Source organism: Budorcas taxicolor, chromosome 13 (genome assembly GCF_023091745.1).
Source record: "Budorcas taxicolor isolate Tak-1 chromosome 13, Takin1.1, whole genome shotgun sequence".
Taxonomy (NCBI): domain Eukaryota; kingdom Metazoa; phylum Chordata; class Mammalia; order Artiodactyla; family Bovidae; genus Budorcas; species Budorcas taxicolor.
This window is the reverse complement of record NC_068922.1, coordinates 19,635,435-19,707,523: the sequence shown is the minus strand read 5'-3', so window position 1 is coordinate 19,707,523 and position 72,089 is coordinate 19,635,435. Positions and strand designations below refer to the sequence as shown.

Here is a 72,089-nt window from a genome sequence, read left to right as displayed (position 1 = left end):
GAGCCAAAAGGGGAGAGAGCAATCTAGCCAGCAATCAGTTCCCTAAGTGCTCTCCACAGCCTGGAACACCCAGAGAGATTCACAGAGTTAAGTAGAGAAGACAAGGGAGAGGGAGAAGATGGAGGTGACCTGGGGGAGAAAAGGGAGAGTCAAAAGGGGTAAGAGCAATCAACCCAGTAATCACACCCCTAAGTGAAAATGGATACTGAAGATTAGATTCTTAAAGGTACAAAATTGATAACAAATACCAAAAAGCAAAGATTAAAAATCTAGAGGTTAGACTCTCAAAAAAAATTTTTTTTAAAACAAATAAATCACAAAAATTATAAAATATATATATATATGAAATTTGCTTTTAAAATAGGGTCTTTTGGCAAGGTAATAGGTTGTGAAATGAAAATAGAATAATAAGAACTTTAAAAAATTAAAAAGTGATAATAGTAAAAATATATCTAGGAATTTCTCTGGTGCTGTTGTGGGCAGTATGGGGTCAGTTCAGTTTCAGATATTTCCTTGTTCCAGCTTCTACTTGTTCTCAAGGTATATAAGCCCCCTCCAATGCTTAGTCAATGTTCAGTTCAGTTCAGTCGCTCAGTTGTGTCCGACTCTTTGCGACCCCATGGACTGCAGCACGCCAGGCCTCCCTGTCTATCACCAACTCCCGGAGTCCACCCAAACCCATGTCCATTGAGTCGGTGATGCCATCCAACCATCTCATCCTCTGTCGTCCCCTTCTCCTACTGCCCTCAATCTTTCCCAGCATCAGGATCTTTACGAGTCAGCTTTCACGTCAGGTGGCCAAAGTATTGGAGTTTCAGCTTCAACATCAGTCCTTCCAATGAACATTTAGGACTGATTTCCTTGAGGATGGACTGGTTGGATCTCCTTGCAGTCCAAGGGACTCTCAAGAGTCTTCTCCAACAGCACAGTTCAAAAGCATCAATTCTTCGGTGCTCAGCTTTCTTTATACTCCCACACTCACATCCATACATGACCACTGGAAAAACCATAGCCTTGACTAGAGGGACCTTTGCTGGCAAAGTAATGTCTCTGCTTTTTAACATGCTGTCTAAGTTGGGCATTCTGTTAGACCTCTCAACCATGACCCGTCCATCTTGGGTGGCCCCACATGGCATGGCTTAGTTTCATTGAGTTGGACAAGGCTGTGGTCCATGTGATCAGATTGGTAGTTTTCTGTGATTGTGGTTTCAGTCTGTCTGCCCTCTGATGCCCTCTCTTAGCACCTATCATCATACTTGGGTTTCTCTTACCTTGGACATGGGGTATCTCTTCATGACTGCTTCAGCAAAGCACAGACGCTGCTCGTTATCATTAAACAGTGGGAGTGAGAAATAGATTTAAGGGACTAGATCTGATAGAGTGCCAGATGAACTATGGACGGAGGTTTGTGACATTGTATAGGAGACAGGGATCAAGACCATCCTCAAGAAAAAGAAAGGCAGAAAAGCAAAACGGCTGTCTGAGGAGGCCTTACAAATAGCTATGAAAAGAAAAGAAGTGAAAAGCAAAGGAAAAAGGAAAGATATATCCATTTGAATGCAGAGTTCCAAAGAAAAGCAAGGAGAGATAAGAAAGCCTTCCTTAGCGATCAATGCAAAGAAAGAGTAAAACAATAGAATGGGGAAGACTAGAGATCTCTTCAACAAAATTAGAGATACCAAGGGAATGTTTCATGTAAAGATGGGCTCAATAAAGGGCAGAAATGGTATGGACCTAACAGAAGCAGAAGATATTAAGAAGAGGTGGCAAGAATACACAGAACTGTACAAAAAATGATCTTCATGACCCAGATAGTCACAATGGTATGATCACTCACCTAGAGCCAGACATCCTGAAATGTGAAGTCAAATGGGCCTTAGGAAGCATCACTCTGAACAAAGCTAGTGGAGGTGATGTTATACCAGTTGAGCTATTTCAAATCCTAAAAGATGATGCTATGAAAGTGCTGCACTCAATATGCTGGCAAATTTGGAAAACTCAGTAGTGGCCACAGGACTGGAAAAAACATTTTTCCACAGTTTTCATTTCAATCCCAAAGAAAGGCATGCCAAAGAATGCTCAAACTACCTCACAATTGCACGTATCTCACACACTAGTAAAGTAATGCTCAAAATTCTTCAAACCAGGCTACAGCAATATGTGAACTGTGTACTTCCAGATGTGTCAAGCTGGTTTTAGAAAAGGCAGAAGAACCAGAGATCAAATTGCCAACATCCACTGGATCATCAAAAAAGCAAGAAAGTTCAAGAAAAACATTTATTTCTGCTTTATTGACTATGCCAAAGCCTTTGACTATGAGGATTACAAGAAACTGGAAAATTCTGAAAGAGATGAGAATTCTAGACCACCTGACCTGCCTCTTGAGAAACCTGTATGCAGGTCAGGAAGCAACAACTAGAACTGGACATGGAACAGACTAGTTCCAAATAGAAAAAGGAGTACGTCAACGCTATATATTGTCACACTGCTTATTTAAATTGTATGCAGAGTACATCATGAGAAACGCTGGGCTGGATGAAGTACAAGCTGGAATCAAGATTGCCGGGAGAAATATCAATAACCTCAGATATGCAGATGACACCACCCTCATGGCAGAAGGTGAAGAAAAACTAAAGAGCTTCTTGATGAAAGTGAAAGAGGAGAGTGAAAAAGTTGGCTTAAAGCTCAACATTCAGAAAACAAAGATCATGGCATCCCATCCTGTCACTTCGTGGCAAATAGAAGGGGAAACAGTGGCTGACTTTATTTTTCTGGTCTTCCAAATCACTGCAGATGGTGGTTGCAGCCATGAAATTAAAAGACGCTTACTCGTTGGATGGAAAGTTATGACCAACCTAGGCAGCATATTGAAAATAAGAGACATCGCTTTACCTACAAAGGTCCATCTAGTCAAGGCTATGATTTTTCCACTAGTCATGTATGGATGTGAGAGTTGAACTATAAAGAGAGCTGAGCGCTGAAGAATTGATGCTTTTGAACTGTGGTGTTGGAGAAGACTCTTGAGAGTCCCTTGGACTGCAAGGAGATCCAACCAGTCCAACCTAGAGATTGGTCTTGGGTTTTCATTGGAAGGACTGATGTTGAAGCTGAAACTCCAATATTTTGGCCCCTGGATGCAAAGAGCTGACTCATTTGAAAAGACCCTGATGCTGGGAAAGATTGAGGGCAGGAGGAGAAGGGGATGATAGAGGATGGGATGGTTGGATGGCACCCATGACTCAATGGACATGAGTTTGGGTACTCTGGAATTTGGTGATGGACAGGGAGGCCTTGGCATGCTGCAGTTCCTGGGGTCGCAAAGAGTCAGACACACTTGAGTGACTGAACTGAACTGAACTGAACTGGGTTGGTCATAACTTTTCTTCCAAGGAGTAAGTGTCTTTTAATTTCATGGCTGCAATCACCATCTGCAGTGATTTGGGAGCCCAGAAAAATAAAGTCAGCCACTGTTTCCAGTTTCCCCATCTATTTGCCATGAAGTGATGGGACTGGATGCCATGATCTTAGTTTTCTGAATGTTGAGCTTTAAGCCAACTTTTCACTCTCCTCTTTCACCAAGAGGCTCTTTAGTTCTTCACTTTCTGCCATGAGGGTGGTGTCATCTGTTATTGATATTTCTCCCGGCAATCTTGATTCCAGCTTGTACTTCATCCAGCCCAGTGTTTCTCATGATGTACTCTGCATACAATTTAAATAAGCAGGGTGACAATATACAGCCTTGACCTACTCCTTTTCCTATTTGGAACCATTGTGTTGTTCCATGTCCAGTTCTAACTGTTGCTTCCTGACCTGCATACAGGTTTCTCAAGAGGCAGGTCAGGTGGTCTAGAATTCTCATCTCAGAATTTTCCACAGTGTGTTGTGATCCACACAGTCAAAGGCTTTGTCATGGTCAATAAAGTAAAAGTAGATGTTTTTCTGGAACTCTCTTGCTTTTTCAATGATCCAGCAGATGTTGGCAGTTTGATCTCTGGATCTTCTGCCTTTTCTAAAACCAGCTTGAACATTTAGAATTTCATGGTTCACGTATTGTTGAAGTCTGGCTTGGAGAATTTTGAGCATTATTTTACTAGCATGTGAGATGAGTGCAATTGTGTGGTAGTTTGAACATTTATTGGCATTGCCTTTCCTTGGGATTGGAATGTAAACTGACTTCTTCTAGTCCTGTGGCCACTGCTGAGTTTTCCAAATTTGCTGGCATATTGAGTGCAGCACTTTCACAGCATCATCTTTTAAGATTTGAAACAGCTCAACTGGAATTCCATCACCTCCACTAGCTTTGTTCAGAGTGGCGCTTCCTAAGGCCCACTGCAGGTTGTATCTGCTGCACCTGTCACTTCCAGAACAGTGCCCTCTTCTTTGTTTATTTTGGCTTCCTCTGTTTGAAGGTCTCTTCAGTGTCTAATTTCCACCTTGCCACAGGAGGGTGAAGGTGGTCACTTATTTAGGCTCACTTGTTCAGTTGTGTTGTGGGGAGAGAGGGACACTGCAAAAAAAAAAAAAGTGGCATGTGTGGGGATTACTTGCAGTGTATGGACCACACTGGGTTTGCCCCAGCTCACAGCGGTGTGTACTTTGCTGGTCTACACTGCTCAGGCTCCACGGTACTCTGCAGGGGCACTGTCCAACTCAGGCCCTGCATTTCTTGCACTTCCCAGGTCTAAGCCACTCAGGTTCTCGGGTTCTCTGCAAGGGCACCACTCAGTTGGGTGTGCGTTTTTTGCCCTTCCCTTGTCCGAGCAGCTCAGGCAACCAGGTGTTTGGCAAGTGCACTGTCCCAGGTGGGCCATGCATCTTAATCACCTCCCCCGTCGCCACAAGTGCACTGTCTCAGGTGTGCCGTGTGTCTCCTCTGGGGAGCTGATCTCAGGCTGTGACCTTCCTGGCAGATGTCAACCGTTCAGGATCCCAGGAAGACGATCCCAGGAAGACGTGGTTAGCAGCTGGGAGCCTGCTCACGGTCTGGTGGGGATGCTGGTCTCTGGGGCTGAGATTGGAGCCTGTAGGCAGCCGGCTAGCTCTCCTTTGGTATTCACTCAATCCCTTTGTTCTGTGAACAGGCTAGGCTGTGCATTAGAGCCTTTCGTGGGAAATTTCCCTTTTCTTTTTCTCTCTGGCTATGCCACAGTTTGGGTTGCTATCTCACGTTAGCGCCCTCAGATTGTCCTCAGGGCATTCAGGCCCGGTCCTTACCCTAAGCACTGATTATGCAGCCCATGTCCCCCTGTTCAGCCTCTGCTCACTGGTGGTGGATGGGAGTCTCTGTTGGCAGTTGCAGTTAGGCACGTGTTCCGTGGGGTTCTTTTCCTCCCGGTTATGTTGCCCTCTGAGATTTCAAAACTCCCCACAGGCCCTCCTGTGAGGGTTTCCTACTGTTTGGAAACTTCCCCTCCTTCATGACTCCCTGTCCAAGACGGGTCTCCATCCCTAACTCTGTTGTCTCTCCTTTTGTCTTTTATGTTTTGTCCTACCTCCTTTCAAAGAGAATGGGCTGCCTTTCTGGGTGCCTGGTGTCCTCCGCCAGTGTTCAGAAGTTGTTTTGTGGAAGCTGCTCAGCATTCAAAGGATCTTTTGATGAATTTGTGGGGGAGAAAGTGGTCTCCCGGTCCTATTCCTCTGCCATCTTGGGATCACCTCCTGAGTTACTCATTTTTGTAAATTATCTTTAAAGACCTCCTCACCTTCTATTACTAGTTTCTGAGTTTTTTTTTAAACATGACTTCTGAATTTTGTCTAATACTTATTTGCATCTATTAAGGTTATCAAATGATACTGCTCAACTCTATAATATGGCAGATTGTATTAAAATAATTTGTTTCCATTGAGGTATAACATAGTAAAGGAGGTAAATTACATAATACAAAGTGTACAGTTCAATGAATTTTCACATTTGTATATAATCATGTATCTACCACCAAAGCCAAAGTCAAAATATAGAACATGTCCATCACCACAAAAATTTTCCTTTTACTCTTCCCATTCATGACCCACTCTCACCCAGAACTAATCACCGTTCTCATTTCTATCACTTCTGATTATTTTGCCTATCTTGAACTTCACATAAGTAGAATCATACGGTATGTACTCTTGTGTATGTATTCTCTTATCAACACTGATTTGTGAGATTTATCCAAGTTGTTGCATGTGTCATTACTCATTCTTTTTTTTTTCTTTAATCAATTTTGTTGCATTGTATAAACTGATAATGAACATTTGGTTTGTTCCAAACTGTTGACCGTTAGAAATAGAGGTGCTATGAAATGGTTTGTTCGACTTCTAGTAGGTTCATGTACTTGTTTATCTAGGGTAAACACCTACAAGTAAAACTGAAGGCCCATAAGTTACACATATGATTAAATCTACTAGATAATGCCAAACTTTTTTTTTTTTTTTTTTTTTAACATTTCCACAAGCCACAAATGAAAATTGTGCTTGCTGGACATTCTTGAGAATACTTGATATTACCGTATTTGTCCATTTCAGCCACTCTAGTGTGTTTGAAGTGGCATGGGACTGCAGTCATGCTGTTAATATGCCTGGCCCTGTTGCACAGTTATGGTGAGCATCTTTTTCTGTGTTTACTGGTCATACAGATCTCTTCAGTGATGTGTGTGTTCAAGCCTTTGCCACTTTCTCAAAGTGGGTTATTCTTTTACTTAATGATTACAGGAATTATTAACATGTTCTGAATATAAATTCTTTATTACATGTATGTATATCCAATTTTGATTTTCCAGTATCTTGCTTAATTTCTCACTCTCTTAATAATTCAGTAACTGGAAGTTCGTAATTTTAGTGAAGAGCAATCTATAATTTATTTAGCTTTGTTTCCAGTATTAGAAATTTCTGCCTACCTAAAGAAGAGATATTTCTCTAGTAGTAGTAGTAGTATTTCACATTTTGATTTTTGATTCTTCAGCTTCACAGAGTTAGTCTATATTTTTTAAAGAGCCTCTTTCTTAGTGGATGTTCTTTGAGCATTAAATGTAATGTATATGCTGTGGGACCTGTGAGTTTACCCATCTGATTTCTTCTAAATTTCTTTTTCCCCACTCTACTTTTATCTCTTTATAGGCTTCTCACCAACCAACCAAGTCATTCACCATTACCAGTGAGCAAGGGTATAATCTCACCTCAGGATCCTTCTCTTAACACAGAGTGGGTAAGCTCTGACCATTGTGGGATTTCTCTTTGGAGGATTACTTGTCTTTCAGCATCACCCAAGTATGAACTTAGAATACAACAACCCATTTTTAACTTGTTTCCATATTATTGGTACAGGGTGATCCCTCTGTGAATGCTACTTGGTTTTTTTTCACTCATCCATCAGCTAGACACAGACTTCCCCAACCTCCTGACTGTGGGTGTGGCTGATGGTGGATAACATGGGGGTCTGAGTCACCCACTCATCCGGATAACTTGAGCCCTCTGGCCTTACTTGTGCCCCGTCTTGGATACAGCATCTACCCCGGAAGAGACTGCTATTGGATCCATTGTCATTTTAATGTGAAGCATCTGACAAAACTCAGGTGATAATGGGCAGTTGAGTTGCTCAGTCGTGTCTGACTCTTTGCGACCACGCCAGGCCTCCCTGTCCATCACCAACTGCCAGAGTTCACCCAAACCCATGTCCATCGAGTCGGTGATGCCATCCAGCCATCTCATCCTCTTGTCGTCCCCTTCTCCTCCTGCCCCCAATCCCTCCCAGCATCAGGGTCTTTTCCAATGAGTCAACTCTTCGCATGAGGTGGCCAAAGTACTGGAGTTTCAGCTTTAGCATCAGTCTGTGATGTCCCAGTCAGTAGTCGTTTGTTTTTTTTTTTCATGTCAGTCTGGCCCCCAGGGTATAGATTTTTATTCTCCTACCTGAGCTTGCCATAAACTCCACATTCATCTTTCCAGTCACTTGTTATATTAGAGCCTTTTAGTTCATAGGATTCAATCGTCTTGTCTGTTTACCCCTAGACTGCACTTGCTGCAGAGCTCTTTCCCGAGTCCCATTCAAACCCAGCAGTATCACCTGATATATGGGTCAGGTAAGTACTTTCAAGTTTCAAATACACATCCTCCAGAACCCAGATAGGATTACCAAGCACTTTTTAAAATCCTCATCACTGAGATCTGTGACATGTAATTATCTTTCATTTTTGAGGGGATATCTTAGCATGCTCCTAAGAACCTTACTGATATGGTATGCCATTGAATATTTACTTTGTCTCCTACCCCTTGGAATACATATGGCTATAAAGGCATCCAAAATATCGTGACCTCTTAGCCATCTGGAATAACGAGCCTAGTTCTGAAGACATAGCTGATGTGCTGTTTATCAGATGTCTGACTGGGTCACATCTCTTCAGACATACGAGGCTGAGAGAGTAAACACTGCCAGATAGACATATATACTGTTGTCCATCCCAAGTGGATACAAATTCATGATCTTTTCTGGTAAAAATGAAAAAGAACACATATAGTGGCTCAATGGACACATGCCATATACCACAGGCCATGAAAATCTGCTCCAGCACTTACACCTCCTCTCTCCTGGCATCTATCCATGTGCCTACTAGTTGAGTCCAGAGGGGGCAGATTAGCAAATTAAACATGATGGAGTCCACCATGCCTGCATCCTTTGAGTCATTAGTTTCTGCATTTATTTCTGCTGTTCTCATAGATGTTTTTCAAATTTACTGGATTAGATGGGTCTGAGTAGGTTCAGAGGCCTCTATTTGGCCTTCCTCACTATATTTTTGTTCTGTTTGTGACAAACCTAGACAGTGTATTAAGAAGCAAAGACATCACTTTGCTGACAAAGGGCTGTATAGTCAAAGCTATGATCTTTCCAGTAGTCATGTACAGATGTGAGAGCTGGACCATAGAGAGGCCAGAGTGCTGAAAAACGGATGCTTTGGGGACTGGAGAAGACTCTTGAGAGCCCCTTGGACAGCAGGGAGATCAAAACAGCCCATCCTAAGAAATCCATCCCGAATACTCATTGGAAGGACTGATGCTGAAGCTCCAATAATTTGGCCACCTCATGTGAACAGCCAACACATGAGAAAAGACCCTGATGCTGGGAAAGACTGAGGGCAAGAGAAGCAAGTGACAGAATGACGTGGGTTGGATGGCATCACCAATATGAACATGAACTTTAGCAAACTCTGGGAGATAGTGAGGGACAGGGAGGCCTGGCATGGGGCAGTCCATGGGGTCGCAAAGAGTCTGACATGACTGAACAGCAGTTGCTGTAACAAATTATCACGAAGTTATCAGCTTAACACAAATTTATTAGCCTACAGTGTGGCAAACTAAAAGTACAACACAGGTTGCACTAGACTAAAAATCAGGTGTCAGTGGTCCTGTGTTCCCTCCTGCAGTCTCTACCAGAGAATCCATTCCTTTGCCTTTCTGGGCTTCCATGTGCTGGCCACACTCCCTCCACTTGTGGCCCCCTTTCCTCCATCTTCAAAGCATCCTTCTGATCTGTCTGTAGACACACTTCCCCCTGGCTCTCTTCTCCTGTTGAGAGCCTCTTGCTTGTAGTCTTCTCACGTGGCTTTTCCTTAGCGTATGTGCACAAAGAGCAAGAGAGTTCTGCTCTCTCTCCTCTTGTAATGAGGACACTAATCTTATTAGGGCCCTATCTGTATGACATCATTTAACCTTAGTTATTTCCATAAATGTCCAATTTCCAAATACAGTCACAGTTTAGAAGACACATTCAGCCCATATAGGATGAATTTGGTTAATAAAAACATGTCAATACTGGTTCATTAATTAGGATAAATGTACCTTACAAGATGATGGTATTACAGAAGTATATTTATCATGCCTTTTTATTTTCTGTATTTTTGATGCATTGACGTCTGGGGCCTTCCCAGGGCTGAACAGTTCCTGAAGGTGATAAACAACTCACCTGAGAGCACTGTTCCAATACAAAGCAGCCAATACAGAGCCCACATCCAATAAATCTCCTGTATCAGGCCCTCTGGTAATTGAGTCATTTAATGCTATACTAATGTGTTTTATGTTGAAATATCTACTTTTGAGTCATTCATTTTTTTCCTTAGAGTTTGTCAACTTTGTTGACATATTCAGAAAACCAACTTTTAGTTTCATTTTTTCTATTGGTTTTCTATTCTCTATCATATCAAAGTATAACTGCTAAAACTTCAATACATTTAAGGTGTACAACATAATGTTTTATGTATATACTGTGAAATGTATGTATACACTGTGTTAGGTAACTGTACACTTATAACTGAGCTTCCCTGGTAGCTCAGCTGGTAAAAAAGCCGCCTGCAATGCAGGAGACTCTGGTTCGATTCCTGGATCCATAAGATCCCCTGGAGAAAGGGACAGGCTACCCACTCCAGTATTCCTGGGCTTCCCTGGTGGCTCAGACGGGAAACAATCTGTCTGCAATACCGGAGACCTGGGTTTGATCCCTGGGTTGGGAAGATCCCCTGGCAGAGGAGGGCATGGCAACCTATCCAGTTATTTTTGCCTGGAGGATCCCCATGGACAGAGAAGCCTGCAGGCTACAGCCCATGGGGTCACAAAGAGTAGGACGGGACTAAACAACTAAGCACATACTTACAACTGCTCTCTCTTTTGGACCGCACCTTACATAATGTTCAGAGTCCACTTTGTCTGACCTGAGTACGGCCACTCTTGTTCCTCTTTGGTTGCCATTTTATCTTTTTCCATTCTTTTACTTGCAGCATGTGTCCTGAGATCAAAAGCAAGTCTTGTACACGACATGCAGTTCAATGTTTTTCTCTCCATTCAGCTAATCTATAGCTTTTGATTGGTACATTTAAACTGTTTAAAGTAATTACTGATAGAGAAGCACTTACTATTTCCATTTTGTTAACTGTTTTTTATATGGCTTACATCATTTTTGTTCCTCTTTCCTGTCTTAATTGGTTTTTTTTTTTAATATATATACGTACTTTGATTCCCTTATTTTCCTGTTTCCTTTCTAGGTATCTTTAAATTGATGTTAATTTACAATGACTTAGTTTCAGTTATACAGCTGAGTGATTGTTTTACATAGTCTTTTCCATTTTAAGTTAGTACAAGATATTGAGTCTAGTTCCCTGAGCTATACAGAAGTCCTCGATGTCTACCTATCTTACTATAGTTTACTATATGGTAGTGTGTATAGCTTCATCCCAAACTCCTAATTTATCTCCCTGCCTCAATCCCTTTTGGTAACCATAAGTTTGTTTTCTATGTCTGAGTCTATTTCTCTTTTGTAAATAAGGTTATTTGTATCACTTATTGTTACAATGCACATATAAGTGATATCATAGGATATTTGTCTCTGACTTACTTAGTAGGATAATGTCTAGGTCCATCCATATTGCTGCAAATGGCATTATTTCATTTTTTATGATTGAGTGGTATTCCAATGTGTACATGTATGTCTAAATATCTTTTCAAATTAAGAGTTTTCTCAATATATGCACAGGGTTGGGATAACTGGCTCATATTGTAACTGTATATAAAAACAGGAGAAAAATCACGTATTATAGAAAGACTATGTTCCTATATTATTTTTAAAAATCTCATTAAAAAAAGCAAACTTATGGAGCAAAAAAATACAAATTCAGTTATACTGTGGGTGTAAGGAAATGAGTTGAACCACACAGCAGTGTAGATGGTAGGAATGGAAAATGAAGCAGGTGAAATGGATGGTTCTTTCTTTTTCTCATAAAGAGGTATAATCCTCAACTTAAAGATGATTTACTCTAAGCTAGGAAATACATTTAAACAGGAGAGGTGAAAGAGATACCCATTTTTAAAACCAGGAAGGGCACTGCAAATGTGCTGGGACTTCTTCTACCACAGTGCTTTCCCCCACATCTGACACTTGCAATGGTCCAGCAAGGGATCTATTTTGAACAGCTTCACACAAATATTTTTTATGGATACATATACTTTATAACATAAATAAACCAAAGACAAATGAAAAATTTAAAACTCCTTAACAGAAAAGTAACAATTTCCTGTCTGAATCTTAAGTAAAATGATATAGTTTCCAGCTTCAAGTCAACAGCTGTAAGATCATGTTCTTAAAGAGTTAATTCTGCTTAATGTAGGAATGAAACCCAGCTCCTAAGGATGGAAGAGAAACAGATTTGTCCAGTATTTGGAGCCAAAAAATAGACAGACTGACATCTTATTTTACTCTATCTACCTTCCTTCCTTCTCTCTTTTGGCTTAAATACCAGAAATTTTTTAAGCTATAAAAACTTCACGTATACAAACTAACAAAATATACAGAGCCCAAACATCTGATTTAAATATTTTTAGCATCTTTATTTAATAAATAACTTCACTAAAACAGCATTGTAAAACGTGAACTGTTAAAATTAAAAGGCACTTAAAATAAGAATGTGAATAGTATGAAACCAAACAGAAAACTCAAACAGTGAGAAGTAAATATACAGTGGTCTGTTATAGCACTAATTGAAAGTAAATGCTTAAGTGATTGATAGCTATTGCATGAGCCACAGTACATTTCACATGTTCAATAAAAAGGCAAATGTACAGCTAAAACATCAATGAAAAAGTACTGATTTTTTAAAAGTCTTACCCCAAATTGCAAACAAATACATTAAATGATTAGAAGAGGTGATAAAAAGCACCAGGCTTTAAAAAGAAAATGAATAAAATAAAATTCACCTGGAGGTCCTCAATTTAGCAAATACTATGTAAATTAAGGCCTTTAGGTAGATAATGCTAAATCAAGGACTTTTTGCAGAAAATTTCCCAAGACTTGAATTTACAGAGAGAAGGCATAAAAGTTACCAAAATTAAGTAACTCTTAAAATGGCACACAGGTTTTAAAGCTATGTTTTCCCTTCCTAGCTCTGACTTTCCCCATGGCCTTTGCAGATCAAATATTTCACTATTTTACACCTGTAACTCCTAGCATACTCATCTTTCAGGTATGTCATCAGTCATGTCTAACAGGCAAACAGCAAAATAATACATTTAAAACAATTCTAAACTAGCTAAAAGGACATTACTTTGGATTCTATATAACTGAAAAATGACATGTCTGCAAAGCTAGAAATCAGTTTTAACACTTGATTAACAGAAAAGATCATCCTCATTAACTATTGCCTTTCAATCACTCTAGAAATACTGCCTAATCCAGTAAGAGCTGGATTTCACTAGTCCAGGAGAAAAGGTCAAAAAGGCACATTGTGACCTTAGATGACAAGGATAACCATCCTGTCTCAAGTCTTTTGTCAGTCCCTGGCACTGGTTATAACATTATTTTCAAAGTAATAAAAAATTTTCAAATTATACATATGGTACATTTTCAGAACCTGCCCATGAGAGAACCATGGTGGCGCTGCCCTGAAGCTATCTCACTGTGACTGTGGATTACTGCTTTGCCTTCAGTGCTGCGGGCACACACAGGCAGTGCTCATTTCCCCTCGTACTTCGGATTAACAACAGTTGTCACAGCACTCTTGTAAATAGGATTTTCACCCTGAAAAAGAAAAAAATTATCAGTCTACTAAAGTCATCTAACTTTACAAAACAATATTAAAGACCATTTTCATAAGTAATTTCCATTTGATCTGTCCAGATTATCAAAAGCTTAGAAAAAATGAAAAACGAAAGCTTTGCCCCACAAGGCTAAAGATGCCCCTGAAAAGGCACTTTTCCTTTCTAAAAAGTCCTTCCTCCACTAGTGATCTGCTGTCAATGGCCTCTCTTTTTTAAACTAGTTTTGAATACTATCTTGAAACTAGTTTTTAACAAACTCTTCTGCCATCAACTGCCTGATTCTTAATCCTTATTGTGCACAAAGGTGCTTGATAATGAACAGACTGCTTGGCTTTCTTGTCTGTGAGGGAGGTGCTCTTCTGAGGCTTTGCCACTCAGGGTGCAAAGATTCTGAGGTAAGACTGTCACAAGTGGGCACAGTGCCAAATGTGCTTAGACAAAAATAATTACTATTCTTTATGAAATAACTGCTATTCTTCAATATGCTGATGAAACATTTTATCTTTGACACTGTATTTTACTGAAGAGTTAAATGATTCCAAGCCATAAACATGACAGATCTTTCAAGAGTCAAAACTTCACTGACAGTGATGTTTTAAAATACATAATTTTCTTTAAAAATTCTCATTCTATATTATACATTTTAATATCTTCTACAGCATTCTTTTTCTATTCTTTAAAACTGAAGATAGGCTTGAAAGTCAAATGAGAAATACAGGCAAATATTCCTATCTCAGAGGAAATAAGTGAGTACAAATCAAATAAATGTTTTAAGATTTTTAAATGCTATTTAGTTTCGTATTTTACTATAGAACCATTTGAGGTTATTTTTAACATTATTTATAGAAAGCACCTAAAGGGTAATTTTTGCTTTTAAATTTTATCCACATTTCACTTCAGGTTACATTTGGATATCGCTTTCATTGCCACAATTTCTGCCTCCTAGAAGGGTATAGTTTGGTGGATGACAAACAAGAAGATAAAGAACTCTGAAACAGTACACAAGAGAATTACATACATAAAATGGGAACAGCATAAGAAAAAAGGGATTGACTGAGATTAAGGATATTGTCAAAATGAAACTGACTACAGATAAAACACTGAAAGGTCTATAGAAGCATGTACACATGCAGAGTTAGAAATCTATATGGTTGAGAAGTTTTTAAGGGTACATATGTATGTCTTGAGTGGGAAAGGGAAAGCAGACGATGCCATCTTTAAAAAGACTAAGAATTCATTAAGGGAAAGTAAAACATATAAAGGCTGGGTCTTGAGAAACACCAAATAAACCACTCTGACTTCAGTTCAGCAGTTAGTCTGGAACCTGACACTGTGCCTTCACTCCACCCCACAAAGCACAACCTGCCCAGTCATTTCTGAAACTGAAGAACTCAGGATCCCTCAGAGATAAACATAATATAATCTGGGTGACAAAAATCACATTGGGTATCAAATTCTGAGCTCTCATCCCAACTGGATCCCAAATGCTATTATAACAGACATTTCATAATGGAGACTGGAGTATGGATCCTAGCAACTGCATTCCTAATGAGTAATCAAGTACAAATAAGTGAGTCTATTTCCACCTTTATCATCCAAGGCTAGAACTGCCCATTTTTTTCAAATATGCTAGGAAAATAAATTACCATTAAGTTTCTTTAATGCATTAGATAAATCTAGTATTTAATACTTTAAAACTGTAAGAGAGGCAATAAAACATGGAAAAGAAAAAAAAATGCCTAAGTTATAGATGAAACCAAAGTACAATTTACATGGCAGAACTTACCTTTGGAGAAAACACTGCCTTTTCATGTACACATTTATATTTATTATTTCATATATATTATTATTTCAAAGTCCATCCAAACAAAATATTAACATGCAAGGTTAGAGGTAAGAGATTAAACCATCTGCATTGGGCATCATCTTAAATGGAGCTAAGCTAAAATAATGCATATTAGTTCCCATCGTTCAGAGTGCAACCCTTCCCCATCCCAACAAAAAGCAAAGCCTGTTTAAATCAAGAGGAACAGGGTTACACTCAGCAGGGAAGTCCTCTGTTCTCAGTAAATGTTGTCTGTTCTTACTCTGGAAGGCCTGATGTGGTTACAGCATCATTTCTGTTGCCTATTAGAAATGCAGTGCACAACTGTGGGAGATTAGCAGCCCACATTTAATGTGTTTATATATGAACAGCTTTAACAGAGTTCATGATTTGATTTTTTTTTAATGTACCTACATGAATAATCTCATGTGTTGAAGTAATTAGACTGCCTGCCTATTTATCTGAAATATGTTAATGACATAAGTGACCAGCAACCTTGGTCCCATACTGGAAAAGTGTTTTGTAAGCCATGATTTAATTTCTTAATGCTCATTCATTAATATCTACTGTTTATTTCTACTTTAGTTTTTCTTGAGAAAACATCTCAGAATAACCAGTACCCATTAATTTTCCTGAATTTGACTAACGAATAAAAAAATTTTCACAAAATTTTCATATCTTGAATTATCCAAAATGCTTATTTTGGCTGAAGTAACAGTGTACCAAAAATTGACTTAACAATAAAAACATGAAGTTTCACTGTTACTGATGATTTCCTTCAAAATACAATTTAACATATAGCAAGGTAAAAATTTCACCTTTCAATAGGAGATACAGAAATTTTTTCATATAAGTATCCATATAAAATGTCAATATCTGATTATGACAGAAACAAGAAAGGAAAAAAAAACCCAGCAAATTAGTTTCCTTCTAAAAATGACATTCTTTCTGTAAAGCTCTAAGTGAGGAAGAAAAGACTATTAAGTCTCATACTACTAAGAAAATGTACCAGACAATGCAAGATGAATCTGAAAATAATTTTCTGCCATCAAATTTAACTTTGCCATTTCAAAAGTCTTAAGATCTCCTTCATCAGACACATAATGGTTTCTAATGTTATCAGTACTCCCTGTATCTCTTAAAAATAAGAAACATTCCTGTACTTTAAAATCTTACCATGTTATTGTAAGTATATTCTCACTCATCAGAGTAAATAAACAAATCTGCATTGAAGGGTTTCTGGGTATATAACAGTGACTTCCCCATTCAGTAGTGTCACAGTAACACTAACATTCTTAAGTTATCAGTAGCAAAGACTGTCATTTCCTATAGTGACCTCACTCCTCCTAACCAGGTAACAGTGTCTCCTGAAGACATGTTGATTGCTACCAGTTCAATGCAGTGCTTAAGAACCTAGACCCTGGAGCCCAGTGGCCTGGGTTTGAATCTCAGCTTTTCCACTAACTAGTCTTGTGAACTTGGTCAAATTACTGAACTCTTCTGTGCCTTAGTCTTCTCATATGTGAAATAAGAATAAAGGAAAGGAAGGCGTTCAGGGTCACCAGTCAGGAGAATTGGTTCTAATCACAACCTTTTTATCAGAGTATTAGGGGCTTACATAATTATATTAAAACATGCTAGAAACACTTCATGAAAATTCAGTTATAAGGAAAAAGCCTGTCCAGTGTCGACAGACGAGAAGATGATACATTTCTCACCCAGGTAGAGCATACACTCGCCAAAATAACTTTCCCTTACCTTAGAGAATAGGTGAACCAAGCTTTATTACCACTATGAAATTTTCAGCCAAGTTTTTATTTAAAACTCTAGTAGGGTTTTTCTCTACATGAAATTTAAATTTCATGTTCACTTTTCACTCTAAAACTTACAAATAATAATTTGTTATATAAGGATGTTATCATATAAGGATGATAATACCATCTAAAGCAAAGGACTCTAGTGAGGATTATAACTGACAGGCTGCTATCAAATACTGTAGTCATCAGCCAAAAACAACACAGTATAGTTACTGACTCCCTGTTAAAGCTCTGGGAAGTGAAGTGACCCAGTACCATTCTACCTAAGCAGAAGACTTAGCTGGGACTCAACCCAGGTCAGTCTGATCACAACACACGTTCTTTTCACTACAACACAGTTGCTGCTTCTATACCATAAAGCTTAATCCAAAGCCCTTCTAAATACTATTATTAACACACAGAAAGAAAAGCCACAGTATAGCCATATAAATAAAGCCAGACTTTGGAGAAAGAAAAAAAGCAGTAGTGATAAAAGACACGCAGTGCAGTAAAGACATGCAAAGACAGAAAATGAAAGAAAATACGAACGGCAATTTAGAGACCAGCTTTACGTCCATAGTTTGGATTCTTGAAATTATTAATAGGACTCTTGTAAATCGGATTTTCTTGCTAAAGTAAAAGAAACAGTTTCTAATGATTTCATCAGAAAAAAACTGACATGTATAGTGAGTGTTTAAACACTATAAAAGACCATTTTTTACTATTCTTAGGCTTCCAAAATTATTTTTTAAAAATCTAAGCAAACTGTTGTAAAATGCAAACGACTAAAATTCATTTATACCTGAAAAATACTGAAGAGTGTCACTGCCTTCTTGTATCAAAAGATGAATACAAGACGGCCAACGTGTGGCCACACTAGCCTCCAACCCCACATTTCAAAGCACTAAATGCTGACATACATTTTCATCACTTATAGCTTTTAAGTTTTGTATAAAACAAGGTTACTGAGTTGTAATTTGCAGAGTAAAAATACCCTTTTAAAGTATATAGTTTCATGAATTCTCAAATGTATAAAGACACCCATCTGGGCAATTTAGAGACCATAGGTTTAGTCCCCATGGGTTTGCCTTTTCTAGACTATTATATAAATTGAATTACACAGCATGTAGTCTTTTGAGTGGCTGATTTCTACTTAGGGTTCTTTGTTAAATTAAAAAAAAAAAAAAAAGCAGCAGCTTTCCACTGAATAGTCTGAAGTTCTGTAGGGTTTTAATTTTTTTGGTCATGCCAAGTATGTGGGATCTAAGTTCCCCAACCAGGGATTGAACCCACACCCCTTGTGTTAGAAATGAGTGTTAACCACTGCACCACAAGGGAAGTCCCCAGGATTCTATTTTATATAAGAAGAAAAGGCAGAAGAGCAGAGTTAAGATTAAAATTATTAAGAAAATAAAAATACCACAGTAACCTGAAGAAACATTCTTACTATTTTCTTTCTTTTAATGGGATGTATTTAAGATGTTTTCTGTTTTTCACTGAATGCAAGTTTCCTGAATAATAAATTCTGGGGGGCAACTGAAATATTTAAAGGACTTTAATAATCAGCTTTAGAGCTAATAAACAAGTCTTAGAAGCGTTACATTTACTTTATGAAACACCTTCCATTTTAGATGTTTTCCAACTTACCGTGTCCCATTTGGCATTCATTTTTTCCTTTTCAAATTTGGCAAATTCCCTTCTGTCATGAATGATCATTAAAAGCTTCCAAATCAGCAGCAATGCAAGGCCAATAAGAACAATCCCAGCAACCACACCTGCTACAATCGGAATAATGTCTGGGCCAGTGGGACACTCTGTAAAGTAAAAAGCAAAGGATACGCACACAAGGGGGGTTAGCTTGTAAAGGTGCAGCCAGAACCACAGAGAGCTGTGCAGTCTCACAAAAGACACAGGAATTGAAACTCCAAGTTAAGTGACGTATCTTGGGGCACACTATCCAAAAGAACCTATAAAAAAAGATACTAGAAGTAACAGATAAGTTTACAAGATCATAATGTACATGATCAATAAATAAAAATCATGTATTTCTATGAATTATACCAAAACTGATTTCTATATATTAGAAATTGAACCTCAGAAAATAGTATTATCTACAATAGCACCAAAATCACAAAATACTTATGTATAAACCTAATAAAACATGTACAAGATTTATATGCTAAAAATTACTGAACACTGATTTTTAAAAAAGACCTGAATAAATGGAGAGATTTTATCTATGTTCATCAATTAGACAATTGATTAGACAATCCTCTCCCAATTTTATCTATAAACTCAATATTATCCCAATCAAAATCCTGGCAGGACATGTGTGGGATATCAAGCAAGCGAATTCTAAAATTTACAAAGAAGTAGGAGAACTAGCAAAGTGTCTCAAAAACACTTTCAGGAAAAAACAAAGTTGGACAATTTACATTACCAGATGTCACAAAACTAGCCGTGAAGCAACAGTAATTGAAAGAGTGTGTTATTAGCTAAGGGACAGATGCCTAAATTAATAGAACAGAATCAAAAGTCAGAAACAGGCCCACACACATAAGGTCATCTTATTTTCACCCAAAGTAGAGAAAGGTCAGCCTTTTCAAGAAATGGTACAAGAACTGCTGGAAATCTACCTACAAATAACTGGACCTCCACTCCAGATACTGAGAGCAGCTCAAAATACGTTACGGACCTAAATGCAAATCCAGAAACTAAAACTTTCAGAAGAAAACACAGGAGAAAAATACTTATGAAGTTGAGTTATGCAAAGAGTTCTAAGGTAGTAAGAAGCAAGATCTACAAAAGAAAAACTTGGTAAAATTTAAGCTTCTGGTCTTCAAAAACAGTATTTGAAACACACATACCTGAAAATGCAAAATAATAACAGAGGCTTTAAAAAAGTTTGCCTGTTTCTTTTGAAGTTAAATATATGCCCTTTCCCCAATCCCTAACATTTATCCTAGAGAAATGAAAACTTACATTCCAATAATAACTTAATCACAAATGTAGAAAATTCCAAAGAATGTATTTAAAGTTCCCAGAAAAAAAAAAGATAAAAATGATTCCTCTCTTGAAAAGCAGAACAAATTCATGCCATATAATACCCTCTAACAATTATCTTTCCCAGCGTCCAAGCCTAAATCAAGCTGCTATTAAAAATATTATTAGTGATGATGTTACTGAGTACCTTCTACCAGGCACTGTGCTAAGGGCTTTATACGGGTTACTGCATTTACTCTTCAAACTCTCCATAACATAAAATTTGTTTTCTCTTTCCCTTATTTCTTATAGTTAATTAAATACTATTTTAAGCTTGAAGAGATTAAAATGTCCTAACTTGAATGCAAAGTAGTCATGTAAAGTAGCTGGAAGCTGTTCCTAGATGTGAGTGAGTCAAAGTCGCTCAGTCATGTCTGACTATTTGCAACTCCATGGAATGTCCATGGAATTCTCCAGGCCAGAATACTGGAGTGGGTAGCCTTTCCCTTCTCCAGGGGATCTTCCCAACCCAGGGATCAAGGGGAACTCCCAAAAGCTCTAACCAGCAGAAACACATAAAAGAAAATGCAAAAAACTTTGAAATGATCAGATTTCTACCTGGAGTCTCTACAACATGAACAGTGGCCTCATTGTTCCCATTCACTGAATATGTGAAGTAGAACCAGCAGTCGTCAACGTCCTTCTCCTTACAGTGGGACAAGGGATCCACCTGGCCTGGCTGGGGCAATTTGTCCCGATTTTCAACCTTGGTAATGTTGAAATGTGAACATTCCTGAGCACATGTGTCTTTCTTTTCTCCTTTATTGAAGGCTCGGCACTGAACACATTCTCTGTTAAAATGCAAATGATTATATTTATTATTTATAATAATATTTGCTTAAAGATTATTTTGTGTGCTAGACTCAAAATTTGACCAAATTAGGCCAAGAGAGATGAAAGAAGATATGAATAACTGAAGAAACATATGACATTTCTTGGTGGGAAAACTAAACATAAAGATGCTAGCTTCCTAAGTGAAATTATAGATTTATTATAGCTCAAACTAAAATCCTCCAAAAGAAATAAGAGTAGTAAGCTAAAACTAGCCCAATCAGAAATGAAATATACAATATAAAGCCAAAATAACTTTTGAAATGTGTTGCTGATATTATGGTTCTTTCTGCTAGAGACAAAACCTTCCATTTTATTTAGTCAAAAAGCAGTAAATAGCAATTGGTAATACTAATTTAACAAAGGTTACCACATGGAATTCAATTAAATACCAAATTCAGGTTGAAATAATGGTACCACCACACTCATAGGATACAATTCACTATCATGTGCCAACACTAGCGATTGAGAATTTTTAGATTTAAAAAGTGGGCTTCAAGGTGACAGATACCTTATTTACAGTGTGGCCTGGTGTTAGCACTGTTCTAGGTACCGTGTGATCATACACAGGCGAACAGACAGTGACCAATCACCTATTTCAAGCAACTGAGAAAGACTTACTTATGCTCAGCACAGACTCCAAGGCAGGTCTGACACATCTCACAGGTTGGCCCTTGGAACTTGGGGTCTGTACACTTGCAGGCCCCACACTCGCAGACGCCGCGGCCATTGCAGATCTGTCCATTCACGGCCATGCAGGACGTGGTGTCCAGAGAACAGTCACAGGCGCTGCCGGTGTAGTTAGGGTTGCACTCACACACTCGACACTTGCAAACACCATTTCCTGCAATTAAAAATCTCATTTCTCACAACAGTGGTAACAACATAATCACAACACTGCAAAGTGAAAACAAGCAAGAATATGTAAGAAAGTATCCACAGGAGGGAGTGACCCTCAGTGCTGCCCCTTTTCTATTTATCACTAAGCAAACTTGCAACATGTTTCATTATATTAGACAGGACCACACTCTATAACCACTTTCAGGCCCATTCTCACCTCCACATATTAAGCCATTGGATCTATCACAGTTGAAATTATCACACTCGCAGAATTTGCCAGAGTAAATTTCATTTGTATTGTCCCTCTTCCTACACACACACTGTCCACAGACACACTCTCCGTTGTTGCTGCAGATTTCTGAACTGTTTTCTTTCCTGCAGTAAGCGTCCATGTCTTCACTGTTCACCTCATCCGTGCTACATTCGCAATGTCTCCCAACACGCCCTTCGTTGCACCTAAACACAGAGTCCAAAATCTCAGTCACATTAAATAAACATAACTGAAGTAACAAGTAAAGCGAGAAAGGCAGAGAGGAAATAAAACTATAAACATTATCTTCAGACTATAATTAAATGAGAGTGTTTGTGCCATGTGTCACAGAAGTGTGCATATGTGCATGTGCAGACACACAGCCATTCAAGTCCATACGGAATCTACACAGGCGCCTAGGACAAAATTCCTCTTTAGGAAAATAACCATTCTGATCAAAATGAAAATACAATCTAGCAATGAACAGGTGAACACAACATTTGGAAACAAAGGGTAAACTTATTTTTCAAGAGTGTGGTATGTTTTCAAAGGATATGCTGTATATTACATTTGCTATTATTTGCCCAATTTTTATACTAAAAGTTTATACCCAATTTTTATACTAAAAGTTTATACCCAATTTTTATACTAAAAAGTATAAAAACACACAACTGAAGAGCTGAACTGATAAAAAAACACAGCCCAAAAAGTACATGGAAGTTGAAAATCATACTAAAGGTATCATTTGAAAATGTAACTACCATAATCTTTAAAAACAAATTTATCCTAAGGATTCAGACTTTTCAGACACTTTTTATAGTGCTTATACACACTGTGTCTGGTAAATATACAAAAAGAAGGCAAAACATTTTCAAGATCTTTCAGATAAATAATATTTTACTAAAACTGTATCTATACAACTCAGGATATGACATGGAAAATAAAAAATGTAACATTTTGTTATTTAGAACAGAAAGCTAGTAAATGATGGCAAAATAGTCATTAATTTTCCTCATGATTAAAAACCCTTCAAAGCCTAGTCATTTGGGAGCTGACAGTTGGATCAAAACAGTCTTCTCTCCTGTTCTAAAAAAAATAGGAGAAAGAGGAAATAGGAAGATTTATTTACAGTATAAAAATTAAAAATTATTTGACTTAAGTTCTGTTAGTAGTAGATTCTATGTTCTGAAAATAGTGCTTAGTTTTACAGATAAATGAATTTTTTAAAAATCATTCCAACAGTGCAGAAGTACATGTAATAACAAGCTGAACATCCTTTATTAATTCCTAATTCCAGTTCCCATATAAAATCACTATTATTTTCTGTAAGTTTAGTGAGCTCTAGAGAGTTCAAATTGCTATCATGAGAGAAAAACCCAAATGCTACCATAACCATTTGTTAAGTAACATCTTGGATGGCTACAAAAGCTTTTATTTTAGAAGGTAGTCAGCCTAAGGAAAAAAAGGCAGAGAAGAACTTTCTATGAAGAACACACACAAGACCAACAAACTGATCTTGTGGTGAGCAACAGCAGTTGGAAGAATAATTTATCTGCTCCCACAGAGATTCTGGGAAGCTCAGACAGGCGGCCTCCAGCTGGCCCAGCTGCCACGCCCCCGGACCGTGCGCACCTCCCGCTCACCTGCAGGCCCCACACTCGAAGGTCCCATTGCCGTCGTGGCACTTGGGGCTTCCTGGGATGCCTTCACTCTGGCACTCGCACTCACAGATGAACTGAAGGATAATCTCCACTTCCTCAGTGAAGCCCAGAGGCTTAATTTTAATGGTTTCAGAGTTCTTATTTGGACATTTATTTGCAGTTATGCTAATTTCAAATTGAACCTTAAAAGGAAAACAAGAAGATAAGTTAAAAACTAAGCAACTTCAATCTACTAAAAATTTTTCAAAAAGCTACTCAAGTTATATTTAACTGTTTCTCAAATTATAAGCTAGATTGCTTATAAACAAGTAAGCTTTTTCTTTACTTCAAAAGAATGTTCATGTAACATACCTCATCCCCAATGGAAATATTAGAGCATTTTCTCCCGTTTTCCCCTGTTCCATTCACCCCGTTCTTGCAGTAAGACTTGTAATTTATCGTTACTCCTTCCGGTAATTTGCTGTTTTCCAAAATGACTTCTGAAGAAAGGGACTAAGAGAAAGACTAGTAAGAGGAAAGGCAAACAAATGATACTATAAAATAAGCTGAATTAATAAATCCAATGGATAAAATGAGCTGTTAAGAAAACAGTATTATTTAAATATTGGAAGCCTAATCTTGGATGACTAGAAAACACAAAACCCAGAGAAATGGGCTCAAATAAATAACAACCAATTATTCAAAATAATGTACACAACTGAAGAGAGTATTTAGTTAAAATTTTAATGATGACACAGCACAGAGGCCTAATATTAATTATGAAGAGTTCTAAGAACTCAGAATACTTTCTTTCCCCACTGGCAACACCCTCTCCTCTGCCCTACCACTTCTAGCTCACTAGTGTTAGTCGCTCAGTCATGTCTCTTTGTAGCCCCATGGTCTATAGCCCACAAGGCTCCTCTGTCCATAGATTTCTCCAGGCAAGAATACTGGAGTGGGTTGCCATTCCCTTCTCTAGGGGATCTTTCCAACTCAGGGATCAAACTTGGGTCTCCTGCATTGCAGGCAGATTCTTTACCATCTGAGCCATCAGGGAAGCCTCAGCTCACTGAAGACAAAGGTAAATAATCTACTACATAGGCTGGAAACAAATCTGCTTAGGGGCCATTGCAGGCCTGCCCCCACTCTCTCAAAGAAAGAAAACCCAGAGTGGGAGGATTCAAGCCAGTGCTTTTGCAGAACAGCAGAGGGCGCAGGACAAATGGAGAAGACTGCAGCAGCGAGCTCGGTCCTGGTCACAACCACTCCGCAGAAGGAGTTAGGAAAGCATTGAGGTATGCTGTAAAGACAGAACGACTCTGGGGGTGACAGGGAAAAACCGGAATCTAGAAAGTCTGTAAAAATCTGTGTAGGGTCTCCCCTGGCATGAGGTAGAAAATAAAATTCAACTTGTCAAAGGGCTGGAGCTGGTGTATGCAGCACAGGACAGTTACAGTTGTATTACAAAGGCCTCCGATGACTTACAACAGTTACTGACCAAGGCTTAATGAGTGAGTATCCCTAAAGTACCCAGAACTAAACTCAAGATGAACAATTCCTCTTTAATTTCAACTTCCTTCCACGTGGGGTGAAAATCTTACAAATCTTACTTTAATAAGTCATGTATGGATTCATATATATTTTATGGTACATGCACATATGACTGTGTGTGTACCACTTGAGAACAGAGAACTATGTACCCTGAAAATATGGCAAGAGAAGAATTAGGAAAAAAAAGGTTTCTGGCACAATTCATCAAAATCAATGAATCTGTAAAATGAAGGGAAGTAAAGAAGACTGAGGTAATCCTATAAATCTAAATGGAAGTTGTTTCATACTTGTTTTCCAAAAAGGAGAATTACTTAATGACATTCAAACAGAATTTAGAAATCCACCTGCCGGCATGCCTTTTATTTTGCCTTGCAAACACATTTTTGTAAGAGAATGAGTTTTTCCTCCATATACAGAATTTTACATACAAGTTTTACATTGTCTTCTGGGGCCTGCTAAATTGTGTATGAAAGGAGTTTTACTTTTTTTGAGCAAAGTATTCTCAACAGGGTACTGCCCAAAACAGATCTTACTTAAAATGCACTCACATTGTACGCATCGATGATCAACTGAATCACATTGCTGGAATTTGCAGATAATGTTCCTACCGCTGACTTAGGGATCAAATTTTTCAGTTCCTGCAATTAAAAGATAAAACCTATAAAACTTGACTAATTAGCATCTACTGAGTACCTACTATCTATTTTTAAAAACCATTTCTTGATATATATCCTAAATAAGGAGTCAGACCTAAAAACAACTAGTTTTGCAATGTAATTAAAATTAATACCACGTTTGTAAAATCTAGCCTTTCTATCTGATGACATTTTCCCACATTTCAATTCAGACATATCATTTTGCCTTTGATGACTAAACAATAAGGATCTAAAAATGTGTTCCTATTTTAATCTCACACGTATATATTTACCTTGTAAACAGGCTGAAATTCTTCAGTAACTGCGAAAATTGTCTGAATGTTATTTTCGCTTAGTTTCTGGACAAGGTGAGCAATAGAAGGATAATCCTAAGAAATTAAGTAATAAAATTTAGTATGTAATTATATCCAATATACTCCAGTTTTTCAATACTTTCTGAAAATAATGATTTGCAAATATATCTGGATTACTTATGCAAGATTGCCTGAAACAACACAAATGATTGCTGAACTGGGTGCTGTCTAGTGGGTTTCTAATCCTTTTCTATCTTTATGTGTACACAAAAATTTCAATAAAAAAGATTTTTAAAAGATTATCTATGTATATTAGATGTCAGAACAATGAAATTGAAGAATTGACATAATAAAAGGTATATTATCACTAAGAAAAAGACCAAGATTCAGCAAGGTTTAGGTTTCTTCCAGACCTTGAACAAACTGCCAATGTTTGTTTTCCGTAGAGGCAGGATGCCTACTTTCTTAGATCGTATATAAATAAGACAAGGAGTGTAAGACTATACAGATGATTTGTTTAGACACAGTATCAAACTTGCTATCCCTTGATGGACCGAGCAAGAGGAGACAGAGCTTTGGGCTGGGGTGCAGGGCCAGGAGTCAGCAGCTCCCTTAACCACCAGGCCCTCAGCTACGCGGAAGGAAGCAGGCACAAAGCCACAGCCTCAGAACAGCAACAAAGCTTTCCTGCACATTAGGTCAGGGCCCAACTTACCAAAATAACAGAACCCCAATCCTGAAAACCCACAAGCCCATTACCCATAATACTCTAAAAACCCGAATCCACTTAAATGTAAGGCACTAAGCACTTACATAATAATGGCTCATTGTGTACACATCATTTTCCAGGTGACACTGTCCATCATTCGGTAAAACAATGCCACCAAGTTTCCCATCTCCAGCAAAGTGAAACCCAGCATCCGTGGAAAACACCAGCAGCCGTGTCACATTCCTCCAACCAATCAGTGACTTGAAAAGAAAAGGATTTCAATTTTAAAATACTACCTACAGAAATTCAGCAAAGATTAAATCTTTTCATCTTTATATAGGCTACCACTATACTTTCAACTTAATTCTGTATTTTCTCTTTTCACAATGCTAATAACATCCTTGCTGATAAAGGCACTGAGCCCACTGAATAAAACTCCCTCGCCTCACGATAACACTTCACCTTGCCTATCTGTCTGTCTCAGCTCTTTTTAAAAAAACTACCTTTTAAAGTCAATGTCCCTCTCCCCACTAAAAGGTAGCTCCACTCCACGCAGGGCAGGGACCACATCTGGTTTTGTGCATCATCTCATCTCTACTAGGTGCTTAATGAATAACGAAAATGTCTCAGCCCACACTCAACTTTATCTAAACACTGTTATCTCCCCTTCCCATCCATACCTACTCCACCTTCTGGAGCATATACTCCCTTTATCAGCCACCATATTAAAAAAGCCTCCCCTTTTTAATTATTTAAAAAAAAGCATTTTCTTCAAAGACTTGACCCTGCTTAATTCCACCCCTTTTAATCCATCAGTACTGTTTGTTCATTTATTTTATTCTCCACCTTATTCAGCAAAAAATTTAAAGTGGTGGTAAAATCCTCTTGAATAATAATTTTATAATCATCTGTCTTTATTTACTCCATACATCTGTATATATCTTCCTAAGACTATAAAATCCTTGAAGGCAAGAATTAAGTTTATTCATGCTGACAGACCAACTGGAATATGTCTCTTCTGCATTTAGAGAAGTAAGTGGAACAGTTACTCTCAGTCAGCACAGGGAGCAGAAAGCAGCAGCCAGGATACCATGGCCTGTTTTAATCTCAAGGCTGAGGTTCAGGCAGAGACAGTGCAGAGAATGCTTTCTCCATATGAGCTTCTAGCAGGATCACAAATGAATGGCTGGAGAGGAAACAGGCATCAAGGTAGGCACCACCTGGAAAACTACTCTTCCCCTTTAAAAGTGGAGACTATCCTTAAACTGCATCTACCCTGATGAGAAGTCAAGAGTGACCACAATACAGTTGTTAACTGTTTGTTGGCTACTTGCACTATCTATGGATTACCGTATTTCAACTTTCTAAGGTGTATCTGTTATTATCTCTTAAGGAGAAGGAAACAGCCCTCTAGAATGGCACAGAAATTGCCTAGTGGATGAGCAGTGATGGGAACATTTGAAGCTTTGTCCTAACAGGCTAAGGACTGTTATCTCAAGCACTGTATTATATTATCATCTTGGGTATCAAATAGCATACTAAAACTTGGTTGAAAAGTAACCATTAAGAAGCATCTGGAAGAGAAAGGTCTTTTAGGGCACAGGGGTACTATAAGGAAAAAGAGGAGGAAATGAGACAGATAAAACTTCATCTCGCTCACAATGTTTTCTGCTTCCATCCTCAGCTACATCATTAAAAGGTCACCTAAAATTTTCGGCTGGTAAATGGGTCAAAAAATTCTAACCACCAGTCCAATGGAGGATCAGCTTACTCTCACTGAAAATCGTGTAATTAAAACTACAAACATTATATGAGAATATCTATTCTCATACAGCTTTCAAACTAGGACTTAAAACTTTCTTTTTAAATTACTAAGACATGGGGACGATGCCTCTCAAAGATAAGCAGAAGAAAACTAACCAAAGGAAGATGGTGTCTGACACACAATCTATTTGAGCACTTTTAATGTTCCTGGTGACGTCTCAGATAACCCCAATACCATCTCAGTCACAAAGCTGGAAAGCCAGGGTACCCTGAGCCTCTTTAAAACACCCAGAACACCAGCTAAAGCTACACTGCCCCACTGTTTCAAATGGTGAGCATTTTGGCTTTTAAAACCCGGATTAACTATGCTTTTTTTTTAAACCACTTGCAGTTGGGAGGGAATTTAAGGGATTAATCAGTATGATATAGAAATTAAGGTAATATTTTCTGACAGAAAAATCACACTTAAAATCCACACAAATAATATCCCCTTGTAGAGAATAAATGCACTCACTCCACAAACTGCAACTTGCATGATTGCATCAAAGCCACCTTCTGGTGAATCCAAATTTCCAGATATGCGCTGCTTACCAACAAGTTCATTAAATACTTCCCCTTTATCAGTAAGGCTGAGCACATTTTTGTAGCTAAATGGGCTCGTGCAGTTCTGTTCATTTGTGCAAGGGTTCCTGAGTTTAGCTGGTGTTGTGCTAATGTAAGGCATCACAGTTTTCTCCACGAAAGAGCCAAACCCTGTGGAGGAAAACGCACATGCAGTGATGATGGAGGGTGGATGGTTAAACTGCATTAAAAAAATCAAGTCTAAGTAATCAACATGTTTATAAGATCAACAAATGAATGAATATATTCCTGTAACAACAAACATGCAGTTTATTATCTATGTGGTGTAATGTGTGGCAAATAACATGGCAGCCAGTGAGAAGGGCTCCCCTGGGGGCTCAGATGGTAAAGAATCTGCCTGCAATCCATGAGATCCAGGTTCCATCCTTGGGTCAGGAAGATCCCCTGGAGAAGGGAATGGAAACTCACTCCAGTATTCTTGCCTGGGAAATTCCATGACAGAGAAGCCTGGCGAGCTACAGTCCACAGAGTCACAAAGAGTCAGACACAACTGAGTGACTCTTTCTTTCTTTTTTACAGTAAAAGAGGAACAAGGAGGCAGAAAAATCATTCGCCATGTGACAGGAGTATCAGTCCTCTCAGAAAGAAAAAGCTAAAACCTAGCCTCCTAATCTCACATGTACGTAGTGAAGAATAAAACTGCCAAGATTTACACAAATGAAAATTATTAATTTTCTCAAAATTCCTACCAATTCGGAAGTCTGAAGTGATCCTCCTCATTTCATTCATCAAATCTGTTCCCAGACTTTTCACATTCTCCAAGTCGTCTTTCATGGAATAGGAGAGGTCCATGAGGTAGTAGAGATCGATGGGATAGTCTTCAGCCCGCTTGAATTTTAGTGTGAATGTCTGTGGCTCCCCTAATTAATCAGAGATTAGAAAACTAGCTTGCCAGCAATCAAAAGCAAACGGAAAAGCCAAGTAAATCAGATTGATAAGGTCAACACTATAGAGTAAACCGTATTATTCACATAGTTTTTACAAAAACCAGGGCATTCCATAGGTAATTCAATCAATGGCTGTGTACTCTTTTTATTCACAAATACTTAAAATGCTAGGCCCTAGGGATAATGAAAAAAGACAGCATTCCCAATCTACAATGGGCAAGACAGGCAAATAGTGGGTTGCTAACTACGACAAAGGAAAACAGATAGGGAACAACACAAACTGGATGGGGTGGGTGAGGCAGGCACTCTACAGGGTACTCCGGATGTTTTAGAGACTGACACTGTCAAGCGAAGACTCCTCTGTTTACAGGATGCACTGTGTGCAGTGAATAAAGTAATCTGATTTTCCCTTACGAAAACCTGATGAAAAGTTTTAAGATGATTAAGGAGACAAACTTGTTAAAAAATTATAGGGGAAAAAAAAAAGAGGATACAGATATGAAACCAATAAGGACACAGAAGAGATGTACCAGAGGTATGAGTTGAAATGCACCAGAAAATACACGAGTAGGAAGAGGTCTGGGTAAAAGGTCATTTAGTTTTTAACTTGGAGATTTTCTCTATATAGATTTCTAGTAGGCAGCTGGGTAACTGTGTTTGGAGCTTGAGAGAAAAATGTCTGTGTTACAGCACACAAAGGGCTTCAAAACCATGAGAGGAAAGCCAACGGTTAAGTGGACTACAAAGAGGAAGGAAGAAAAAAGACACAGAAAGAAGACTGGCAGGCACTGGCGAGAGATAAGAAGGAAAGCAGGCGCATTATCGCACAAGCCAAAAAGAAACATGTCGAGAAGCTCAAAGGCATCACGTGTACAGAAGAGTTAAATAAAGGAATAAAAAAAGGCCTGCCGAAGGTCCATCAGGCCTGGCGGTTTCAGGTGCCAGCAGAGGTTGGCCAGAGCAGGTCTAGAGGCACCGGGCTGAAGAGAGGGCAACAGGGGAGGGAGTGGGGAGGGCACACGCGAGTCTTGGGTGGAAGGAGCTGGAGATTAGAAGAGAACGGGGCATCCGTTTTATTTTTTTCAGATTCAGGACTGCTACAGATTCTTATGAAAACCTTAATATTTTAACAGTAGTGTACAAAAACAAAGGAAAAAATAGATTAAAATATTATCTTTATGCTATATAGTTACACCAGAAGATGGATATTTTTATTTTTTAAAAAAACCACTAAATCTATTAATACTTTCTGAATCTTTAACAGAATTTACTTTGGACATTAGGCAAATGTCAGGTACATGGTCTGCCAAATTATATCTGCAAAAAATTCAAAAATTTTTCTAAAAGTTAACATACTCAGCATTTCTCAACAGAAACTTATATAACGTTGTCTGGAAGCTCAAGTGGATCCAAAGGCAGTCCTAGAATCAGATTTCCATACCTGATCGTAACTGCAGAACCAACTGCTGTGGCTGGATTTGAGTGATATCTTCTGGCTGCAGCTTCTCTGCTGTTCCTTTGCTTCGGTTCGTTACATTTTTATTTTTCTTTATATCTTTGGAGCCTCTGGGATTTTCAATGTCATTTGGATGACAGCCCTTCTTTTTTAAGGCTTCTAAATCATCACATCGAGCAGATGTAGGCATACCTTCTTGTAAAAATGTCTAAATAACATATAAAATATAGGTATAAATATGGTATAAAATGGTCAAACCTTTTATATAATTGCAAATAACCAATTAAATTGCAAAAATCAGGTAACATGTCTAACGTACTTCGTCTCTGGTTTTAAGCAAAATGTTGTTCCCTTCATCTAACCATAATAAAACATTTCTCCTTGAAGGTAGTACCTTTATTACTAATATATAACTAGTACTATATTATTTTAGAAATATTTAGTAGGACTTAAGTGTATATTTTAACTGTTTCATGTTCAAAGTCAAAGTATCTACTCAAAGAAATTTTTTTGTGAAATTATTCAGCAGGGTTAAGAATTATTAATAATGAACATGCCTAAATAACAGACAAAATACTTTTCCCAAAATTTCCCTTAGAAAAATTCTTAGAAGTCTTTCATATTAGACAGCATTTTCCTTCATGATATTTTGAACAACTCAATACTAGGAAAAACATATGAGCCCAAAACCTGTTTTAAAAAGGAGACCAAGAAATTTACCACAGGTTTACTAAGTATTCTTGGAAGTTTAAAAAAAAAAAAACTATTGGCTATTATTAGAAAAAAGCCTTTTAGAATTTACTTTAAAAAAAAATTAGCAAGTGATTTTATAACAGGGTCAGAATGTATTTCTATTGGGTGAATTTTTTAAAAACAGAAAGTGGTAATGCTATGTAAATGGTACTTGTGGTGTGGGGTAAAACTTGCAGTAGTGACGTTGATTTTAACGTGGGTTTTATGTGGAATCTAGAAAAATGGTACAGATAATCCTATTTCCAGGGTTTGGAAATAGAAACCTATTTCCAAGAAGAGAGATGCAGAAGCACCCAACGGAGCTGCAGACAGAGGGGAGTGGGGCGGGGGGGCGGACGGGGAGAGCGCTGGCACAGACGGCTCGTGGAAGGGGCTGTGCCCCGGGGAGCTCAGGCGCTCTGCGAGGACTATAGCGGTGGGATGGGGGGTGGGAGGCAGGCTCAGAGGGAAGGGATACATGTACAGCGGATTCATGCTGCTGTATAGTGGAAACTAAGACAACGCTGTAAAGCAATTATCCTCCAATTAAAAGAAGGATATACTGTACAGCACAGGGAATACAGCCAGTGTTTTGTAATAACTACAAACTGAACAGAACCTTTAAAAATTGTGACTATGTTGTATGCCTGAAATTCACATATGATACACCAACATCTCAATTTAAAAAAAAATAGAATGTTTGCCAAAAGAATCAGAGAACAAAAAAGAGTTACAATTTTTAAGTAACAGAAATAGCTACAAAATATATTCTTGTTTATAATAGGATGGTGAGTTAGAAATGCATTAATATAATGCATCCAGGATCTTTTCCGTACTTGGTAAATAAACAGCAGCTAATAAATATTCATTACTACCATTTTTTTTTAATGTGTTATTCTTATCAGATGACTAACTCAGAAGTACTTTTAGTGAAAGCAAAAAAACTGCTGTTAAGATGTGTGTGTGTGTGTGCACATGTGTGCACTCACTCATGTCCAACTCTTTGTGACCCCACGGACTGTAGCCAACCAGGCTCCTCTATCCATGGGATTTCCCAGGCAAGAATACTGGAGTGGGCCGCCATTTCCTACTCCAAGTGATCTTCCAGATCCAGAGACTGAACCCACATCTCTTTCAACTCCTGCATTGGCAGGTGGATTCTCTACTACTGCGCCACCTGAGAAGCCCTAAGATGTAAAGATTCTAAATAAGTTTTCCATAAATGTGAAAAAGGGGAACAACAACAGTGTATACATGTATATTTGTGCATATCATTTTAAAATGTGTAGTTATATTAGCCATTTAATTATTTCACATATACCCCTAAAAATTGTTTAGTTGGCCAGAAGTCTTTTTTTAAAATCTTGTCATTAGGAAAATGAGGAAATGCCTTTCATTTAGGGTCACTTTGTGTTCAGTTTTATATGGTATTTATTATCTATCGATTTCATGGTGCTGCATAAAGTGAGGATATTCATAAAGAATACACAATAGTTTTGATCAGTTATTTTTTTTTAAGGAAAATGTAACAGTAAATGAGAGCCTTTTTGTACTTGGAAAAACAACTGGAAGGGAATGCCATAGGTCTGATGGTCCAAAGCTGAAAGTTGTCCTCCCTTTCTGTATGGTCAAACTAAAATGCTGCCCAAGTGCAGGCCCAGTGCACCATCCATTTCCAAATATTAGCCAATCCAGGAAACTCAGATCACAAAACTCAAGTAAACATATCCCAAAATACCTTTAATAATTTAAGAATTGTGCCACAAAGATCAAAGGACAAATTATTAAAAGAATAACTTGGCTAGGATAACTCTAAACCCCAGATAAACAATAACCTCCATAAAATAAATGCTATTGTTGGGAACAGCAAGTACCACTTATTTATAATCATCTAAGTGTAACTGCTTTAAGTTTCTCCAATTCTCGTGCCAACACAAAGGAGGCAGCTCATGCTCAATTTCCAGGTAAGAAAACCGGGGGTTTCAGTTAAGTAAGCCTTGTCTGAGACAAACTCAAGGCACCCCCTCTGTCTCCTCCACTGTCTCCAACTTAATTCCAGAACACCGTTTTTTGAAGAAGAGAAAGTTGCCAGTAGAAAAATACTGAAAAAACAAAACAAAAACTTCTCATTTTGTCTTTCAGGTCAAATCACATGAAACATCTGATACCTGACCAGTAACGGCCACAAGACAGGCATTTGAATGTGGGGTTTTTACTCAGGTGCCTGAGTAAAAACAAACAATAAGCCCTCAACCTTCTGATATTATTCACTCTGTAAATAAGTTACATATCCTCAAAATGACTCCCCTTTACCGCCAGTTCCAACTTAGTGTTCATTGTCCATTCATTCATTCAACACTTACTTAACTTGTGGAAGGTGCCATGTTAAGCAATATATACAGATGACAAAAAATAAAATTTAAACCCTAACCTGAATGGGCTTTTATTAGGATATAAATCAAGTGTATATTAGTTTAACTGAAACACAATTAGGCAGCTTAATTATACTTTTCCCATCATAAAAAAAGAGAAAATCTAAAATAGTTCAGTGAGATGGCTAGTTTTTTGGGAAGCTGTCCAACAGAAACATAACGCACGCTACAAAGGTGAGCTAACGTATGTATTTTTAAGTTGTCTAATAGTCACACTGAGGGGAAAAAACAGGGGAAATTAATAATACATACAAAATATGAGCATTTCAACCTTAATGACTTTTAAAATCACTAAGTCCTTGATCTCTGGCATGTATGAAGGCTAACAGCAATTCTCAGGAGCTCAACATCACCACACATGCCTAGTGGGCCCTGTGCGGGGCAGCGCAGCTCCAGACCACCACACATGGTCACACACAGAGCTGACTCTCATTCAATCAACAGTGAGTGAGTGAGAAGTCACACCAAGCACCTCCCAAGGATACAGTTTTGAGCAACACTAAGTGACGACGGAATGAATGGAAAGGCTTGAATAATCAATCTGACTTACTGAATTTGTGCACCATCCACAATTTGGCCCTGCTTGTATACACTCCCCACATGACTTGGCATTTGCTTTCAAACACCTATTTTCATCTGTCAGGAAAAAAAAAAAAAATAGGCTACTTAAGTTCAAGAGAGAAAACAATGAAAGATCAGGATCACAATGGCAATACAATATATACGAACATGATGTAGAAATACTATGAAGCTAGTTACTAAACTGACTCAGACCTACCCACCAAAGAGAGGTGATTCTGGATCATCCTGGCGCAGAGAACAATAAAAAGACAGTTATCCTTCCTGTCTTCTACAGCAAAGACTAGGTATCCTTAATCTATACATTTGTCCTTTTCTTCCCCCCAAAGGCATAATTCCAGGCTCTCTCAAGTTGGCCATAATTGTCAAGAATTTTCTTACCACTGGGTAAAATATTATTTCTTTTCATTTAACTCATACCACCACACCCATACTCCCCCCCTCCAACCAGGCTGCTTCACTTTAGTTTGGTAAATACTTGACAAGTCCACATTCATCCTATCCACAACTGCTTGACTTCTCAGGTCTATGTTCAAAGTATGTCGTGTATTTCTTTAAATCCACGTAAGAATCAGCATGCCTGCCATGTAGCACACACTAATATGCACTGTCTCCAATGTACGTTTTCTGATTATAAACCTAACACACGCTCATTACAGAAAATTTGGAAAATACATAAAAGCATTAAGAACTAAAAATCACCCAAAACCTGCTCATTAAGACATACATTTTTTGTATATTTTTCCCAGTCTTTTATCTATGCAGATAAATCAAAAAAATAGCAAGGAAGCATGCACAGACATTACTTAAATGAAACTGAGGACATACATTTTGTATACTACTTTTTTATACTTAATTGTTTCATTCCAAATTCTTCAAAAACATGGCTTTAAAGATTACATATACCACTGTATTAACGTAGCCTATAGAGTGGGAAAATTTCTATTATTTTTAATCGCATGGTTCATGTGGGCCATAAACCCGACATATAACACATACATGCACATGCATGAACCCACACAGATGACCATTCTTATGCAAAACTCCATTTCCTTATCACAAATTTTAAAAAAAGAAACACTGAGGTGAAAAGGATCAACTTTTAACCTCTCTCCAGCAGTAACATTCAAACACACATCCTCACAAGCAGTGTACACACATTTCCTTTTTTAATGAGAAGATTTTCCTTTCATTTAACAAGTGTAAATAAGAACATCAATTGTCGGTTATTTAAGAATTCTTTTTATTTTTCCATATTTTTCCTGGCCATTTATTTTGTAAATTTTCTATTCGTCTTTTGAAAAGTTTTCTATCATCATGTTTTTTACTGTTTTTACTGGATCTCTACACTTGTGAGCGAAATTAAACCCTTATTTAGCTATTTTTTGATACTGTTTTCACATACAGATAATTTGTTTTTTTATGTTACTGTTTGTCTTTTGTAATTTAAATCTATTAATAACTTCCCTCATCTCTAGTATCAAACAGCTCAGCTGTTCTAGGCAGTGTATTTTCTGAGATTTGGAGAACAAAAAAATAGGACATCCATTATTCTAGATTTGGGTGCACCATGGTTTATAAGAGGATTAAATATATTTTCAGCTTTATTTTTTCATTCCTCTTCTATACAACACCAACATTTTGCAAGACTTCTGATCAAACAGCAAGAACATCTTTTGGAAAACCACCTGTTCCTCCTTTCATTTTTTTCAGACAGTAGTGGACAGTTCATAATCTATCTTCTACACATTTACTTTACTTCCTTCTAAAGATGTAACACGCCTTTGCTCTCTCTGTGTTCATTACACACTCTATCCTATCCCCCCCCAAAGATCTCTATGTAGTGCATTCTATTCCTGCTGTCACTCCGGGTAGTGGGTGGGGAACCTGACAAAGGACCTTGCAGGCACCAGAGGGAGCCCTGCCCTCGACTCTGAGAGGCGGGGCCGCTGCAAGGCCTTCTGAGGGAGCAGGACCACCCAATTTAGGTTTTCCCAGGAATTTAAGGTGGTCAAAAAGTGATACAAGATATTGAACAGACAAGTACGCAACTTTTTTTTTACCTGCTTGGCCAAACACACAGCAAACTGAACTGATCAATCCAATCCAGAAAATCAGTTGTAAATGCATCTGAAATAGAAAATGTACAATGTTTTTTTTTTTTAAAACGGGGGGTTTAACATATTAAGCATAATCATTCCCACTCATCTGATTTTCTGATTTATAAACATAATACATCTTCTTCCCCAACCCTTCTCCATACTCACCCTCTTCCTCTCCCCCCAGGTTCCCAGAATCCACTCTTGCTTTTCTCCAAATCAAATATAGTTTAATATTTAATTAACAGTGCTCAGGGAAAAAATGTCAAGCATTCTTACACCTAAAACCTATGTATTAAATCTCTGTCCCATGGAATCTGTTACCTCCTGTGACTCCGAGGTGGCCAGCTGGGCATATCCCAACGCCTGTTATCTCAACACTGAATTGTGAGTGTGAGTGAGCCTGTCAGAATCCTGATCATGTCACCAGCTTGCTTACAACGTTTCATTTTCTTGTAAGGGTAAGACCAACATCTTGCACAGGCCCCCAATTCAGTTTTTGTGTCTGATGTTCTATAACTATTTCCTTTTCAAGAAAATCAACTTCTATGCATGAGATTTGTAAAATATTCAGTTCAGTTGCCTACAGTTTCTAGATCTATAAACATACGAATTAAAGTTTTTCATAACCTTAATCTACATCTTACCAGAATTGGTCAAAGACAGCTGAAGTCATAGGTCACTAACTCTGACTACTCACTGCTCTTGGACTGCACTCTAGCAACAGCTGCCCCTTCCACAAGAAGGCAAAAAGCCCAAAAGCAAATATAACATGCCCTTGAACAAAGATTAGCTTTATTACTTATCAAAGAAATATAAATTAAAGCAATCAAGGCTGTGGTTTTTCCTGTGGTCATGTAGGGATGTGAGAGTAGACTGTGAAGAAGGCTGAGCACTGAAGAACTGATGCTTTTGAACTGTGGTGTTGAAGACTCTTGAGAGTCCCTTGGACTGCAAGGAGATCCAACCAGTCCATCCTAAAGGAGATCAGTCCTGAATATTAATTGAAAGGACTGATGCTGAAGCTGAAACTCCAATACTTTGGCTACCTCATGCAAAGAACTGACTCATTGGAAAAGACCCTAATGCTGATAGATTGAAGGCAGGAGGAGAAGGGGACAACAGAGGATGAGATGGCTGGATGGCATCACGGACTTGATGGACGTGAGTTTGAGTGAACCCCGGGAGTTGGTGATGGACAGGGAGGCCTGGTGTGCTGCGATTCATGGGGTCGCAAAGAGTCGGACACGACTGAGCAACTGAACTGAACTGAAGGTGAACTAGCAGGTTAAAAAAAAAAGGTTTTTTTAACTCAACAAAACTTAAATGATTTATTGCAGGTGGGTTAAGAGAAACCAGAGGTGGCTCTGTAAGTTGATACAATTTGGGGGAAACAATTTAACAATCTGTATCAAAAACTATTAAAAATGTTCTGCTCTCTGGCTTAGTAAACTAACTACTAGAAACTCATCCAAAGGAAATAAAGTATCAAAGGTGATATATGCACAACACTTTCAGTACAGAACTCTATCATGTTTATAACCGTCAAAAATCCCAATGTCCTCTACCCAAGATCCACGAAGAGCAAAGGGCTAACTGAACCAACTTCACGGACTACTGGAGTCAAAAGAATAAAATGCAGCACCATCACAAGTTTTACAGAATAATTTTTGGACACAACACATTTAAGATGACAGGTATGTAGAAATAACAGGATATATACATCTAAAGTAACCAGAGTCCTGGAGATGACAGCATTATAAGCATAATATAAAGACAATGGGTTCGTTTGTTTTTAAACTGTTCTAGTATATTCTTCATTTCACTTTCTTACTAAAAACAATATGGTAGGGTAGCTGTGTGGAATTTTTTTCTTTCTTGGTAAATTTCCTTTAATAAGGAAAAAAAATTCCTTTAAAAACCCTCATTTTCAGGATACAATACCACAGCTCCAGAAAAACGCTTAAAAGTTCTACTCTGGTATCCTTGGGTTTCCTCTGCTGCCAAATGCTGCTTGCATTTTCTGGTTTTCCAGAGAAAAGCAGTGTGAATAACTCACACAGTTATCCACTTTGCAACCAAGCTCAGAACAGCCAGTTCTGTTATGCCCCAGTTTTGGCTTACGCATCCAGAAGCCCAAATGAAGCTGAGGGTCACTGACAGTTCACCTTTTAAGGCCTGACTAAAAGGTTCAATGTGTAATAAATCCACACAGACTATGATTCTGAGCAGTTCAAATAATGTTATCAATTCCAAAGTTATGACTAAAAGGCCCTGGACAGTAAGACACCCGAAGAAATGCCTGACTGTGATGAATGGAGCCTCTGAGCAGTTTCCACACCAAGGGAACAGAACAAATATCTGGTCCATATATGGACTCTGATCCATGGTCTTCAGAATACAACTCGGATCACTTTCAGGACCAGGAGACTACCTTGGAAAACCTTTAAAATGTCCTACAACTCATAGAAGACCACTCAGATAAAGTTACCAGGTAGCAGAAAATATTTCCTGACATTCTTAGGTCCATGGCTTTAAAACACTACTTTAATGCCACTGTCTTTTCCTCTATAAACCTTGGCATGCTGTAGATTAGACTTCTGGAGCCCTCTTGCCCCTGAAGAGCTCTGACCCCAGAAGCAGACAGCACAAGGGCTGCACGGTGGCAAGAGCAGCAGGGTGGAGGGCAGCTCGAGAGACGAGTGGTATTTCTAGCAGGGCAGCCGCCAGGCCTGCCAAGGCCAGGCTTTCTCCCCAGGAAAGGGAACAGCCACAAGGGGCGGAAGAAAGCAGCCAGCAGGGATGAGGAAAGTCACAAGGGCCACAGGCAGAAACAGAGCAGTGAGGGGCGGCCCTGAGAAGACGGGTGGTGAAGAGGCAGCGTGGCAGGGAGGCGACGGCAGGGCGCCCCGAGAGCTCCCGAGAAATCCAGATGCCCCGAGGCAGCACCGGCCAGCGTGTGGCCCGGGGAGCCCCCCAGGCCTGAAAACCCCCACCTCTGGAGGTAGGGCTGGTGACTGCCTACCAGTCTCCCCACAGACTCTCAGGCTGAGAAAGGCGCCCTGAGGAGTGAACAGCTCCCAAGGAGGGGCGCCCAGTAAGAGATGCCTTCAGGTCCTGTCCTAACCCTGACTCTCCTCCTCTTCATGACCAAAGGTCTAGAAAGAGCCGTGAACCCGGGTCTCTGGCTCCTCCTCCACCTGTGCAACTGGTGTCTGCCTCCTGGAGACACACATCAGTTTACACGCACAGAATGCACACAGCATCACTGACTACACCTCACCGTTCTTCCTGAACATGCTCTGTTCCCACCGACCTTATTGGCTCCTCCCCTCCTCCTGGGAGAGCTTCCTTGGAAAATTCTGCCAGGTTCTGTGCCCTACAGGAAATACAAAGATTGCTGTCTCAAGGAATTTTCAGTTTAAAGACAAACAATACCCATAACTGTAATGTGACGTGATGGTTTCTATAAGGAGGACAAGCACAAAGTGCATTGAGGATGCCAAACCTGCCAGGACAAGTCCAGAGGCTTCCTGGGGCTGGAGCCGTGGCTCCCAGGAAACTACAGGCAGGCCCTGCAGAGAAACAGCGGGCGAGAGCCCGCATGTCAAGGCCACAGAGCCACGACGACAACTGCAGGGAGTTCTTTCCAATCTCATCGCTAAACATGCATGTTTGGGTGACCCCTCTCTCTCTCTCTCCCCACAAACTGGAATTGACTTGGTCTAACTTTACAGAAAAAATGTATTTAAGCATTACTTGTAGTTAAATCTGGTCAGCGGGGTGAGTGATTATTTTATCCCCATAATTTTCTACAATAAGAATAAATTACATTATGTTACAATCTTAAAATGTCATAGAGCTAAAAAAAAAAAAAAAACCTTCAAGTACTTAAGTATTTTTGACAAATTATACGCTAGAAATAACAGAGATCGAGACCAACAAGGCAGGAGGTTTCAGTCAGGTTACACAGTCTTAAATGCCATTCATACTAAGAGTTTAGATTCTATGCTACATGTACCAAGGAAGCTGGGAAAAAATGGCACAGGGTAGTAACATGACAACATGTATGTGACAGAAAACCAGCGGGGTGGAGGATGAATGGCAAGACACAAGCTACTGGACAGTTAGTTACACAATGTACCGCCCAGGCTCCAGAGTAACAACGGACAAAGAGGCGCTTGGGGGATCTGAGGCTGCTTGGGTAAGGAATGGTTAGAGAAAGGATCATCACTTTCAAGTAAGGAAGACAGAGAAAGGTGGGAGTTAGGGGAGAAAATACTGATTTTGATTTAGAAATGTGACTGTGAAATGCCGGTGTGAAACCGAGGAAAGATATTAAGTGGGAAGTTAAGACCTATGGGTCTGGCTTTCAGATTTCAGGGCTAGAGATACAAACCCAAGAGTTGTAGGCAGCTATGAAATTCTGAAGATGGATGAGACTGAAGAATACTCAGGCAGAGAGGAGAGCTGAAGGCAGGCCTAAGGGAAGAAAGGAAGAGTGCCAGAGCCAGGCTCCTTGGAGCAAAGAGGGATGGAGCACAAGGGGCCCACCTCCCTGAAGAGAGGTGCGGCAGCTTTCTCTCAAGTCAGGGCAGCGGGTGAGAAGCTGGGCGAGTTCAGGCATGACAGCTTGTGTTTCTTCCTGAAACAGGAAGCAAGGACAGGTGCTGGGAGAAAAGGGGAGCGGGGTTGGCAGACGGGAGAAAATCAAGACGATGCAACAGGATTATGGAGCAGTGCTGAGGCCTAGCAGGTACCGGACACCCTGATCGACAAAGGCACATTTCTAACACTCATCTCACCTCATTTCTCACTCATCTCACAAACTACCTGGTAATAATCTGCCCTGATGGGTTCTAAGCGCCAAGAACACAATCTTTCCTGTCTTCAGTGACAGGACCTATAAGTGCTTGGGACAAAATCAGTACTCAAAACTTATGCTGAAATACGTTAAATTGTATGTCATTTTTCTTGTACATTATTTAGAACCGCAAGAAAGTATAGATACCCCAGGGATAACAATTTTGAATTTTTGAATCCACATAAGTATACACAAGCCAACTTTCAGCTAGATATAAAATGCCTCACACTCTAGGTGCTTGTGCATCATGAACCAAAATTCATTTACATATACAAGGCACTGATTTACATATACAACATAGGCACTGATGTACTACATACACACACTCAGTTATAAGGTCATCCACTTATTGGTTATTATTCTAGTTACTAGCACAAAACCCCAACGTTTTTAGAAAGTCTTGTAGAAACAGTCAAATTGCTGAGACTACCTCCCATGGGTCCTCAGACTCCGATCTGAAACTGTGGAATTAATGCCACTGTTTACAGAGCAAGTGCAGGAGGAGGAAGGGGCAGTGCTGAGAAAACACACATACACACAGAGAAGGTCACAGTCAAGGGCCTAGATATCAGGGTGCAGGTGAGAGAAAGGGCTAAACAGCCAGGTGTAACATTTCAGGGGCATGCAATCTTGGGTAAAAGGTCGAGGTGAAGGAGACAGCTATGGGAACTGGGTTGGCTGGGGTCCGTTCCCAAAGCAGAGTCTGAGACGAGAGCAGGCATGCACTCAGAGGGTGACAGGGAATGAGAGGTGCTGAAGACACAAACCAAGAGAAAAGGCCAGGGCACTTTAGCTACCACAGGGGTGCCCAAGGGCTTGGTCTCCCTGAGAAGTCTTGAAAAGTGTATACAGTTCACCCCTGGATCCATGGATTCCATTGGCAGATTCAACCAACAACAGATGGAAATAAATTTTTTTAATTAGAGTTCCACAAAGCAAAACCTGAATGTGCCCTACACAGGCAACTCTGCATAGTATTTACATTGAATTAGGCATCATCTGGAGGTGACAAACTGCACATGAGGATGTGCATAGGTTACACGCAAGAGCTACTGCTGCTAAGTCACTTCAGTCGTGTCCGACTCTGTGTGACCCCATAGGCGGCAGCCCACGAGGCTCCCCCGTCCCTGGGATTCTCCAGGCAAGAACACTGGAGTGGGTTGCCATTTCCTTCTCCAACGCATGAAAGTGAAGAGTGAAAGGGAAGTCACTCAGTCATGTCCAACTCTTAGTGACCCCATGGACTGCAGCCTACCAGGCTCCTCCATCCATGGGATTTTCCAGGCAAGAGTACTGGAGTGGGTCGCCACTGCCTTCTCCGACACTCAAGAGCTACACCCTCTCAAAGAGATTTGAGCATCTGTGCATTTGCTTGGGGAGGAGGAGTGTCCTGGAACCAATCCCCCTTGGATATTGAGGGACAACTGTGGAAAGTGTGTCCAGAGAAGGGTCACTGGGAAGACATGCCTCAGTTCTAGTCCCCACAGGTAAAAGTCTGCCCCAAGGGGCTCCCAAGAACAACAGTACACCCCACCAGAAGGCTGCTGCCAGCCTCTCTCCCCACGGACAGACAAGAGGGCTGGCTGGAGATGACCCAGGGTTGAAAAGACAGCAGCACGTAAAGCAAGACGCAGCCAGCCTGAGTGAGTCAGAGAGCTGCTGCGAGAGGCGGCCCCGGGAGCCAGAGGCGGCCCCGGGAGCGAGGAGGACAGAGGCTTCCAGCCCAGCGCTCAGAGCCCCTGGCGTTAAGAGCAAGAAAACGGCTAGAACGGAGTGACAGGGGTCACTTGCATTAACTCTGGAGATCCCAATGATGGCAAGCACTGGGGAGGGGATTTAGGCCAGGCAAGTCACATACAGGCGCACATACATATATTAAAACAAATACAAACAACTTCTGTTTAAAAGATTTAGTAATTAAGACGCATGACGCTCTTTCCCATCTACTGCAGATGTGTATGACTGATCTACCTTATGAATTGTCATCTTCTAGAAATCAGTTCTCTGTGTCCTCTGTACCTAGCCCAGTATACAAAGAGTCTAAAGATAACTGCAGATATTCTGAGGTATCCACAGAAAAGTAAACAAAGGCAGAGTGCAGTGATCACCACCGTTTGCTAAGGCATTGCTCAGAGTGTGGACTGTGGAGTCTGGTGCCTGGACTCAAACCTCTAATCAACCCCTAACTAAGCAGGTGATACTGGCAAGTTATTTAATCTGTGCCTTAGTTCCCTCATCTTTAAAATGGACACTATAGTTTCTGCCTTATGGGGGATATGTGAAGTCTGCATGAGTTGTAAATATAAAATATTGAAAACAGCATCTGGCACACTGCAAGCAATACCTAGATGGTACTTGTTATCATTATTACTATACATTACAGCTGGAGCTCAGCAACAACTTGATTCAATCAAGAAGTAACTATGTTTGAATGTTTGGGTTTTTTCAATCCTAATTATTAACCAAAAACTCTGAATTGATCCATGTTAGGTAAAACACAAGATATGGACGAAAAGATGAAGTATAAGGGTTAGAAAAAAACACAACTGCAAACAACAGATTAATGTTGACTTTTTATAGAAATTAATACATTACTTTGATATGATATTAAAACCTGATACTGTATATGGTGATGGCGGTTTAGTCGCTAAATTGTGTCCAGTTCTTGTGACCCCATAGTCTGTAGCCCGTGAGATTTCCCAGCCTAGAATCCTGGAGTGGGTTGTCATTCCCTTCTCCAGGGGATCTTTCCAACCCAGGTCTCCTGCACTGCAGGCAGATTCTTTACCAACTGAGCCACCAGGAAGTCCTATACTGTAAAAAAAAAATAAGGCTTAACCAGGTGCTAATTATTAATTAGATACTAATTATTATGCTAAGTATAATTAGATAATCATTTTAGGTTCTACATTTAAGTAGGATTATTTTACTTTCTAACAATCATATTTCTAACAATTTGTATGTAAAATAATAAAAGCATCAAAACTTTAATGCTTTTTACTACCACATTAAATACAGCACAGGTATTTTTGAATGTTAGTATCACGAATCACCTTAAAAAAGATCAGAGTGGAGAGTAACATTCCTAATTAAAATAGAAATAAGGAAGAATGACTTCAGGTTTCTTCTTCTATATGGGGAAGCAAATCTAGGAGAGGCTAAAAGCAGGAAGAAAATTGCCCTGAAAAGACATCCTGTAGCAGAAACTTAGACCAGGAGGCTGTGTACCAGTCTGGTTCATTCAGAGACTGCCGCCCACTGAGAACTATAAAACACAAATGTGATCTGTTCACTTAAAAGGCGGACAAGGCTCACACCAGGCACACCCAAGAGTGATAGGATAATTGAGTTTTGATGATTTATGGTAACTTGTAACAAAAAGTTTTTTTTTTTTACTTTTATTCTAACACATGCAAACGACTATAAAAATGACAATAACTAATAAAAATAATAACAGCAGCTATCCCTTCTAAGCAACTCCATGAGGTTGGGGACAATATTATCTTGTTTCATATATGAGGAGGCCAAACCACAAATACCTTCTCCAAAGTCACAAAGGTAGAAGTGAAACCAGACCATCTGAATTCTGAAGTTGTGACCTGAGTCTGTGCTCCATTAAGCTACAATATTCTGAAGGCACACTCAGTCACTATTTTAAAAATAAAAGAACATCCTTCTACTGTTAGAACTGACTCAGAGAACAGAAATGGAAAAGACTTAAAATGTTCTTTGAGTTTATTTCTTAGTCCTTCAAAATGACTGGAGGCCATCAGAAGTTATTTTAACTGTCAAATTTCGTGAGTATACTGACAGGTTATGGTCTCACTCCTACAAAAGCATTTCATCCAAGTATCTTTTCTTACTACATTTAATTTTAACTAAAGGGTCATAAGGGCTTCCCCGACGGCTCAGTGGTAAAGAATCCAACTGCAAAGCAGGAGATGCAGGGTCGATCCCTGGGTCAGGAAGATCCCCTGGAAGAGGGCAGGGCAGCCCACTCAGTATTCTTGCCTGGAGAATCCCATGGACAGAGGAGCCTGGCGGGCTACAGTCCATGGGGTTGCAAAGAGTCGGACATGACTGAAGCAACTTAGCACGCACACAAAGGGTCATAATTCATCCTTTGAACAATAAATTATCTCAAACAGCTCCCCCAAAACATCATTCTGATGGGTAGAAACATGCAATTGTTCCCTTTGTCAAAAACCGCACATAATTAATCCCCACTGTAAACTCATCTTTATTTATCAAGGTTAAATGTGGTTTTATGAGCTACTCAAACTTTTAAATACATACTAAGTATCTGTTAATGTTCTTAACAATGTGACAAATGACTCATTTGGTATTTCTTTTTTTTTTTTTTAATTTTAAAATCTTTAATTCTTACATGTGTTCCCAAACATGAACCCCCCTCCCACCTCCCTCCCCATAACATCTCTGTGGGTCATCCCCATGCACCAGCCCCAAGCATGCTGTATCCTGCGTCAGACATAGACTGGCGATTCAATTCTTACATGATAGTATACATGATAGAATGCCATTCTCCCAAATCATCCCACCCTCTCCCTCTCCCTCTGAGTCCAAAAGTCCGTTATACACAGCTGTGTCTTTTTTCCTGTCTTGCATACAGGGTCGTCATTGCCATCTTTCTAAATTCCATATATATGTGTTAGTATACTGTATTGGTGTTTTTCTTTCTGGCTTACTTCACTCTGTATAATCGGCTCCAGTTTCATCCATCTCATCAGAACTGAATCAAATGAATTCTTTTTAACGGCTGAGTAATACTCCATTGTGTATATATACCACTGCTTTCTTATCCATTCATCTGCTGATGGACATCTAGGTTGTTTCCATGTCCTGGCTATTATAAACAGTGCTGCGATGAACATTGGGGTACATGTGTCTCTTTCACTTCTGGTTTCCTCGGTGTGTATGCCCAGCAGTGGGATTGCTGGGTCATAAGGTAGTTCTATTTGCAATTTTTTAAGGAATCTCCACACTGTTCTCCATAGTGGCTGTACTAGTTTGCATTCCCACCAACAGTGTAAGAGGGTTCCCTTTTCTCCACACCCTCTCCAGCATTTATTGCTTGCAGATTTTTGGATCGCAGCCATTCTGACTGGTGTGAAGTGGTACCTCATTGTGGTTTTGATTTGCATTTCTCTAATAATGAGTGATGTTGAGCATCTTTTCATGTGTTTGTTAGCCATCCGTATGTCTTCTTTGGAGAAATGTCTATTTAGTTCTTTGGCCCATTTTTTGATTGGGTCGTTTATTTTTCTGGAATTGAGCTGCATAAGTTGCTTGTATATTTTTGAGATTAGTTGTTTGTCAGTTGCTTCATTTGCTATTATTTTCTCCCATTCAGAAGGCTGTCTTTTCACCTTGCTTATAGTTTCCCTTGTTGTGCAGAAGCTTTTAATTTTAATTAGATCCCATTTGTTTATTTTTGCTTTTATTTCCAGAGTTCTGGGAGGTGGATCATAGAAGATCCTGCTGTGATTTATGTCTGAGAGTGTTTTGCCTATGTTCTCCTCTAGGAGTTTTATAGTTTCTGGTCTTACATTTAGATCTTTAATCCATTTTGAGTTTATTTTTGTGTGCGGTGTTAGAAAGTGATCTAGTTTCATTCTTTTACAAGTGGTTGACCAGTTTTCCCAGCACCACTTGTTAAAGAGATTGTCTTTACTCCATTGTATATTCTTGCCTCCTTTGTCAAAGATAAGGTGTCCATATGTGTGTAGATTTATCTCTGGGCTTTCTATTTTGTTCCATTGATCTATATTTCTGTCTTTGTGCCAGTACCATACTGTTTTGATGACTGTGGCTTTGTAGTAGAGCCTGAAGTCAGGCAAGTTGATTCCTCCAGTTCCATTCTTCTTTCTCAAGATTGCTTGGTATTTCTTTTTACATTTATAATAAGATCTTTAGAAATTTTATATGTACTTTATAGAAATTAAACAATTATGCTTTAGAGAAACATTACTTTTAAAAAATGGAGTTACATTTACTTTAAATTTTAAAATTCGGTGCTCAGAAGCCATCTATGCCCCAAAGGACACAGTACAAAAAGAAGTCATCCACAAAAGATTTCTTCCTATAAAATCTTTGCACTAAGAGCACATTTTTATTCAGCACAACTTGGATTTCCAAGTCAAATATCCATTGCGCATCTACCATGTACAAGACATATAACTGACAAAGCTGGGACATGAACCCAGGCATGAACTGAAAGCCCAAGCTTTCAACAGAAGTAGGTTTCCAATAAGAAAGGTTCCCTCTTTTATATCCTAACATTTTAAATCTTTTCACCTTAATGGTGGAAAAGATTCAAATACCTCCATTGAGGTATATCGTAAGCCTCTCCTGAAAATAGAATAAGGTTAGATTCATCCCAAGTCTGTACCACCATCGTTATTTTCTGTATCTGTGTTCAAAAGGAAAAAAATAAATAGTCCAATAACACATTAATATTTACCGATCAACACAGTCCAGAAAAGGAACAGAGCCAAGAGGAAAGCCTGAGGGTTTCCTACCGTGCAGTTCACCCTGCTTCTCCCCACGCAGAGCAAGCAGCAGGAGAGCATTCAAGAGCCTGCTCTGCTTCACACCACCAGACTCGAGGGCGAGCGCTGGAGATGAACTCACCAAGAGCAAGAGCACCTTTCCCCTTGTGAGAAGAACAAGTAAAACTCAACATTTTCCCCCTCTCTGGCAGAAGAGGTGCGTGGTGGTGATCCTGGAGGTGTCTATGGCCCAAATAAATAATAAGCTACAATGAATGATTAACAAAACTTAGCAGAAAGGATGAAAGAGGGAAGAAAAAGAGGGACCAGGAAAGAAAGGAGGTTGAATACTCCAAGGCAAACAGGCAACATTTCCTTTGAAGTCCGTGTCCACCCACTGTGGAGGATAAATCGTATTCTGAACTAGGAAACTTTCTAAAATTCACAACTCCCACTCAGAAGAAAAAAAGACTTTTTATGAGCCCCGACCCCTTCTTACCCAAAAGTGGTATCAGCCTGAGTTGAGTTCCAACAACTAAGGTTTGACTACTCCATAACTACAGGCTTAAAAAACAATTTGAAACCTGAGAACAGGGCCAATACTTAAAATTACAGAACAGAACAAAATGTGTCTATTCTGGGGCTTCTCTGGTGGCTCAGCAGTAAAGAATCTGCCTGCAATGATAAGAGGTAGGTTTGAACCCTGGGTCAGGAAAATCCATCTAAGAAGGGAATGGCAACCCACTTCAGTATTCTTGCCTGGGAAATCCCATTGTCAGAGGAGACTGGTGGGCTTTTGCAACTGGGGTTGCAAAAGAGTCAGACACGACTGAGCAACTAACCAACAACTGTGTCTACCCGACCCCCCATGAAAATGACAAAGTGGAGATCAATCATCAGCACCCACCCCTGTGGTGCAAGGGGAAGATAAAGAATTGACACACTGTGTCTTGGGAAATAGTTTCAATGATCAAGATGGAAGTGGGGGGAAGTCAGGGTATGGAACTGAACTACGAAAAATTTCTACAGCACGAAAAGAGAAAATTAAGAATCTTCTCTGGAAAAAAAAAAGGAGAATGAACTCATTATGCTCTTCAAGAAATTAAGAAAATCTCAAATAGATTTTGTAGCAATCAAACACAGTAAGACCACAAATCTAGAGAAAAAGTGTACAGAGGTACAGGAGGAAATGTAAGTTGAAATCTTCTGCAGAACTCAAAACACACAGGAACAGAATCAACATGACAGGAAGAGCAGGCTTGAGCACACAGAATTCAAAATAATTCAAGGCAATAAGAAGCATGACATTATAGTCAATAGTGATCCAATAAATAGATAATTGGTATATCACCACCACCACTTCCCCCACCAAAAAGGTTATAGCCTTTACATAAGGACCAAAAAAATAAAAAAGATTAATAAGCATTAAATTCCAAAAAATGGTGAAAGGGCATAAAATAAGTTCAAAGCTCATAAAATAAGCCAAAGGACAAGACTTAAAATATGAGCAAGGGATTTCCTTGGTGGTCCAGTGGCTAAGACTCCACTCTTCCAATGCAGGGAGCCTGGGTTCCATCCCTGGTGGGGGAACTAGACCCTACCAGCAGCAACTGACGACCCCGCATGCTGCAACTAAGATTGAGGATTCCACATACTGCATCTAAGACCTGGTGCAGTCAAATAAATAAACAAGCAAAAGTTAAACACATTAAGTAAATCTATTAAGACATAATATTAAGGGCTGACCCAAAATGAGCATGAAAAGTTGCCTGAACTTCATTCTTCCCAGGTCCTCCTTCCACTCGAAAGACAAGACATTACCCAGCAACTGCTGTATTTCAAAATAGCCTAGCGAGCTGTTCCTTCTTTACACTTGGCTATGTCTATAGATTTTGCCTTTCTCTGTGAAGGGAAAAGAGTAAGTCAGCAGCTGCTTTGGTTGAAGAATTTACTTCGGGGCAAGTTTACAAAGAACCAGCAAAAACAAGTTTACCACCTTAACTAATGGGATCGACAAGCACTTGAGAGCAATATATGTTCCATGTAATTTCAGTCGAGGAGAACTGTAAGTTACACTCCTTGGATAATTTTATGTACTTTTTAGGTAAGTCATTCCAAAATTCTTACTTGGTCAAACCTTTAATAAATTTTCACCGTATGTTTTGTCATATCTCTCCTCTGCCCTGTATTAGATTGAAACAAACACAGTGCTTGAGTATATTCTAAATATATATATATATAGTAAATAAAGGTTAAAAATTTTACCTAAATATAGGTAAAACCCAATTCATGTCTCATTTAGCACTAAGCTGGGAATAATATCTACCTTAGAAATGTTACAAGAATAAAATATGATCATGAATGTAAAACAAATATCTTTATAGGGACCTATAAATCACAGCTTACTTGATTACTGAATTTTCTTCTTGCTCTTCAACTCATTCACTGACTCCATTAGAACCTGAGTGACTACTTAATAAATGGTTCTCAATCATTTTAAGCCATTTTAGTAAGCACAAGTCCACTCCCTACTGTTTCTGTTGTGTTTTTCTAAAATAATACTAAATGCAACTTTTAAAACTACAATCTCCACCTCCAATAATCAGATATGACCCACCACTACACCTTTGGGGAAGAAAAGAAATTACAGTCTGAAATGAATAAAAAACTGCAAAATACTGGAGATCTAATAATTACTCTTAATTTTACAAAGACTAAGTGAAAGTGGAGGGTGAAAAAGTTGACTTAAAGCTCAACCTTCAGAAAACGAAGATCATGGCATCTGGTCCCATCACTTCATGGGAAATAGATGGGGAAACAGTGGAAACAGTGTCAGACTTTATTTTTTGGGGCTCCAAAATCACTGCAGATGGTGACTGCAGCCATGAAATTAAAAGACACTTACTCCTTGGAAGGAAAGTTATGACCAACCTAGACAGCATATTCAAAAGCAGAGACATTACTTTGCCGACTAAGGTCCGTCTAGTCAAGGCTATGGTTTTTCCCGTGGTCATGTATGGATGTGAGAGTTGGACTGTGAAGAAAGCTGAACGCTGAAGAATTGATGCTTTTGAACTGTGGTGTTGGAGAAGACTATTGAGAGTCCCTTGGACTGCAAGGAAATCCAACCAGTCCATTCTGAAGGAGATTAGCCCTGGGATTTCTTTGGAAGGAATGATGCTGAAGCTGAAACTCCAGTACTTTGGCCACCTCATGCGAAGAGTTTACTCACTGGAAAAGACTCTGATGCTGGGAGGGATTGGGGGCAGGAGGAGAAGGGGATGACAGAGGATGAGATGGCTGGATGGCATCACAGACTCGATGGACATGAGTCTGAGTGAACTCCGGGAGTTGGTGATGGACAGGGAGGCCTGGCATGCTGCGATTCATGGAGTCGTAAAGAGTCGGACACAACTGAGCAACTGAACTGAAGAAAGCTTAAGTTACCTATGTATTCATTCAATAACATTTATACACGGAAATGTGACCTCCATACATCTAAATACTTTTCCTCATCATTCTTAATATTTTCAACCACCATAAGTAGAATTATTTCAAAAAATTTGAAAAAAATTTTCACCAAAATTTAAAAACATTTTTCACTTTTTTCAACCACCATAAGTAGGATTAACTACTACTTTCTTTTGTCCCAAAATATAGTCTTGATAGAGTCTGGCACAGCAAATGACAAACCTTCAGTGATCCTCAGTAACACAGTGTTGTTTAATTCAAATTTCTATTACAACTAGTTGTAATTATGTCTGTGAACCACACCAGACTAGAGTTGGAGGGCAAGAGTCCAGGCCTTCATTTAAAATATCCTTCATTTTATTTATATGTATTTACTATATAAAGACATATATTTGTATGTGTATGATTATATATCAAAGTAATCAAACAATATTTATTTGCTAAATTAGACGGTATTCTACTTTCTAACTATACTGTCCTTTGACCATGTCATCATCTATATTCGTCTCTTTGGTCATACCATTCCAAGCTCCTCATGGCCCTCCAAAACCAGTTAAGCCAAAGCTGGTATTTTTCTCAAAATCTATTAGAATTACCTGGTACAGTGCACTGTGTAAACATCCTGTGGTGTTTGCTACATTTCCCTAAATTGAAAACAACATACCCCAACTAGACAGTATCCTCAACGGCAAGGTGCAGGTCAGCTTCTTGACCTACATCCAGTAAGCACCACACTGCTCAGGAAGTGGCACTTAGCACACGAATGGATTAAAATGTTACTGACAACAGAGCTCCATCCTGACAGAGAGCTTAGAGTACTAGACTTGGCTGGCCAGCACTTGCAGGCTTGCTCAAAGCCATGACTTGGCACACCACATGCCCTCTGGGGTGAGGGCACAAGAGAATGGCTGCTCATGAGAGAGGGAAGACCTGTCCTCTGTAGAGTCAGGTCACACAGCAGCTGGCCTTCAGCTCACAGGGCAATAGAAAGGAGAAACCAAGAGACCACTCTACAATGCAGATACAGAAACCAGAGCCCTTTCCAGGTGAGGTGTTCCAACAAACGTCCCAGGAGCTCAGTACGAGCTTGCCCAAAACCCAGGTTTCCCAATCAAGAAGCTTCTGCTACATCAAACTGCTTCTCTAAAGAACTTGTTTCACCTCAAACAAGCTCATCAAAGGAAAAACCTGAAAATATCCAAGTCCCCCACTAAGCTATCACAGGAAGGAACCAGAAATTCAAACAAACTGAGGAAGGGAAATGCTTTTTCTAGATTCCTTTTCTTCCTCCCAGCCTTTGACTGGGAAGTGTTTCCAGGGCCCCTCAGTGGCACCCTTTCACTCTACACGCTCTCCAGTATTTTCATCTGCAGCCCAGAGCGTCAGCCTATACAGACTAAGAATTCCCAAATCGTAAGCTCCCAACCAGACTGCACGTTGTGAGGTCACAGTCTGCACAGTCAACTACACTCCAGGCGTCTCAGCAGGAGTTCAGCATTCCCCTGCCTCCAGGCGGCCAGCAGCACAGCACCCCCTTGTGGTCATGCTTCCCACCTCGGACAAGCCACCTCCTAACCAGACACCTAGGCCACTTCAGTTCCTTTCTCCTCTTACCTCAGATACCAAGTCTGACCTGTCCACCCTCCAAAATAAGTAGTTCTTGTAGCCCCACCCAGGTCTTCCCCCATGCCAAGGATCTCCAAAGCTTTTTAATACTCCTTTTACTATTTAACAACAAAAACAAAAAGAAACTTGAGAATACGTGTACCCCAAAATATGTATTTATAAATTAAAATACATGTACTTCTACAGCAATGTGGTAAGATATTATAAATCATAATAATAAATTTAAGCTTTATAAAAAAAATAGTAAGTCTAATATTTTCTTCCTACATCCAGTGATTTTATACACCCCTGGGGTCCAGGAAGTTGCACTTTGGAGACTGTATAATGAAACAAGTCCAATAATTGTGTTTATACATGCATGCACTATGCATATTTGAAACAGTTTGTCACTTACACACATTTCTTGATCGGATGATATACATATGCTTTAGCATATTGCTAAATATAGTTAACCTTATCTTCCAAAGCCACAAACCAAAACTAAAGCTTAGAAGTAGCTGGCTTCTGTACTATTTTATAAATAAAACTTAACTCTGCAAAATTCTCACGATTAGTCACATTTAAAAGAGAAGAAACCTGCAGAGTATAACTTGGCTCCTTTTGCATACAGCTCCAGAACAAGAAATACCACCTTTTTCACTTATCTATTGAAAATTCTAAGACTGCTAAGGTTCTGAAGGTTTTCTGCACTGCAACTCCAGTAACCTAGATAAATAATTTTCTCAGTTTTCTACAGCTATAGATACTGCTATCATTTCAGGGTTCTGAAGAATAAGGTACTCGCCCACCCTCTGGACCCCAAGACTCCCACCTCTGCTATAACAACATACAAGGACAAAACTACATAACACATGACCAATCAGAATAGACTTGCTCACGCAAAAAAATGGTATTTACATATTTACACAATATAACCTAGGATTCTACTGACAACCAGACAGATCCTAACCCTCCAGGCAGAGTAGGATCATCAGTCCACATGAATCCTCTCAGATACTAAGTGAATTTGTTACATGTTCAGAAATACCAATTAGCAGAACTCCAAAGTTCTAAAACTTTAACTATCTCATGTTCATCTCATCACTCCAGCAGAGTAGTCAAGAACCAATGCACCCACACATATGCCATGAAAACAAGCACCACCTAAAACTATTAATTTGCAGTATTTTATAAAGTAACCAAATGCCCTAGTTTCCCCAGGAGTTAGGAATTTATCGACCCCAGTATAGGACATGTTCATTCAATGATGCTAATTTGGGGCAGCTTTTAAATATCCTGACCAGAAAGCTGAGGAGAAAGCCACCTAAATCCAATGACTTATTCAATATTACTGATCCTATACTTTCCACATACAGAATAGCGAGGGGATTAGAAAACAATACAGAATTTAACATTCTTTTAAAAAGAATCAACATTACAAAAACTTTAAATTTTAAGTCTGTGAAATCAACACTGATGACTCAATTTGGAGTTTGCTATTTACAGAACCAAAGTATTAACCACATCCCATCTTTTTAACTAGCATTCTAATAACATCTTCCATTTTATACTGAATTCTAGGGTGGGTATAATTGCTTTCTCCTCAAATGCCTGTTAACTAAAACATTGATTTCTTTCATGTGTTTTCTATTTATCAGCTAATCATCTTCAGTCCCTCATTTATTAATCAGTGAACTAAAATTATTTTCAAATGTGAACATTTCTGTAGGGCTCTTAAGCCACCCCTGACTCCTGTGAGCCTTGATGTCCACAGATCCAGAATAGGTAACTTGCAAGTCAAGTTCCTTCACCACGTCTTAAGTGTTTAACACACAACGTATTGCAAAGTCTGGATTCAGTTTAAGAAAAATCCCTAATCGAAATTCAGTTAGCATTTATTATTGTACCATCAAAACAACAATAAAAAATAACAATAATTCTACCCGGCTAATATTTATGTGGAACGCAGATTCAAAGAAACCTTACTGATATCACCAATTACATGAGTTTTTTAAAAAAGTCCTTCTACTGTATCAAGAAGGAAAGAAAAGGAGTTAATATTCATTGTGCTAAGTGTCTTCTATCTTACATTTTCTCACCACTACACTGTACCTATACAAGGTTGCCTGTGGTTCAAACACGGGTTGCTGGACCACATGGGTTGTCCTCATCACAACTGGGTGACCACTTATGCTCCCTGTGCCTCAGTTTCATTTGTAAAACAGGGATTAAATACAACACCTACCTCTTTGGATCAGTTCCAGGATTAAAGGACAAAATAAAGGTAAAGTGCATAGAGGTAGGCATAGCCCTCACTGTCCTCATAATAATTCCTAGCTTTATTATTAGTATAGGTAGGTACTGTTCCCATTTTACAGATGGAAGAAATGGAGCCTTAAAGAGTGTAATTTACTAGTAATGATCATACAGACTAGCGCTAGGTTTTCATCCAAAAGCACAAAACTGATGAAACAAAAATTGCTCAGGCATGAAATACTACCATTCTTAAAAATACAACTTGTTCTGAAGCATCAGGAACGGCACGAATCAGGCACAGGCTGGGCAGGAGCCCTGGACGCGGCCGCGGCGCCCACACCCAGCATTAGGAGAAGGGCCCACAGGACGCGCCCACCCGGCTCCCCGGTGCCCAGCGGCGCGGCGACGCCAGGGACGCGGGGCTGGAGCCGGGGTGAGTGGTCCCGGCGTGGAGACCCGGCAGCCGAGGCCGCTGCCGGACGCAGGTCCGCGGAGGCCCGTCCGCGCCCAGCCGGCCGGTACGCGCCCAGCCCAGCGTCCGAGTGGCTGGTCCGACTCCCGGGCCTCCGCGACCGCGGCCCCGCGAGGACAGCGCCCCTGCCCGGAAGGTCCAGGGGCGGCCGCGGCCCGACTTCCTCCCCCGCCTGACGGCTTGGAATCCACCCGGAGGCCGCGGCCCCCACGTCTGCTCCTCAATGAGAGCCCGGCCGCGCGCCGAGCCCGCCGCCCGCCCTCCCGGGCCCACCTTCTCCCGCGGCGTCCGGCCCGCGCGGTCGGCTCGGCCCGTGCTCCGCGGTTCCCGCTCGGCCTGTCCCGAGCTGGCGTGGCCTCCCGGGCTCGGGCGCGGCGGCGGCGGCGGCGGCTCCTCCTCCTCGCGGGCGGGAGGAGGAGACTCGGCGGCGCGGGGCCGCCTCCGGGCAGGAAACGACCCCCGGGGCACCGCCTCCCTGGCGCTGCGATGCGGCTCCTCAGGCCGCCGCCGCGGCTCTCGCCCTCCGGAAGCGCATTCCTCTCGGGCCGCGTCAGCCGCGCCCGCGGTGGGAGGGGGAGGGGGACAGGGCGGGGAGGGGGACAGGGCGGGGAGGGGGACGCAGGGGGGAGGGGCAGGGGGACGGCGGCGCGGGCCGTGCGAGGGGCGGGGGCCACGGGACAAAGGAGCGGCCCTCCTGGGCCGCGGGCTCCGCCGCAAGCTCGGCGGCGCCTCCTTCCTTTGCAGCCGAGGGAGAGAGGGAGGATTTTTGCCTGGCCCTGCTCACCTTAATATCCTTCTCGGCCTGCCTTAGGCGCTGCTTTTCCAAAGCCCCGTGTCTGTCCGGCCGGAGGACTGCCCGGGTTTGAACCCTGGAAGCCCTGCCTCGCAGGAGCCGGCTCAGACAGATCCGGGACACTTAGTCACTCACCTTGTTAAGGTTTCGTGGGGCCAAAAACGTTTCCCTTTGGAAGGGAAGTAGCTAAAGCCGATATTTTTCTGGTGGGAGGATTTGCTTGATTTACGTCTTTGAGAGAAGGGAAGACTTAAGGAGGAGACGGGTGCCAGGAAAAACGAAGAAAGTTGTAGAGAAAAACTGGTGAGTTGAGGAGCAGCTTTTGTTAGGTTCATCTGGAGGTCCATTTATGGGGAACAGGGAGGAGAAGGAAAAGTTCATCCTTGATAGTTTCTGTTCTAGCTCACTTTTTTCAGTAGGTGGATAGGGGGGCTGGAGAAGAGACAGCTAAAAGAAGCATGGCTGGGCACATTTTGATAAGAGCATCGAAACCTCTGCCGGCCGGCATCATACTGAAACCCGGTTACTCAGAATGCGCTGCTGGCAGGCTGCCATCCTGTTAGCAGAAAATGTCCATTGCCACGTGGTGAGCTGCAGCACCCTGTTGGGAACAGAACTCGAACGATGAGATTTGTGAAACTGAGAAGCAGTGTTTCATTTGGGGAAGATTAGAAGCTGTGATGCTCATTTGACGGCCAATCTTGAGGAAGAAAAAAAGACAACCCCATCTATGGAAATGTTGCCCATTGCTCGCCAGCAAAATTAAATCTTTGGTTAGGTAATCTCTGGAAACCTCTAAAGAAACAAGAATGATTTTTCCCACTTAATGGATGAGCAAATTTAAGAGACTAAATGATGTTTCCTTATTTGGGGAATCTAAAAAAGGATATAGATGAACTTCTTTACAAAACAGAAATAGTCTCACAGACACAGGAAAACAATCCCATGGTTACCAAAGGGTGACGGGGAGGGAGGATAAATTAGGAGTTTGGGATGAGCATACACACACTACTCTAAATAAAACACAAACAAGGACCTACTGTACAGCACAGGGAACTATATTCAGTAACTTGTAATAACCCATAATAGAAAAGAATCTGAAATATATTCTTTTTCAGATTCTTTTCCATGTATATATTCTTTTTCAGTTTCTTTCCGGTGATATATATAACAAACTTTTCTGTACACGGGACATTAACATAACATTGTAAATCAACTATACTTAAATTTTTTAAAATTAATGTTTCTATGTTAGCAACCCAATGGTGCAGCTGCCAGCAGACCTCAACATTCTTGAATTTAAATGTACTATTAATACCGTTGTTCAAAACTGATCAAAATCTATGTCTGGTCTCAACATGGATTACCATTCTAAAGTGTAGTTTATCCATGCTTGATTTGTACTACATTCCCCAGAACTTTCTTCCTTGTGTGATTTGCTACATTATAAGATTCACATTTGCACAACATTAAACTAAATTAGACCAAAGGCAGTGTAATAATCATCTTTTTAATCTCAGTGTCAAACACTGTTCCAGGTCACACAATTGGGGCTCAGCTAATACTGGATAAATGAATAAATGGGTCCTTTTGCTCCCCTGGGACCACACCAGAACATCCGACTGCACTAAGTGTGAGTAGCAATTTATGTGCAGAAGTTATGAGCTTTGAGGAAATGAGAAATTAAAGAAATATATTCTCTAAGAAAAGCAGTGATTGGTCAGGAGTATGGCTCCATTCGTGATTTCAGATAAATATTCATCGAAGGACAGCTAACTATAAAATTTATGAGCGTTCCAAACATTGGTCAGTTTTACCACGCTAAACAGTGTATCCTAGTAGGTAGGAATAGTGTAAGTCACATTGCTAAACCATGTCATGATACAACACCTATTAGTATCTTGAATTTGAAGTGAAGTGAAGTGAAGTCGCTCAGTCGTGCCCGACTCTTTAAGACAAATCATATTTTACCTACACTCTTTCCCAGTTATTATAAATTGTCTTATGCCATCTCACAAGTCATTTTTATCAATTAAAAGTTGACCTTTCCTTTAGTTTTGGCATCTTACTACAACATGCTCTCCAAAATATGTCTTTATTCACTACTGTTTTCCAAAAGTAAGTTTTCAAAGATGCTCACCAGCAAAGTCTTTACTGTTCATTTCAATCACTGTTTAACCCCCATTTCTATTAATAATTAAAGGATAGGCTTACATAAATGAAAGGAATCACAAATATTTAGTCAAGTACAAAAGAGGCTAAAGGCCTCTCTAGAAACCTGATTGTCTTTTTCAGACAATGGGATCAGAGTTGATTACTGACCTTTAGATCTAGTAGGCTGTATTTAATCACGTGATTATGGAATACAGGACTGGGAGGGGGAGTGAGTCAGTGTTGCCTCAGGAATGGATTGCTGTCTTTCTCTTGTAGTTTGAACACTTGCGGGACGCAATCTGTCAAATCTTACCCTGTCCAGTAACCTACAAATCATCCCATGATAACTTAAAGCCTTTTCAGTCTTTTGAGAGTGAAAGTACCTCTATAAAAATGTAACATTTTACAGGCAAATATGTTAGTACACATTCATGTACAAATGATTTTCCAACTGCAGTAATCAAACTTGGGCAAGACTCCATGGGGTTAAAGCAAAGGGTGCATACGTGCATAGTGAGGAGTATGGACCCCAGAACAAAAATGTTTTGGTCTTGACCACTGGCTGGCACGTTCTGGCTCAACCCAGACCAGATCAACCTTAAATAAGCTGGGTGACTTTGTACCCCAGCATGTTCAAGTTACCCCCAATGTGTCTGTTACCCAAGCATAATTATTAATAGCACCCCTTTTCGTTCTCAAATGTACATCCTGATATGGATAGTAGATTATATCATCACCCTATAAATAAGCGTGTCCAGCCAATGAGATATGAAAAAAGTAATTTTAGCAGTTCAAAGGGGATTCATAGGGACACATTGCAAGTCACACCCCAGGTTTATAGGTGAAGACCAATTCCAACACTGATCATCAGGAAAAAAATTGTGTGAGGATGAGTGAAATGAATTAGGCAGCTCCTGAATAGGGACTTCCCAGGTGGCGCAGTGGTAAAGAATCCACCTGCCAATGCAAGAGACTCGGGTTTGATCCTTGGGTTGGGAAGATCCCCTGAAGGAGGAAATGGCAACCCACTCCAGTATTCTTTCCTGGAAAATCCCATGGACAGAGGACTCTGGCAGGCTATAGTCCACGGGGTCTCAAAGAGTCAGACACAACTAAGCGTGCACACAGGTAAAGTCCAAGGAAGGTGCTTAGGTGAGTCATGGGGGTGATGGAAGAGAACACTGAGGGGAGAGTTAGACACTGATATCCTAGATAATTTTGGAATTAGAGGCTTTCCATTTATTTTGGAAAAACAATAATGTAACATCTTTAACACATGCGATGAAGATGTCCTTCTAGGAGATTTAATGAAAGAAAATTGAAAGTAGCTTGGCTGATCAACAGATTTGGGTTTAAAATACCATTGTAAATGTATATGGTGGTTTCTGGAGCAGATTGATTGCCAGTGGCTAGGTAAGTCTTCCCTGGTGACTCAGCAGTGAAGAATCCGCTGCCAGTGCAGGAGCTGTGGATCTGATCCCCGGGTCAGGAAGATCCCCTGGAGAAAGAGACGGCAGACCACTCCAGTGTTCTTGCCTGGGAAATCCCATGGATAGAGGAGCCTGGCGGGCTACAGTCCGTGGGGTCTCATAGAGTCGGACAGGACTTAAAGCAACTAAACAATGACAAAGTTAAGTTTTCAGCTACTTTTCTAAGAACTGTTTCTATAGAGTGATCTGGATACATTTTTCTCATCTACCACCTCCAGCTAATTAGAATGTAAAACCCTTAAACATAAATAAAGATGAGCAGATGGGGTTTGAAGAAATAGAAGTCTCTGATAATTCTCAATAGCACATACGTTGATGAGCTTCTGAATCATAACTTCATTCCTTTTTCCTAAGACACTGAATTGCCTCTATTAAAATGTGAATCTGTGTATCTGAGTTTAAAAAAATAGCCCTGGAAATTATTAACATTTTGAAAATAAAGAAAGGGTAAGCTAGTCCTCCGGTTCCTCCTTTTTCTGTCGCCAAGAATATAAATAACATACAAATAATGAAATATTGCAAAGAAACTGGAAGGTCATTTATTTTGCAACTTCTTATTTTTGTCTTGGGGACTTGAGGTGGATGCTGCTCAACACCCTGTTATAATTGCCAGAGGAACCAAGAGTTTGCTACAAGGTGGTCAGCAGTTGTGTCTGTGTGGTATGCAGCAGTATATTGGATTAACCCATCCTGAGGCTTTATTTAGTGCTTTATTCCTTTGCTTATTTTAAAGTAAGGTGGAAAAGTGTCAGGATAGTCTGCCCTTCTAGCTTAGGGCTAGCCATTGAGTCTTTTCCTTTTCTAGATGGTTCACATTTGCTAGGTTATAGCTCTGAATATGGGTCACATATGAGTAAGGCTGCCTCAACTGTTCAGCTTCCTGTTTTCCATATATAGCATTCCCGTGTTTTTTTTTGTTGTTTTTTTTTTTTTGCTCAGTCCATGGAGCATTGCCTCTGCTGGGTGTGAGCATTCCCTGCCAACTTTCAGATGCTGAACATTTTTAAGAGCCCAGAGGGAACAGTGTTTTTAGGCAGCTCTTTTCAGATGCTGAGTTTCTTCAGCTGGAGAAGGGAATGTGCCTTCCCAAATAAGAATGAAAAATATGCCAAATATAAGCAGTTGAACAGCACTGGAGTTATTTTTAGGAACTAGGGTCACTCAGTACAGGAAATGATGGTGCTACCAGTGAGTTATGGATAGAGACTATGAAACAACATAATTTCTCTCTTCATTTAAGTACTTTAAGTATCTTGAGAAAATCTGGCAATTTGAATTAGGAGAAGCTTGATTTTAGGCCAGATTTATTAGAGAGTGGGACAAGTAGGTTAGTAGAAAGATATGTTTGTTTGGTAAGTAATGTAGCTCTCATCTCCCAAGTTAGTTCCCATCACCTTTTGTCTAAGATTGAGTTCTTGCTGTATTCCTGTGTATGGGAAATGATGAATCCACAGACCCCCACAACTGGAGACTATTTCACTTAAACATATAGATCTGCATTTTTGCAGATGTTTCTAGTTTTAATGGGATTTTAATCCCAAAAGATTAAGAATCACTATATTAAACACAGATATGATCAGTCCCTTTTATAGACCAGGAGCCTAAACATATTTTTGTTTTTTTGTTGTGGTCCTGGAATCTTGATTTGTGTACTAGTCTTATCTAAAACAACTTTTTGTTCATCAAATACACCACTAAATATTTTACACTAACAAGATTCTCCCCACAGTATTATTTAGCCTGTGGGAGGTAGAACAGAGAAAGTCTTCGGTGATCAAACCACATGACTAAAAAGTGTGTTGTTTGTGTTTACTTTTCAAAGAGAAACCAGAATAGTTTATGTCAAATTTTCAACTTATATCAGTTCGGTTCAGTCGCTCAGTCGTGTCCAACTCTTTGTGACCCCATGGACTGCAGTACCCCAGGCCTCCTTGTCCATCACCAACTCCAGGAGTTTACTCAAACTCATGTCCATTGAGTCGATGATGTCATCCCACCATTTCATCCTCTGTCGTCCACTTCTCCTCCCGCCTTCAATCTTTCTCAGCATCAGGGTGTTATCAAGGGACTCAACTTATATACTAGGATTTAAATGCCTTCCAATTATATCTTAAAATCACCCTGATTGAAAACTATGGTACATTTTTTATTAGATTGAGAACAATTCTAAATTAATTTTAATTATACTTCCTAAGAGTATTTTCCACCTAGTATTAAGAATAACCAGCCCTGTATCTCTTCTCCTTTAGGATTTCTGCATTGTTGTTGGCTGATGTCATGGACTTTTGGGTCAATGATTACAAGAATTCCCTATTTATAACTGCTTATGGCTGCCACATGCCTAAAATGTCAGTTAAACTGTTTCTTCCTTTACAGTCAGAACATTGGCTACAGAAATGAAACTCTTCAATTAAAATTTCACCAGGAGGGAGAAAATATTTGCAAAAGATATATCTGATAAAGGGCTATTATCCAAAGTATAAAGAGAAATCTTAAAACTTAATAATAAGAAAATAAATAACTTGATTAAAAAATGGGTCAAAGATCTTAACAGATACTTCACCAAAGGAGATTTACAGAAGCAGAGGAAGAGATGCTCTACATCATATGTCATTGTTACTGTTCAGTCACTCAGTCCTTTCTGACTCTTTGCAACCCCAGGACTGTAGCACACCAGGCTTCCCTGTCCATCACGAGCTCCCTGAGCCTATTCAAATTCATGTCCATTGAGTCAGTGATGCCATCCAACCATCTCATCCTCTGTCGTCCCCTTCTCCTGCCCTCAATCCCTCCCAGCATCAAGGTCTTTTCCAATGAGTCGGCTCTTCACATCAGGCGGCCAAAGCATTGGAGCTTCAGCTTCAGCGTCAGTCCTTCCAATGAATATTCAGGTTTGATTTCCTTTAGGATTGACTGGTTTGATCTCCTTGCAGGCCAAGGGACTCTCAAGAGTCTTCTCCAGCACCACAGTTCGAAAGCATTAATTCTTTGGTGCTCAGCCTTCTTATGGTCCAACTCTCACACCTGTACGTGACTACTGGAAAAACTATAGCTTGACTGTATGGACCTTGTTGGCAAAGTGATGTCTCTGCTTTTTAATATGCTGCCTAGGTTTGTCATAGTTTTCCATCTAAGGAACAAGTGTCTTTATTTCATGGCTGCAGTCACCATCCATTAGGGAAATTCAAATTAAAACAACAATGCGACCTACTACATACTTCCTGGAATGGTTAAAATCTGGAACACTAATACTACCAATGCTGATGAGGATCTAGAACAACAGGAACTCTCATTCATTGCTGGTGGGAATGGAAAACGGTATAGCCACTTTGGAAGACAGTTTGGCAGTTTCTTACAAAATTAAATATACTCTTATTATAGCATCTAGCAATCACCCTCCTTGGTATCTCTTCAAAGGAGTTCAAAAAATGTCTGCCGGAAAACCTGAAAACAGATGTTTATACTGACTTATTCATAATTGCCAAAGCCTGGAAGCAACCAAGATGATTTTCAGTAAGTGAATGGATAAATAAACCATGGTACACCCAGACATTATTCATTGCCAAAAAGAACTATCAAGCCATGAGAAGACATGGAGGAAACTTAAATGCATATTACAAAGTGAAAGAAGCCAGTTTGAAAAGACTACATCCTGTATAATACCAGTTGTGTGACATTCGGGAAATGGCAAAATTGATTAAATAAATTATAATACATCATGGAATGAAATAATCTACAGCTTTAAAAAAATGAGTTAGGCCTGAATTCACTGATTATGAAAAGATATTTGATATATATTATGAGTATCTAATGAACATGATGAAAAACACGTTATGTGGAATTCTTTAAATGAAGTGGTGTTAGTAGAGTTACAAATATGATTATATTGCTTCTCTTTCATTGAAAATAAAATCACCATCTGTCTTTGACCTCATCTTAAACCACCTCCCCTTTGCCCACCGTACTTTAACCATATTTCCATGACTTCATCAAGTATGTTCCTTCTTAGAGTTTTTGCTTATCATTCTTTCTGCCTGAAGTGCTTTTCATATATCTGGTTCCTTCTTGTCAATAAGAACTCAGCTTAACTATCACCTCTTTAGAAGGTCTTTCTACCCCCCAACTTAAAGTAGCCTCCCAGGCCCTCTCCATCACATCACCATTGTTTAATTTTCTGCATGGCACCTATCATTATCTGATATTTTTCTATTTATTTTTCTTTGATAATTTTCTATCTTTTTCCACTAAAGTACAAACTCCAGAAGAGCAGCTAGTGCCCGGAACAAATAGAGAGCAAAGAAATAATCACTGAATGGATGAATAAGTACTTGTTCTTTTCTTTTTTTTTTTTTGTGGCCATGCCACACAGCAAATGGGATCTCAGTTTTCTGCCCGGGTATTGAACCTATGCCCTCTGCAGTGGAGGTGCAGATCCTACCCACTGGACCACCAGGGAAGTCCCAGTACTTGTTCATTATTTATTTAGCAAGTAGTATGATGATTATTTGGAGAAGGAAATGGCAACCCACTCCAGTACTCTTGCTGGGAAAATTCCATGGACGGAGGAGCCTGGTAGGCTACAGTCCACAGGGTAGCAAAGAGTCGGACATGACTGAGCAACTTCACTTTCATTTTCATGATGATTATTCCAATACCATGTGAATATTACAAAATGAAAAAAGAATTACCATCAGTTAGTTCAGTCGCTCAGTCATGTCCGACTCTTGGCAACCCCGAGAATCTCAGCACGCCAGGCCTCCTGTCAATCACCAACTCCTGGAGTTCACTCTAACTCAGGTCCATTGAGTTGGTGATGCCATCCAGCCATCTCATCCTCTGTTGTCCCCTTCTCCTCCTGCCCCCAATCCCTCCCAGCATCAGAGTCTTTTCCAATGAGTCAATTCTTCACATGAGGTGGCCAAAGTATTGGAGTTTAAGCTTTAGAATCATTCCTTCCAGTGAACACCCAGGACTGACCTCCTTCAGAATGGACTGGTTGGATCTCTTTGCAGTCCAAGGGACTCTTAAGAGTCTTTTCCAACACCACAGTTCAAAAGCATCAATTCTTCGGTGCTCAGCTTTCTTCACAGTCCAGCCCTCACATCCATACATGATCACTGGAAAAAACATAGCCTTCACTATTTGGACCTTTGTTGGCAAAATAATGTCTCTGCTTTTGAATATGCTATCTAGGTTGGTCATAACTTTCCTTCCAAGGAGTAAGCGTCTTAATTTCATGGCTGCAGTCACCATCTACAGGGATTGTGGAGCCCCCCAAAAATAAAGCCTGTCACTGTTTCCCCATCTATTTCCCATGAAGTGATGGGACCAGATGCCATGATCCTCATTTTCTGAATGTTGAGCTTTAGGCCAATTTTTTGGCTCTCCTCTTTCACTTTCATCAAGAGGCTTTTTAGCTCCTCTTCACTTTCTGCCATAAGGGTGGTGTCATCTGCATATCTGAGGTTATTGATATTTCTCCCGGAAATCTTGATTCCAGCTTGTGCTTCTTCCAGCCCCGCATTTCCAGTCTGTTGTTCCATGTCCAGTTCTAACTGTTGCTTCCTGACCTGCATATAGGTTTCTCAAGAGGCAGGTCAGGTGGTCTGGTATTCCCATCTCTTTCAGAATTTTCCACAGTTTATTGTAATCCACACAGTCAAAGGCTTTGGCATAGTCAATAAAGCAGAAATAGATGTTTTTCTGGAACTCTCTTGCTTTTTCAATGATCCAGCGGATTTGACCTCTGGTTCCTCTGCCTTTTCGAAAATCAGCGTGAACATCTAGCAGTTCACGGTTCATGAATTGCTGAAGCCTGGCTTGGAGAATTTTGAGCATTACTTTACTAGCATGTGAGATGAGTGCAATCGTGTGGTAGTTTGAGCATTCTTTGGCATTGCCTTTCTTTGGGACTGGAATGAAAACTGACCTTCTCCAGTCCTGTGGCCACTGCTGAGTTTTCCAAATTTGCTGTCATATTGAGTGCAGCACTTTCACAGCATCATCTTTCAGGATTTGAAATAGCTCAACTGGAATTCCATCACCTCCCCTAGCTTTGTTCGTAGTGATGCTTTCTAAGGCCCACTTGACTTCCCATTCCAGGATGTCTGGCTCTAGGTGAGTGATCATACCATTGTGATTATCCGGGACGTGAAGATCTTTTTTGTACAGTTCTTCTGTGTATTCTTGCCACCTCTTCTTAATATCTTCTGCTTCTGTTAGGTCCATATCATTTCTGTCCTTTATTGAGCCCATCTTTGTATGAAATGTTCCCATGGTATCTCTGATTTTCTTGAAGAGATCTCTAGTCTTTCCCATTCTGTTATTTTCCTCTATTTCTTTGCATTGATCGCGGAGGAAGGCTTTCTTATCTCTCCTTGCTATTCTTTGGAACTCTGCATTCAGATGCTTATATCTTTCCTTTTCTCCTTTGATTTTCACTTCTCTTCTTTTCACAGCTATTTGTAAGGCCTCTTCAGACGCCATTTTGCTTTTTTGCATTTCTTTGCCATGGGGATGGTCTTAATCCCTGTCTCCTGTACAATGTCATGGACCTCCATCCATAGTTCATCAGGCACTCTGTCTATCACACCTAGTCCCATAAATCTATTTCTAATTTCCACTGTATAATCATAAGGGATTTGATTTAGGTCATACCTGAATGGTCTAGTGGTTTCCCCACTTTCTTCAATTTAAGTCTGAATTTGGCAAAAGGGAGTTCATGATCTGAGCCACAGCTGCTCCTGGTCTTATTTTTGCTAACTGTATAGGACTTCTCCATCTTTGGCTACAAAGAATATAATCAATCTGATTTCGATGTTGACCATCTGGTGATGCCCATGTGTAGAGTCTTCTCTTGTGTTGTTGGAAGAGGGTGTTTGCTCTGACCAGTGGATTCTCTTGGCAGAACTCTATTAGCCTTTGCCCTGCTTTATTCTGTATTCCAAGGCCAAATTTGCCTGTTACCACAGGTGTTTCTTGATTTCCTACTTTTACATTCCAGTCCCCTGTAATGAAAAGGACATCTTTTTTGGGTGTTAGTTCTAAAAGGTCTTGTAAGTCTTCATAGAACTGTTTAACTTCAGCTTCTTCAGTGTTGCTGGTCGGGCATAGACTTGGATTACTGTGATATTGAACGGTTTGCCTTGGAAACGAACAGAGATCATTCTGTCATTTTTGAGATTGCATCCAAGTACTGCATTTCAGACTCTTTTGTTGACCATGATGGCTACTCCATTTCTTATAAGGGATTCCTACCCACAGTAGTAGATATAATGATCTTCTGAGTTAAATTCACCCATTCCAGTCCATTTTAGTTCGCTGATTCCTAGAATGTTGACATTCACTCTTCCCATTTCCTGTTTGACCACTTCCAATTTGCCTTGATTCATGGATATAACATTCCAGGTTCCTATCTAATATTGCTCTTTACAGCATCGGACCTTGCTTCTATCACCAGTCACATCCACAACTGGGTATTGTTTTTGCTTTGGCTCCATCCCTTCATTCTTTCTGGAGTTATTTCTCCACTGATCTCCAGTAGCACACTGGGCACCTACCAACCTGGGGAGTTCCTCTTTCAGTATCCTATCATTTTGCCTTTTCATACTGTTCATGGGGTTCTCAAGGCAAGAATACTGAAGTGGTTTGCCATTCTCTTCTCCAGTGGACCACATTCTGTCAGACCTCTCCACCATGACCCGCCCATCTTGGGTGGCCCCACAGGGCGTGGCTTAGTTTCATTGAGTTAGACAAGGCTCTGGTCCGTGTGATCAGATTGACTAGTCTTCAGTGCGTCTGCCCTCTGATGCCTTCTTGCAACACCTACCATCTTACTTGGGTTTCTCTTACCTTGGACGTGGGGTATCTCTTCCATGTGATCCAGCAAATCTACTTCTGTGTACATACCTAAGAGAATTGAAAACAGTCACTATATTTGTACACCCATGTTCATAGCAGCATTATTCACAATAGTCAAATGTGAGAAGCAATCCAAATGTCTATCCATGGATGAACGGATAAACAAAACACAGTATATACATGCCATGGGAATATTATTCAGCCTTAAAATGGAAGAGAATTCTGACACATACTACAACATAGTTGAGCCTGAGGACATTAAGCTAAGTGAAATATGGCTGTCAAAAGAAACAAATATTGTATGACTTGACTTATATGAATGAATTACTTAAAATAGTCAAATTCATAGAGACAGAAAGTGGAAATGGGTTCCAGGGACTGAGGGCCGGGAAAATGGAGAGTTACAAACAACAACAAATGGGTATAGAGTTCAGTTTTGCAAGATGATGAGTATTCAGGAAGTTGGCTGTACAACAATGTGAATTTCTTAGTACAATTGACTCACATATCTAAAAGGGCTTCCCTGATGGCTCAGTAGTAAAGAATCTGCTTGCCAATGCAGGAGATGCTGGTTTGATCCCTGGTTCAGGAAGATCCCCTGGAGATGGAAATGGCAACCCACTCCAGTATTCTTGTCTGAGAAATTCCATGGATCGAGGAGTCCATTGGGTCCCAAGAGTCAGACATGACTTAGTGACTAAACCACCACCCACTTAAAAATAGTGAAGATGGTAAGTTTTATGTTTTGTATTTTACACAGTCTTTAAAAATGCTTATTTCGTAGTTCACACACAGAAAAGACTTAGAAACAGTGGTAACCTAGAAGCAATGATCATCCTTAGTATCCAGATTGTGGTCTACCGGAAATTCCCCACCTGTTGGGTGCTTGGAAAATGATGGATTCCAAACTTGCAATTCTGTATGTGCGCGCACGTGTGTGTGTGTGTATACATATGCACCTGAAACCAAAGAAACTACCAGGACTAATTGGATCCTATCCAAAGCACACAGGAATCAGATTGAAGAGAGATGGGACAATATGAATAGTGGAGAGAAAAAAATGACTGCAGTTGATTGATTGATTGATTGATTTTGCTTTTTTTTTTTTTTTTTGCAGTTGATTTAAACGCACTGATTATTTTGGGTAATTTGGTCATATTAATGGTACTAATGATTCTGGCCCATGAGCATGGTATATCTTTTCATTTTTGTATTGTCCTCCATTTCTTTAGTCTGTGTTTTGTAATTTTCTAAATACAGGTCTTTTACCTCCTTAGTTAGATTTACTCCTAGGTATTTTTTTCCTTTTTGTTGTGTTTATAATGAATTCATTTTTAAGAAATAAAACCCAGAAATGGTTTTAAAATGAACAAAAAAAAATAAAAACAAAAAAGGAAAATCATCTTTGTCACCATTGGAAGTAGCCAGAGTACTGACTTCTTTACTCTAGAAACTGGGAATTAGAACAATAGAATTAAGCATTTATCCATACTTTATTGTATGAATTGACTGGAAAAGTATCTAAAGTGATATATTTGATTAAGCAAAGCACTTCTTTACAAAAGGATGAAAGCTAATGACTATAAAAGTAATGATAAAAGTGAAAAAAATAACTAAATGGTGATCTCTATTGAAGTAATTGATTCTTTTAAAAGCTATCAGGTAAAATTTGGTGGAGGGCCACCTGAACTCATAGGTCATCTTAGCATCCCTAAAACTCTGACAACCAGACATGTGCTTCTTGACGTGATGCATCGTGAAATATAAAGCATCACCTGTGCAACAGTTCAACAGAAAAAAAGAACAGAATCTAACCAGGTATTTAGATTGTACTTCAAGTTAGTGCGTCTGCTCGCAATGTGGGAGACCCAGGTTCAGTCCCTGGGTTGGGAAGATCCCCTGGAGAAGGAAATGGCAACCCACTCCAGTACTCTTGCCTGGAAAAGCCCACGGACTGAAGAGCCTAGTAGGGTACAGTCCATGGGGTCACAAAGAGTCAGACATGACTGAGTGACTTCACTTTCACTTTGACTTCACTCTAAGTTAGTAGGAAATGCAGGGGACAGAGGAACAATTTAAATGACACCACAAGAAAATATTAAAATCCTTCAGAATGTGAGATACTCTACAGGACCATTGACCTGGTTTTTACAAGTAAAGATCTTGAAAAGTTGAAGAGAAGGATATATCGTAGTTCATAATATTAGTCTTTACTTTTGTGTGTTTTTCAAATTTTCATACTGCAGGGTTAAAATTACTCTGTATTACAAATACTACATTATACAATATACAGAAATTAAAACATACTTTACAGTTTCAACATTTCAACAAATAAAATTCCCTTTATATTCCTGGATTTCCTTCTAATCTTATTCTAGCTTTGTGCCTTGGATACATTCATCCACTGCACTTAATCTTTTCTATTGTTTTTCCTCAAATTGATGGAAGCAAGAAAGAGTTTTAATTATAATTTAACCATAATCAGAGAAGATAAAAATGAAAATAAGGAAGGTAATTTTCATACTTTAAACTTGTTAAAATTACACATTTATAAAACATAAATTAATTTCTTCATGTTTTTCTCCAAATATAAAACCTCTAATAGCCATAAAAAATTGGAAACTATTTTTGAAAATAAATACCTACTTCAAAATCAACCCCCCTTTTCAGGAGAATAAACTCTGATGTTTCTCAGAAAAGACTTATTCTTCCAAATATCTTGGCTTCTAGTATGAACCAAATCTAGTACAGCATTAATTGTACACTTACAGACATTAAATAATATTGGGGATTTATAATTACACCTTTTTTAAAAAAAAAAAAAAGAGAAGATACTGTGTGGTATATAGACAATGAGGTATGTTTACAATTTAGTCCATAATTGTCTTATAAAATGTCAAATTTCCTTCTTTTTAAAAAAATAATTCTTATTTATTTTTGGCTCTGCTGGGTCTTCATTGCTGCGCAGACTTTCCTCTAGCTGCAGCGAGCTGGGGCTACTGTCCAGTTGCCGGGTGGGGGCTTCTCACTGCGGGGGCTT

General features: G+C 39.7%; 1 protein-coding gene across 2 annotated transcripts; it reads right to left on the bottom strand.

The window, feature by feature from the left end:
- Positions 1 to 12,319: 12,319 nt before the first annotated feature.
- Positions 12,320 to 57,138, bottom strand: ITGB1 (integrin subunit beta 1). 2 transcript variants are annotated; one of them, XM_052651316.1, is made up of 17 exons: positions 57,026 to 57,138; positions 37,540 to 37,606; positions 35,448 to 35,533; positions 31,719 to 31,941; positions 30,080 to 30,250; positions 29,263 to 29,501; positions 27,089 to 27,244; positions 26,255 to 26,350; positions 25,875 to 25,964; positions 24,148 to 24,288; positions 23,779 to 23,978; positions 22,103 to 22,341; positions 21,667 to 21,889; positions 20,773 to 21,005; positions 18,820 to 18,986; positions 17,722 to 17,802; positions 12,320 to 13,531 (listed from the first exon to the last, which is right to left on the bottom strand). In XM_052651316.1, exons 2-16 carry the CDS (start codon positions 37,604 to 37,606, stop codon positions 17,728 to 17,730), a joined length of 2,406 nt encoding a protein of 801 aa, XP_052507276.1. In that variant the 5' UTR covers positions 57,026 to 57,138; the 3' UTR covers positions 12,320 to 13,531; positions 17,722 to 17,727. The 2 variants fall into 2 exon arrangements, with proteins under 2 accessions (XP_052507276.1, XP_052507277.1); XM_052651317.1 differs by lacking the exon at positions 17,722 to 17,802.
- Positions 57,139 to 72,089: the final 14,951 nt, after the last annotated feature.

Bases quoted from the DNA above. Each gene is read 5' to 3' on its own strand.
- ITGB1 (XM_052651316.1), bottom strand. From the start codon at position 37,606: ATGCATTTACAACTGATTTTCTGGATTGGATTGATCAGTTCAGTTTGC. The intron at 21,006-21,666 runs GTAAGTCTTTCT...GCATTTTAACAG, and splicing joins GGAGTCTGTGCTGAGCATAA to AGAATGTGTTCAGTGCCGAG. The intron at 17,803-18,819 runs GTAAGTTGGAAA...CTTTTACTTTAG, and splicing joins TGAATGCCAAATGGGACACG to CAAGAAAATCCGATTTACAA.